The sequence below is a fragment of the Oncorhynchus clarkii genome, chromosome 3 (assembly GCF_045791955.1).
Source record: "Oncorhynchus clarkii lewisi isolate Uvic-CL-2024 chromosome 3, UVic_Ocla_1.0, whole genome shotgun sequence".
Classification (NCBI taxonomy): domain Eukaryota; kingdom Metazoa; phylum Chordata; class Actinopteri; order Salmoniformes; family Salmonidae; genus Oncorhynchus; species Oncorhynchus clarkii.
In genome coordinates this window covers 78,752,244-78,817,380 of record NC_092149.1, presented here as the reverse complement: position 1 = coordinate 78,817,380, position 65,137 = coordinate 78,752,244, and the positions used below count along the sequence as shown (strand labels likewise).

Sequence of the window (65,137 nt, the reverse complement as noted above, 5' to 3'; positions counted from 1 at the left end):
TGTTTGAAGTAAAGATGAACACCAAGCACACACAAACACACAAAACATACTCTCCGTGGTCCTCGGTGGGAATACTCTGGGAGTATTCCTGACATCGTTTGTTTTCCAGCTATAGGTCGGGGCAGGGGAGCCCTCCTCAGACACACAGGTCAGGTTGATGTTGTTCCAGTACTCTGCTTCGCCCTGTACGCTGACGACGGGCACAGAGGGAGCCACTGGAGAGGGAAGCAGATGTCACATCATAATGTGTTTTTTTTATAAGTGGTCCAGTAGAGGGCAGTGGAGTCCTAATCAACACCCTAGAGAGCCATCTTGCTGAAGGAAACTTTCAGAACATAGGAGTTTTTTCCTTTTCCTTTGACATGACAAGACACAGACTTTAAGTTATCCGTTCCATCTTTAAACAGATGGAACCTTTTCACCCACACCAGACTTCAAACTATCATACTACTATTTCTCTACATGGACTACATGTATCTACCACTGTCTTACCAAGGACCATGTGTATCTACCACTGTCTTACCAAGGACCACATGTATCTACCACTGTCTTACCAAGGACCACATGTTTCTACCACTGTCTTACCAAGGACCACATGTTTCTACCACTGTCTTACCAAGGACCACTAGTTCGGTGGTGGCGGAAGGCGTCCCCTCCTCGTCTCCAGGGATCTGCACCCTGCACTGCCACAGCCTGTTCTCCTGCATGGACACCTTGCGGAGGGTCAGGGTGCTCCGCCCTCCAGTGATGTCATGGGTCATCTCTGCTCGGTCTTTATAGGAAGGCTTGATGTCCACTTGATTTTTGATAGAGTAGAATGTGGCAATAACAATCTACACGAATCAGGGAGACACAAAATATTGAACACATTCTGCACATAGCCTTTTTTTTTCACCTTACTTGTGATATAATCTCCAAAAAACTCTAAAATGTGATGATTTAGTGCCTCTAGGGCCATTCAGACGGCTGATTGAGGACCTGTTACTGAAGAATGTTTGTTTTCTATGATTGTGTTTTGTATCTCAGTTGTGATTTTAGTTGTGTATTGATGTGTACATTTTGTTTACGAGGCTCGTCTTTAAAAGAGACTGTGCTCTCAGCATGACTCCCAGTCAAAATAAAGATTCAATAAAATGTGGCTGTATTTAGTCTTCTAAGGGCGATATTAGCTTATCATGTGCACCTGAAAACCTTCGAGTTGACCCAACTGTTGTCCTTCTAATGATCTTTATTTCAGCATTTAACTTTGTGTTTCCGTCTGTCGAGAAACAGTGACAATGGTAGCAAAGCTTTTACATTGATCAAATGGAGCCATCTCTTGTCTTCTGACTAACCTTCGGATCAACAGGGCTATCAGCCTCCATGGACCATGTGATGATAACCAACGTGGAGGGGTTGGATTGTGCAGCAGGAATGAAACTACACACCAGGGTGACATCATCGCCTCGCGCAACCTCATATGTAGGTTGTCCAATGGCCACCTGTAGGCCTCTGGCAGAGGAGAAAACTAAAAAGAAATCAGATGTATTCTATTCATCTCAAGACTCACATATTTCTCTAGATCACTTTCGAATGAATTGTATAGTTGCATATCATTGTATAGGCCTATGGAATTTTTAAATATAAAATTCTGACTAAGATTTACACATACTGAACAAGAATATACTGAACTCATAAATGATGACAATTATTTTTTTTTAACAGTTGCTAGTTAAAGATGAACCTACAGCCTGTCAAGCAAAAGTGGAAATATCTTAGACAGGATTGGGGAAGTGATTATGTTCGCCATTGATTCAACACACTGAATCAAGACATACTAGACCTATGCAAAATGAAATACCATTAACAAAACAAAATCCTTCAAGCACAGGACAAGAACAACAAACATCCTAAATCCATCAAATACATGATATAGCAAATGTATAAAATTGAATAAATGGCACATTTCTTCCCTTAGTTCCGGGAGAGAATACTTTTATTATCTTTTTCATGTGGTTAATGATTAACCAGGGTGTTGAAACTGCAACATGACATACAAGACAGGGATAGACGAAGCAAAGCAGCTGTGATGTAGTAAATCTATCCATATGATTTGATTGCCAGTGACTTCCCCCCTACAGTAGTCTGGGGGAAAAGGTGTTGGCCGTTTTGGAGTTAATAACTAAAAGATTACAAAATAAATTGAGATGGCTACACATACCTGCAAGTATGAAAAATAGTATCATTGTCGATGTCCCCTTTTCAATCACCCACAGGAATAGTGTTGCAGTCCTCTCAGGTGTCAAATGTCCAATATTGGTGCTCCAAGCGCACCTCACTCAGGTAAACCAAACTGCAGGCACCTGGCGTGTATTTATTACGTCTCGCAACGGAAACCGTTTACCTTCTAAGAACTAAACGGAAGCAAAAGGGAAAAAAGCGGGAGGGATCTTTAAAAAAATAAAAAATAAACCTTTATATTATCAGGGAGTCATACTGAGACCAACATCTCTTTTACAGATGAGCCCTGAATTACTTAAATTACAAAAAATACAAACATCTAAATCTGAATACAAAATGCAGAAAGAAAGAAAAACACGCTCATAAAAAATAAAACACATTCATCAGAAATAAGGTCCTCAATCATCTTTCTGAGTTACCCTAGAGGCACCAGAACATCACATTCATCAGTAATAAGGTCCTCAATCATCTTTCTGAGTTACCCTAGAGGCACCAGAACATCACATTCATCAGTAATAAGGTCCACAATCATCTTTCTGAGTTACCCTAGAGGCACCAGAACATCACATTCATCAGTAATAAGGTCCTCAATCATCTTTCTGAGTTACCCTAGAGGCACCAGAACATCACATTCATCAGTAATAAGGTCCTCAATCATCTTTCTGAGTTACCCTAGAGGCACCAGAACATCACATTCATCAGTAATAAGGTCCTCAATCATCTTTCTGAGTTACCCTAGAGGCACCAAAACATCACATTCATCAGTAATAAGGTCCTCAATCATCTTTCTGAGTTACCCTAGAGGCACCAGAACATCACATTCATCAGTAATAAGGTCCTCAATCATCTTTCTGAGTTACCCTAGAGGCACCAGAACATCACATTCATCAGTAATAAGGTCCTCAATCATCTTTCTGAGTTACCCTAGAGGCACCAGAACATCACATTCATCAGTAATAAGGTCCTCAATCATCTTTCTGAGTTACCCTAGAGGCACCAGAACATCACATTCATCAGAAATAAGGTCCTCAATCATCTTTCTGAGTTTCCCTAGAGGCACCAGAACATCACATTTAAGAACATTTTGAAGATTGTTCCACAAATAAGGTGGAGGACAACTAAAAGCTGATTTACCTAACTCAGTAGAGACCAAAGTATTTTCTAGAGATGTCTAAAGATTAATTATGATGTTAGGTACAGTGGGACTTTTGTAGAAGGGCTTTATACATGAACACATAGCAATATATCAACCTATGTGACATCAAAGAGGGCCAACCAACTTTCTGGTAGAGAATGCAGTGATGACATCACAGAGGGCCAACCAACTTTCTGGTAGAGAATGCAGTGATGACATCACAGAGGGCCAACCAACTTTCTGGTAGAGAATGCAGTGATGACATCACAGAGGGCCAACCAACTTTCTGGTAGAGAATGCAGTGATGACATCACAGAGGGCCAACCAACTTTCTGGTAGAGAATGCAGTGATGACATCACAGAGGGCCAACCAACTTTCTGTTAGAGAATGCAGTGATGACATCACAGAGGGCCAACCAACTTTCTGGTAGAGAATGCAGTGATGACATCACAGAGGGCCAACCAACTTTCTGTTAGAGAATGCAGTGATGACATCACAGAGGGCCAACCAACTTTCTGGTAGAGAATGCAGTGATGACATCACAGAGGGCCAACCAACTTTCTGGTAGAGAATGCAGTGATGACATCACAGAGGGCCAACCAACTTTCTGGTAGAGAATGCAGTGATGAGTATTCAAATTGTTGCCCGTAATAAAGCGCAATAAAATAAAACCTTAACTAGTTTTTAAGAAATGTGTCCTGTAGGCGTCGATTCTGGGTCCTGTACTTTTTACTGTTTACATAAACAATATCAACTTGTCTGTAAAAACTGCAACCTGCACTTGTATGCTGATGATATTGTTGTGTATGCTATAGTCCCACGGTTGACCAGGCTCTATCTGAACTACAGCCTGCCTTCATTGTACAACAGAAAAACTTTCTTGACCTGGAATTAGTATTGAATAAAGGTAAAACTAAGTATAAGTTGTTCTCTAGAGCGCATAAAAATAACTCTGATGATTTAAGCATATGTACTTTGGATGGTGTCAATATTGATCATGTCCCTCCTTACAAATATCTGGTCATCTGGATCTGGATAGATGAAAAGCTGTCTTTTACAAATCATATTGATGAGCTAGTTAATGATGAATGAGCTCAGATAGATCAAACCCTTGGTTTTCTTCTGAACTATCTTTGACTCGGAATTGTTTAAAATGAGTGTGTTTGCCAGAAGAATAATATTGAAGATACATTTTCTAGAGCCAACTCGGGTCAGAATACAGGATATCCTTTAGAGCCAACACGGGGTCAGAATAGGGGAGACCTACCTGAATTTGTCCAAAAGAAACTCTCGTTTTTTGTTGCAAAACGTTTTCCGTTTGGAATAAACGATTTCTATTGCAAACATTTTTGCAACAGAATAGGCGTAAGGAATACACCCCCTGCCACACCTTCCCCTGTAGGATCACAGGTGCTTTGCTCACGTGATAAACGAAAGGGACAATCAAATGCCTGTCCCAGCGTTAGAGATTTTCTGACGAACGTGGTCCACAGGTCTGGTTCTCCAAACCTTGTATTAAATGGAGGCATAAACCAAGAGGTTGTCAGTAACCGTATGGTTCTCTTTGTTTTCGCAAGGCATACATTTTGTAGACATTTTCATACGTATTTTTAACCATTCGCACGCCCTGAAGGATTTCAACACCGCTATTGTGGAAAGTGGGTTTCCGTGAAAATTAGCTGCTGTACGGACGATTTGATTTAGAACACAAGACTTCTCAAGAATACTACCGTTTTGGGGGGAAATTTGGGGCTACCTGAAATTCGCGTGTCCCTCGAAAATGATACCGAATTCAGACTTTTATGTTAGACTTCTTTGGTGTTTCACAGGTGAGTTCATGTCTTTATGCTATAACCTGGTCATGTCAGTGAAGTAGGTCAGTTGTGTATAATTTCAATCGACTCATTTGCGGGTTGCAAATAAAATATAGACCTGTATTTGGGTACCTTTGTTTTGGCTACTCCGGCAACATTGCCTAATGGCATTTCCACGGCAGGGGTGACGCTGATACTCAGATTTTTTTACTTTAAATGTGTTTAACACTTCGATTGCAAAGTTAAGCGAACCATGCAACTATGCACAATGATTATTTTTAACAATTTCCACTAAGAATATCACGAAAACATCTACTTGAAGTACAGTGTAGATACTATGTTTGGTAACAGAATGACGGTTCTGTTTGTGGGTATTTGATCAAATTTAGCATATGCACTTTGGGCCTAGGCCAGCCCTAATCGACAGCGTACTCACGTAGGCATATGTATCAATTTAAAGGCAGTGGTGGAAAAAGTACCCAACTGTCCAACTTGAGTCAAAGTAAAAAATACCTTAACAGAATATGACAAAAGTGAAAGTCACCCAGTAAAACTACTTGAGTAAAAGTATTTGGTTTTACATTTACCTAAGTATCAAAAGTACATGTAATTGCTGATTTTAATTTATTTTATTTCACCTTTATTTAACCAGGTAGGCTAGTTGAGAACAAGGTCTCATTTACAACTGCGACCTGGCCAAGATAAAGCATAGCAGTGTGAACAGACAACAACACAGTTACACATGGAGTCAACAATTAACAAGTCAATAACACAGAATAAAATTTTAAAAAATTGTCTATACATTGTGTGCAAAAGGCATGAGGAGGTAGGCGAATAATTACAATTTAGCAGATTAACACCGGAGTGATAAATGATCAGATGGTCATGTGCAGGTACAGATACTGGTGTGCAAAAGAGCAGCTTAAATATACTTAAGTATCAAAAGTGTACATTTCCAATTCCTTATATTAAACAAACCAAAAGGCAGATTTGCAGATAGCCAGAGGCACACTCATACATAATTTACAAATGAAGAATTTGTGATTCTGCCAGATCAGAGGCAGTAGGGGTGACCAGGTGTGTTCTCTGTATATTGAGTCCTCCAGATCAGAGGCAGTAGGGATGACCAGGGATGTTCTCTGTTTATTGAGTCCTCCAGATCAGAGGCAGTAGGGATGACCAGGGATGTTCTCTGTTTATTGAGTCCTCCAGATCAGAGGCAGTAGGGATGACCAGGGATGTTCTCTGTTTGGTGAGTCCTCCAGATCAGAGGCAGTAGGGATGACCAGGGATGTTCTCTTGATAAGTGTGTAAATTAGACCATTTTCTTGTCCTGCTAAGTGGTGTAAAGTACTTAAGTAAAAACTCTTACAAAAAATATGGCAGTCAGAGTGCAGTATAACTGCAATATGCTGCAAATACTGGGTCCAAAATACCACAGTCGACTGCAGTTTCAAAACTACAATATTTGTTTGGTAATGGTATACTTTAAAGTACTACATAAGTAATTGTTTTGAGTATCTGAATTTGACTTTACTATTTATATGTTTGACTACTTTTACTAAACTACATTCCTAAAGAAAATAAGGTACTTTTTTACTTCATACACTTTCCCTAACACCTAAAATTGTTAGTCACACAGTTATCAAGCGAACATCTCTGGTCATCCCTACTGCCTCTGATCTAGCAGAATCACTAAAGACAAATTCTTCATTTGTAAATTATGTATGAGTGTGCCTCTGGCTATCTGTAAAACAAAAATGGTGCCATCTGGTTTGCTTAACATAAGGAATTTGAAATGATTTATACTTATACTTTTGATATTTTAAAACATACTTTGATGTTTACTCAAGTAGTATTTTACTAGGTGACTTTTACTAGAGTCATTTTCTATTAAGGTGTCTTTACTTTCTCAAGTATGACAATTGCGTACTTTCTACACGACTGGTTTAATTCCCATTTCGCCTACTGTTCTCAGGTGTCATGGTTTGTCACGCTCAGGAAGAGTGTGGTCAACCACCCATGGGGAACAGGATTGTGGGAGGAGTAGATGCATCAATGGGGGCATGGCCGTGGCAAGTGGATATTCAGGTATGTCAGCGCTGAGTCATGATATGGAATGAACAAAATGCATGAAGACTTGTTTGTCTGGTTTTGGTGTGTGTGTGTGTGTGTGTGTGTGTTGGTCATCATGCTGAACTGCTGAGAGAGAGGGGAATAAGACCTGTTTTGATGATTCACCTCAACCTCTTTACCTCTTTCCCCCTCTTGGTCTTTAGACAGCGAAGGATGGCCATATCTGTGGAGGCACCATCATCACTAAGGACTGGGTACTGTCTGCTGCCCACTGCTTCCCAAAGTAAGTTTCTACCAGTGGAGGCTCCTCAGAGGAGGAAGGGGAGGACCACCCTACTCAGTGAATTACATGAAAACAAAAGTTTAACATTAAAAAAGCTATCCTTTTTTTAGAACTATACTAAATATATTCACATGTAACCAAATAACGGATTAAAACACCGTTTTACAATGGTCTACAGTAGCCTCAAACAGTAATGTGCAATTGACCAAAAATATACCAACTTTCGGGAAGAGGTGACGACGGCACAGGAAATACCCGTCTGTTTGTGTTAGGGCTCGACATACCGGGGAGTTTTTGAAAACGCTCTGGGCCAGTTTATCACCCCCTTAAGATGGCCGCTAGGGTAAGTGAACAAAAATATTATAATACTATTTTTAATCTCGGCTACATAATTGATTAAAAAAATAAACAACTTTGGGTATCCATCTTTTATGTCGATTTAATTGTCACACGTATAACCTCGATAATCTTTCGTGCATCGAGTACGCAGCTTTAAATTGCTGGTTGTTGCATGGAGACCGACAGTGGTAGGAAAGATGTTTCAAATGATATCTACTTGTAAATGCTATGACGACGAATAGGTATGCAAACCAGGTATTTAAACAGTTGCGTCTTAACTGTATGGCTAATCACAACAGTCATGGAATAGCCTACTTTAAACATTGAAGGGTGTTGGACTAGTCTGATGCTCTTGTTTTGGTGAAATCATGTGCGGTTTTGAGCAAGACAAAATCAAATGTTGGTTTCAAATTGGTTCTCAATACAAAGTGTTCCATTAGAAGGGGAACCTGGTTTTTGGTTGCTTTCTCATTTTAAAACATGATACAATAAATCTCAAATGGCAAGACCGACTAGCTTGCTGTCTATTTAGTCAGGCAATGCCCACATTATTCTTGTCTGAAGTTTCGTCATAAATATTTAAATGTATTTATTTATAACAAGCAGTCATTGTAAATAAGAATTTGTTCTTAACTGACTTGCCTAGTTAAATAAAAATACATGTTTCAGACATACACTACATGACAAAGTATGTGGACACCTGCTCGTCGAACTTCACATTCCAAAATCATGGGAATTAATAGGGAGTTGGCTCCCCCTCCCCCCTCTTGTTGCTTTAACAGCCTCAACTCTTCTGGGAAGGCTTTCCACTAGATGTTGGAATATTGCTGCGGGGACTTGCTTTCATTCAGCCACAAGAGCATTAGTGAGGTTGGGCGATTATGCCTGGCTCGCAGTCGGCGTTCCAATTCATCCCAAAGTTGTTCGATGGAGTTGAGGTCAGGGCTCTGCAGGCCAGTCAAGTTCTTCCACAAACCATTTCTGTATGGACCTCATTTTGTGCACGGGGGCACTGTCATGCTGAAACAGGAAAGGGCAGTTCCGCAAACTGTTCCCACAATGTTGGAAGCACAGAATTGTCTAGGATGTCATTGTATGCTGTTGCGTTAAGATTTCCCTTCACTGGAACTAAGGGGCCAAGCCCGAACCATGAAAAACAGCCCAGACCATTATTTCCTCCTTCACCAAACTATTTATTCGGTAAGGTAGCGTTTTCCTGGCATCCTCCGAACCCAGATTTGTCCGTCGGACTGCCAGATAGTGAAGCATGATTCATCATGCCAAATAATGTGTTTCCACTGCTCCAATGGCAGTGAGTTTAACACTGTTCCAGCTGACGCTTGGCATTGCTTGCGCATGGTGATCTTAGGCTTGTGTGCCAGATATCATTGTCAGGAAACCCATTTCATGAAACACCCGACGAACTGTGCTTGTGCTGACGTTACTTCCAGAGGCAGTTTGGAACTCTAGTGACTGTTGCAACCAATGACAGGCGATTTGAAAGCGTTATGCGCTTCAACACTTGGCGGTCCCATTCTGTGAGCTTGTGTGGCCTACCACTTCGCGGCTGAGCTATGGTTGCTCCTAGACGTTTCCACTTCACAATAAAGCACTTACAGATGACCGGGCAGCTCCAGCAGGGCAGAAATTTGATTCACGACTTGTTGGAAAGGTGGCATCCTATGACGGTGCTACATTGAAAGTCACTGAGCTCTTCAGTAAGGCCATTCTGCTACCAATGTTTGTCTATGGAGATTACATACGGTCTTATTCTGAAATTTATTAAATTGTTTTATTAATTCACGACACCAGAAACAGGTTTAGTAATGTTTACATTAATGTAAATGTAAATTCAGACCCTTTACTCGGGACTTTCTTGAAGCACCTTTGTCAGCAATTACAGCATCAAGTCTTCTTGGTATGACACCACAAGCTTGGCACACCTGTATTTGGGGAGTTTCTCCCATTCATCTCTGCAGGTCCTTTCAAGCTCTGTCCGATTGGATGGGGAGAGTTGCTGCACAGCTATTTTCAGGTCTCCAGGGATGTTAGACCGGGTTCAACTCCGGGCTCTGGCTGGGCCACTAAAGGACATTCATAGACTTGTCCCGAAGCCAATCCTGCGTTGTCTTGGCTGTGTGCTTATGATCATTGTCCTGTGGAAGGTGAACAGTCTGAGGCCCTGAGCGCTCTGGAGCAGGTTTTCATCAAGGATCTCTGTACTTTGCTCCGTTCGTCTTTCCCTCGATCCTGACTCCCAGTCCCTGCTGCTGAAAAATATCCCCACAGAATGATGATGATGCTGCCACCACCATGCTTCCCTGTACATATGGTGCAAGGTTTCCTCCAGACGTACTGAGGAGTGGCTTCAGTCTGGCCACTCCACCATAAATGCCTGATTGGTGGAGCGCTACAGAGATGGTTGTCCTTCTGGAAGATTCTCCCATCTCCACAGAGGAACTCTGGAGCTCTGTCAGTGACCATAGGGTTCTTGGTCACCTCGCTGACCAAGGCCCTTCTCCCCCGATTGCTCAGTTTGGCCGGGCAGCCAGCTTGAAGAAGCGTCTTGGTTGGTTCCAAACTTCTTCCATTTAAGAATGAAAGGTCATTGTGTTCTTGGCCCTTCAATGCTGCATACATATTTTGGTACCCTTCCTAAGATCTGTACTTCGACACAATCCTGTCTCGGACCTCTACGGACAATTCTGTTGACCTCATGGCTTGGTTTTTGCTCTGACATTAACTGTCAACTTTGGGGCCTAAAATAGCCTTCCCAAATCATGTTCAGTCAATTGAATTTACCACAGGTGGACTCCAAGTTGTAGAAACATATCAAGGATAATCAATGGAAACAGGATGCACCCCTTCCCTTTTTGTCCCCAGAACAGCCTCAATTTGTGTGTATTAACACACAGGAAACTGAGGGTTAAAAACCAGCAGCATTGCAGTTCTTGACACAAACCGGTGCGCCTGGCATCTACTACCACACCCAGTTCAAAGGCACTTAAATCTTTTGTCTTGCTCATTCATACACTGAATGGCACACATACACAATCCATGTCTGTTGTCACGAGGATTAAAAATCCTTCTTTAACCTGTCTCCTCCCCTTCATCTACACTGATTCAAAGTGGATTTAAGAAGTGACATCAATAAGGAATCATAGCTTTCACCTGGTCAGTCTGTCATGGAAACAGTGGGTGTTAATGTTTTGTCAGTGTGTTGATCTCATTGTGTAACTGTTAGCGATGCTAATGATAGCCTAACTGTTATCGGGTAGATAAAGGTAACTACAAAGTTGCTTATGCCTACCTGGCAGGATGATTATGCATCAATCCAGTGGACATTTTTAGTTTTGACAACTCCATCACTAGTGTGCTAGTGACATACTGTTGCCAGCCACACCTGTATAGCTGGTGCACACCGGAATTAAAAGGTGATTATACGAAAGTTTACATTTCTATGATTTTCTTCTTCTTCTTCTTCTTCCCCAGACCTCAAATGGTCCCTCAATGTGGTTTAAGCATTGTTGTGGACTTAGAACATTGTAATAGAACGACATTCTTTTTTTCAAATTTGAGTGAAACTCAATAGTGGTATAATTCTGGTATCAAGTGTAATTTTTTTCCTTTCAAATTCTACCCTCTAGAGGATTGCGCAGAAAATAACATGGGGCACTTTGAAATCTGCAATGAATACATTTGGCAAGTCTCTTTTATTCATTACAGTAAATCTATGTGAGAACACAAGGGCGTGCTAATTCAAAAGATGGCTAGTCATTATTTACCTGGTTCTTTATGGCATGCAGGCACATTATGGGACTGGGGCCAGGTCATTATCAATGATTGGTGCAACCAAATCATCTGTTGGTGCCACCACTTGAAGTTGGTTCCACCTGTGGAAAAAAGTTAGTGTAGAACCCTGATAGTTGAACAAAGGAATTTCTTAGTTTCAGGAGAAGCAGCAGAGCAAAATTTCATTGTGTATATATATATTTTTTTTTATATATATATATATATATATATATATATATATATATATATATATATATATATATATATATATATATATATATATATATATATATATATATTTTTTTTTCTTAGTTTACCTTTCACTTACTTAGCTAATGCAACTAGTTCGGCTTCTTCAGCAACCTGACTCTGAGAGGAATGCTATTTGTTAGCTAGCATGCTAAGGGTAGCCAACACGGCAACTTTTTCAAGTCAAGGTAAGCTTTCGGTTTAATAAATGTATTGCCACCGGGGCCAGTCGGTGTAACTGCTTGTTTTAGTCCACACTGTACTGTGTGATTTTACACCTGGATTGGATTGTGGATTTAAAAACGCGGAGTTTGACTATAATGTTAATATGGTGACAACGATGTAGGCTGTGTAGCGGTTATGGTATGAAGGTTTGGCTTAGAGGTTTTTGCGCCTGGTCACACAGCTGTTGTGCACTGAAGTCCAAAAGCGAAGGGAAAGGTCAAATCTAATTGTATTTGTCACACGCTTCATAAAACTACACGTGTAGACTAACAGTGAAATGCTTACCTAAGGGTCATTTTCAAACAATGCAGAATTCAATATTTTTTAGACTAGTGACACAAGGAATAAATACAGTGAATAACGAGTGACAATACCATGGCTATATACAGGAAGTACCAGTACCGAGTCGATGTGCAGGGGTACGAGCTGAGGTAGAGGCAACTATGCACATAAAGGCAGGGGTGAAGTTATAAGACCACAGGATATATAATAGGCAGCAGTGTGTGGTGGGTAATTTCTTTACTATCAAATGAGGAGAGACAAACGTATCACACAAGTCAGAGTTATACTTAAACTAAATCTTTAATAGTGAGATCTTTGCAATGGCTTGTCAACAAATCACAATTTTCTGATGATCCGTTGAGAGCCGCAACACAAAGGCTACTGAGATCTTTTATAGCAAAGATCCACCCCCTAGTCGACATAACAAACCAGATGTTTTGAATGGGTCACAAGGTGAGACTTTTTTAAATGATAAAGGAGTATCCCGTAGCCAGATAGCATTCGCTATAAATTATTGTTCAGTTTGGTCCCTAAGACAAGGTTCCAATCTCGTTCCTGGTACTTCATAGCACAAAAACACCAACTCATCCAATGGCATAAATCAATTGTCAACTCCAGATACTCCCATCTCAAATAAAGCCTCTTCTTGACCCCACTCCTGGACAAGCTCACTGAGGGGAGTGAGCCTCTAGGTCATACACTATCCCAGGATAAGTGTAAGATCAGAGATGACATACAATGGTTCCAGACACTACCACACACATCCCCCAATGCCAAAGGAGGGAGTGACTGGCGCACAGACATTGTGGAGACAAGTAATTGGTTCCCCATTAATCACGCCATCCCTTCACATGGTTTAAGAATAGGTAAAGACACATTCACATATGAAGACAATGTTCCCTCCTGTCCTCTTCCCTTTCTGATACTCTGCATAGCACCAGGAACATGTGAAAGACACGCCTGACCTCTCCCCTCTCTGGGCCCCAGGTGACTGAGCCCCAGGTGACTGAGCCCCAGGTGACTGAGCCCCAGGTGACTGGGCCCCAGCTGAGAGAAAAAGTGCAACTGCCAACACCAGAGTCCAAAGGGATACGTTCTAATAACAAGTATATCACATAAGCATATTATGCAGATAAGACATCTAAATTATCTATGTTACACAACTAATTCTGATTCTTCTGCCACAGGGGGTATAGAGTCTAGTGTGTGGGTGTGGATAGACTGCAAGAGTTAGTACCAAAAAAGGGTAGCCATTTGATTAGCTATTTAGCAGTCTTATAGTTTGGGGGTAGAAGCTATTCAGGGTCCTTTTGATTCCAGACTTGGTGCACTGGTACCATTTGCCGTGCGGTATCAGAGAGAATAGTATTTTGCATGGGTGGCTGGAGTCTTTGACAATTTGTTAGAGGTCCTGGATGCAGGTTGCTCGGGCCCCAGTGATGCACTCGGCCATACTCACCCATGCACTGAGCAAATTGCAGGTCTGCTGAGTGTGAACTTGAAAATTCTGTGCAACTTCCAGCGTGTGTTTACTGTGAACACTGAGGCTGTACCTACTTTAAGTTAGCCACAGCCTACTTGACCACTGTCAAATTATGTGATCATAATGTAGGCATAACAGTGGCCTATCGTCATAAACAATGGAGAAAATGTATCCCATAACATTTTTACACGGAAATAGCTGTTCTATCAGTCAGCCTACAGTAGCAGCCAACGTGTGGTGTTCAATGTACATTTCATGAGACTTATGAAAAAAAACACGCAGGGCTTGATATTAACCTGTTTATCCACTTGTCCTTCAGACAGGGAAATGACTGAATGTTTGATGCAAGAACCCACTTCACAAAATAAAATGTATTTTTCTCATACCATTATTACAGAGAATCAGACAAATTATGCCTATTGGCTATTTAGCTTTTTCAAGCTTGTTTTAAAATACAACACTGCCTCTGTACCTGACTCACTTTTCAAAGATGTCTAGAAATGTACATGTTTTCTGCTCTTGTAGGAAGTAACCACTCCCCCATTGATCTATAACTGGGCTAACAACTAACTAGCAAATGATATGAACAAATGTGCACAAGTGGCTACATGCAGCTCTCGCTTTGATCTCAAAACAAGCGCATCTACTCACAACCGCTCATGCTGTAAACATAGTCCAGATCAGTGAACGGCACAGATCCATATGGCGATGGTCTATTTGCATACAGGTCTACTGCAGCTCTGATTGGTTACAGCGTACCGGTCTGTGTAGAGTACGGGAGTCGTGCCTGTCAATGCAATAGAATCCTACTCCAATGTGTCCTGCCTACAACAAAATCTCTTGCATAATTTTTTTCGGTATGTTGCTTTGAAAGTGGCTAATTGTGTTGCTTCGATCACAAAGTCCCACAGTAAAGGGAAATATTGACAGTGTTAACTAAGGTGGGAAAACTCTAGGAAGTTAAAGTTTAAATCTCGTGCTTCTCTGCGCGGGTGGATATTTCTTCAGCTCGGCTATCCCGGGGAGCTGCGCCCGTGTGTAGCTTAAAGGGAACATTACTCACTGCTAGTGATGGGGAAGAAAAATCTATACAGTTAAGCCTACATATTGGGGTTATTCTTTTTGACTAGTTGGCTGTACCCAGTGCTGGAGAAGTGGGTAGACTCAAATTTTGATAACATTTTTCCAAACTGCCCGCCTGGCGAATGAAAGGCACCCTGTGTGAATTCCTATGAGAAACAGTGACACACAGTGCTTTCAGATAGTATTCAGACCCCTTCTCTTTTTCCACATTTAGTTAGATTACAGCCTTATTCTAAAATGGATTAAATGCTTCCCCCCCATCTACACACAATGCCCCATAATGTAGGCCCTCATTTTTATTAAGATTTTGTTCTTAACTGACTTGACTAGTTAAAGGTTACAGTTTTTTAGTCGAAGTTTACATACTTAGGGTGGAGTCATTAACTTGTTTTTCAACCACTCTACACATTTCTTGTTAACAAACCTATAGTTTTGTCAAGTTGGGTAGGACATCTACTTTGTGCATGGCACAAGTAAGTTTTCCAACAATAGTTTGCAGACAGATTATTGCTTCAGAAGTTTACATACACTAAGTTGACTGTGCCTTTTAAACAGCTTAGAAAATGTCATGGCTTCTGACTGAAATTATGTCAATTAGCCTATTGGAGGTGTACCTGTGGATGTATTTCAAGGCCTACCTTCAAACTCAGTACCTCTTTGCTTGACATCATGGGAAAATCAAAAGAAATCAGCCAAGACATCAGAAAAAAAAATTGTAGACCTCCATGTCTCGTTCATGCTTGGGAGCAATTTCCAAACGCCTGAAGGTACCTCGTTCATCTGTACAAACAATAGCATGCAAGTATAAACACCATGGGACCACGCAGCCGTCATACCGCTCAGAAAGGAGATGCGTTCTGTCTCCTAGAGATGAACGTACTTTGGTGCGAAAAGTGCAAATCAATCCCAGAACAGCAGAGGACTTTGAAGATGCTGGAGGAAACAGGTACAAAGTATCTATGTCCACAGTAAAACAAGTCCTATATCGACATAACCTGAAAGGCCGCTCACCAAGGAAGAATCCATTGCTCCAAAACCGCCATATAAAAGCCAGACTAAGGTTTGCAACTGCGCATGGGGACAAAGATTGTACTTTTTGGAGTAATGTCCTCTGGTCTGATGAAACAAAATTAGAACTGTTTGGCAATAATGACTATTGTTATTTTTGGAGGAAAAAGGGGGAGGCTTGCAAGCTGAAGAACACCATCCCAACCAAGAAGCACGGGGGTGGTAGCATCATGTTGTGGGGGTGCTTTGCTGCAGGAGGGACTGGTGCACTTCACAAAATAGATGGCATCATGGGAAAGGTAAATGATGTGGATATATTGAAGCAACATCTCAAGACATCAGTCAGGAAGTTCAAGCTTGGTTGCAAATGGGCGACCAAATGGACAATGACCCCAAGCATACTTCCAAAGTTGTGGCAAAATGGCTTAAGGACAACATAGTCAAGGTATTGGAGTGGCCATCACAAAGCCCTGACCTCAATCTCATAAATTTGTGGGCAGAACTGAAAAAGCATGTGTGAGCAAGGAGACCTACAAACCTGACTCAGTTACACCAGCTCTGTCAGGAGGAATGGGCCAAAATTCACCCAACATATTGTGGGAAGCTTGTGGAAGGCTACCTGAAATGTTTGACCCAAGTTAAACAATTTAAAGGCAATTCTACCAAATACTAAGTGAGTGTGTCAACTTCTGACCAACTGGGAATGTGATGAAAGAAATAAAAGCTGAAATAAATAATTCTCTACTATTATTCTGACATTTCACATTCTTAAAATAGTGGTGATCCTAGCTGACCTAAGACAGGGAATTTTCTACTTGGATTAAATGTCAGGAATTGTGAAACATGGTTTAAATGTATTTGTCTACGCTGTTTGTAAACTTCTGACTTCAACTGTCATTAAAAAAATAATATATTAATATATAATAATATATTATATATATATATATATATATATATATATATATATATATATATACATATATAATATTTTTTCTTTTTTTAAATGTACAAAGCAAAAACTGCTTTTTAGAAATGTTTGCAAATGAACTAATATCATATTTACATGAGTATTCAGGCCATTTACTCAGTACTTTGAAGCATCTTTTGGCAGTGATTACAGCCTCGAGTCTTAGGTATTACGCTAAAAGCTTGGCACACCTGTATTTGGGTTGTTTCCCCTGTTCTTTTCTGCAGATTCTCTCAAGATCTGTCAGGTTGGATGGGAAGTGTTACTGCACAGCTATTTTCAGGTCTCTCCAGAGGTGTTAGATTGGTTTCAAGTCCGGGCTCCGGCTGGGCCACTAAAGGACATTCGGAGACTTGTCCCGAAGCCACTCCTGCGTTGTCTTGGCTGTGTGCGTAGGGTCGTTGTCCTGTTGGAAGGTGAACCTTCGCCCCAGTCTGAGGTCCCGAGTGTCTGGAGCAGGTTTTCTTCAATGATCTCGCTGTACTTTGCTCCGTTCATTTTTCCCTCGATCCGGACTAGTCTCCCAGTCACTGCCGCTGAAAAACATCCCCACAGCATGATTCATGCTTCATTGTAGGGATGGAGGCAGGTTTCTTCCAGATGTGACGCTTGGCATTCAGGCCAAAGAGTTCAATCTTGGTTTCATCTGACCAGAGAACCTGGCTTCTCATGGTCAGAGACATTTTGGTGCCTTTGGAAGACTCCAAGCATGCTGTCGGGTGCCTTTTAGCGAGTGGCTTCTGTCTGGCCACTCTAAAAGGTTCTCCCATCTCCACAGAGGAGCTCTGTCAGTGACCTGGCATTTCGAGAATCATAGCAAAGGGTCTGAATACTTTTGTAAATAAGGTATTATTTATTTTTGAATACATTTGCTAACATTTCTAAATACCTGCGTTCACTTTGTCATTATGTTATTGTGAATAAAAAAATAAACATTTAAATCCATTTTAGAATAAGGCTGTAACGTAACAAAATGTGGAAAAAGGGAAGCGGTCTGAATCCTCTCCGAATGCACTGTACACTCAATGACATAAAATTATAAATCCCATATTGGTCTTTCAGGCAGGCCAACCAAAGCTGTACTGTGCAGTAGGCTTACTATTGAAACTGAGTCAGAAATTCAAGTTTCATTTTTTTTTTTTTTACACAAACATTGTTTTCTACGTCCATAACAATGCTTAAGCCACATCAGGAGACTACTTTTGAGGTTGGGAAAAATCTTGGTGTAAGTTACCCTTTTTTTTTTTTAAATTCAAGTGTTGATTTAGTGGTGTTAATGTCGCACATGAGCAAAATAAATGGCCTCTGGATTGACGCAAATAATAATGATATCATTTTGATAGGTAGGCATAGACTACTTCTGTATCTAGTTACCACTTTTAATGGAAAGGTTCTCCCCAAAACCTATCTACCTGAAGACAGACTGATTTTATTAGCATCACTATATTTTTCCTGTAACTTAATTGTTTGTAACCTGGACATTTCCCTTCATATTATGAGGCAAGTCTTACCTAGCTTCAAAGCAGCCTATAGACAAAATCCCACCATAGAAACGTGGAGGTAAGTTTAAAAAAAATTTTTTTTAAGACTTAACCAAAGAACAGGAGAATGCATATGCCGTTTCTTTCTTTTATCTAGCTGCCAAAGGCATTATCCTAATATTAGCTACCCATGATAGTTGATGCATCTTTAAATCCCCCCTCTATCAAACTGTTATTTCCATCTCTGTCCTGCTTGCATGTGCAGTTAGCTATTTTACAACTGTTCCTGCAAATTGCATTTAGGAAGTACTGCTGTGTCCAATGCCACGCTTAAAATGTGAAGAAAGAGTTTTTAAATTTTTACGCTAAACATTCCAATCTGTTCCAAAAGCCCTAATTAGTTATGTTGTATACCTCCACAACACTGATACGTGTCATTGGGGATTATGAAGTGATTATATGCAATGCCCACTGAAAAATAAGTGGGTATATACTCTCCACTAGAGGTCGACTGATTATGATTTTTCAACGCCAATACCGATTTTATTGGAGGACCAAAAAAAGCCGACCAATCGGCCGATTTTATTTTTTTTTAAAAACAACACTTTAAAAAAATATATGTGTGTATATATATAATGACAATTACAACTTATAATATATATATACTGCTCAAAAAAATAAGGGAACACTAAAATAACACATCGTAGATCTGAATGAAATATTCTTATTAAATACTTTTTTCTTTACATAGTTGAATGTGCTGACAACAATCTCACACTTATCAATGGAAATCAAATGTATCAACCCATGGAGGTCTGGATTTGGAGTGACACTCAAAATTAAAGTGGAAAACCACACTACAGGCTGATCCAACTTTGATGTAATGTCCTTAAAACAAGTCAAAATGAGGCTCAGTAGTGTGTGTGGCCTCCACGTGCCTGTATGACCTCCCTACAACGCCTGGGCATGCTCCTGATGAGGTGGCGGATGGTCTCCTGAGGGATCTCCTCCCAGACCTGGACTAAAGCATCCGCCAACTCCTGGACAGTCTGTGGTGCAACGTGGCGTTGGTGGATGGAGCGAGACATGATGTCCCAGATGTGCTCAATTGGATTCAGGTCTGGGGAACGGGCGGGCCAGTCCATAGCATCAATGCCTTCCTTTTGCAGGAACTGCTGACACACTCCAGCCGCATGAGGTCTAGCATTGTCTTGCATTAGGAGGAACCCAGGGCCAACCGCACCAGCATATGGTTTCACGGGGTCTGAGGATCTCATCTCGGTACCTAATGGCAGTCAGGCTACCTCTGGCGAGCACATGGAGGGCTGTGCGGCCCCCCCAAAGACATGCCACCCCACACCATGACTGACCCACCGCCAAACCGGTCATGTTAGAGGATGTTGCAGGCAGCAGAATGTTCTCCACGGCGTCTCCAGACTCTCACGTCTGTCACATGTGCTCAGTGTGAACCTGCTTTCATCTGTGAAGAGTACAGGGCGCCAGTGGCGAATTTGCCAATCTTGGTGTTCTCTGGCAAATGCCAAACATCCTGCACGGTGTTGGGCTGTAAGCCATTTTGCAAGGTCATTTTGCAGGGCTCTGGCAGTGCTCCTCCTGCTCCTCCTTGCACAAAGGCGGAGGTAGCGGTCCTGCTGCTGGGTTGTTGCCCTCCTACGGCCTCCTCCACGTCTCCTGATGTACTGGCCTGTCTCCTGGTAGCGCTTCCATGCTCACATGGACACTACGCTGACAGACACAGCAAACCTTCTTGCCACAGCTCGCATTGATGTGCCATCCTGGATGAGCTGCACTACCTGAGCCACTTGTGTGGGTTGTAGACTTCGTCTCATGCTACCACTAGAGTGAAAGCACCGCCAGCATTCAAAAGTGACCAAAACATCAGCCAGGAAGCATAGGAACTGAGAAGTGGTCTGTGGTCACCCCCTATAGAACCACTCCTTTATTGGGGGTGTCGTGCTAATTGCCTATAATTTCCACCTGTTGTCTATTCCATTTGCACAACAGCATGTGACATTTATTGTCAATCAGTGTTGCTTCCTAAGTGGACAGTTTGATTTCACAGTGTGATTGACTTGGAGTTACATTGTGTTTAAGTGTTCCCTTTATTTTTTTGATATATCTTTTTTTTTTTTAAATGTAATAATGACAATTACAACAATACTGAATGAACACTTAACTTAATATAATACATCAATAAAATCAATTTAGCCTCAAGTAAATAATGAAACGTTCAATTTGGTTTAAATAATGCAAAAACAAAGTGTTGGAGAAGAAAGTAAAAGTGCAATATGTGCTATGTAAGAAAGCTAACGTTTCAGTTCCTTGCTCAGAACGTGAGAACATATGAAAGCTGGTGGTTCCTTTTAACATGAGTCTTCAATATTCCCAGGTAAGAAGTTTTAGGTTGTAGTTATTATAGGACTGTTTCCCTCTATACCATTTGTATTTCATTAACCTTTGACTATTGGATGTTCTTATAGGCACTTCAGTATTGCCAGTGTAACAGTATAGTTTCCGTCCCTCTCCTCCCTCCTCCCTGGGCTCGAACCAGCAACACAACGACAACGGCCTCCATCGAAGCAGCGTTACCCATGCAGAGCAAGGGGAACAACTACTAGAAGGCTCAGAGCGAGTGACGTTTTAAACGCTATTTGCCTGCGCTAACTAGCTAGCCATTTCATTTCGGTTACACCAGCCTCATCTCGGGAGTTGATAGGCTTGAAGTCATAAACAGCGCAATGCTTGACGCACAACAAAGAGCTGCTGGCAAAAGCACGAAAGTGCTGTTTGAATTAATGTTTACGCGCCTGCTTCTGCGTACCACCGCATACTTGTATGCTCAGTCAGATTATATGCCACGCAGGACACGCTAGATAATATCTAGTAATATCATCAACTATGTGTAGTTAACTAGTGATTATGATTGTTTTTTATAAGATAAGTTTAATGCTAGCTAGCAACTTACCTTGGCTTACTGCATTCGCGTAACAGGCAGTCTCCTTGTGGAGTGCAACGAGAGAGAGGCAGGTTGTTATTGCGTTAGACTAGTTAACTGTAAGGTTGCAAGATCTGCCCCTGAACAAGGCAGTTAATCCACCTTTCCTAGACCGTCATTGAAAATAAGAATGCCTAGTTAACCTTTGCGTGTAGGGGGCAGTATTTTCGTTTTTGGCTAAAAAAAACATACCCATTTGAAACTGCCTATTTTTCGGCCCCAGAAACTAGAATATGCATATAATTGTCATATTAGGATAGAAAACACTCAAGTTTCCAAAACTGGAAAAATATTGTCTGAGTATAACAGAACTTATTGCCTGAGGAAAATCCAATCAGGAAGTGCCTCTTATTTTGAAACCTCTCTGTTCCTATGCATGCCTATCCTCCATTTAAAGGGATATCAACCAGATTCCTTTTTCTATGGCTTCCCTAAGATGTCAAGTCTTTAGACATAGTTTCAGGGTTTTATTTTGAAAAATGAGCATGAAGGATCACATTGCATGAGTGGATAGGTGGGGGCTCTCAGTGAGTTTTGCGCAACTGAGAACTGTTTCTCCCGCTGTTATTGAGAAAGCTACACACTGATATATTATCGAATATATATTTTAAAAACAACGAGGACTGATTATAAAAAAAACGTTTGACATGTTTCTGTGGACATTATGGATATTATTTGGAATATACATCTCCGTTGTCGTGACCGCTCTTTCCTGTGGATTTCTGAAAACGACAAACAAATGTCGGTATTTTGGGTATAAAAATAATCTTTTAAGGAACAAAATAAACATTTGTGTAACTGAGTCTCGTGAGTGAACATCCGACGATCATCAAAGGTAAACGGTTAATTTGATTTTCTGATTTTCGTGACCTAGCTACTTAATGCTTAGTGTACATAATGTTATGCTGTGCTATCGATAAATTTACACAAACGCTTGGATTGCTTTCGCTGTAAAGCATAATTTAAAAATCTGAGTCGACGGGTGGATTAACAAAAGGCTAAGCTGTGTTTTGCAATATTGGGGGGGGGGGGTGAAGATGCATTTCAGTTGTTAGCTGTAAGGTGTTGCAACTCTCTCCTCTCCCAGTCAGTTCGACGTGTTGGGCTACACCCTCTATGTTGGCCGTCACCGGCTCAACAGCTGGAACCCTAACGAGATATCGTACCTCGTGGAGCGCGTCGTGATCCCGTCCGGCTACTCTGACCCAAGTTTGGGACAGGACCTGGCCTTGGTGCAGCTGCAGAGACCCATCGTCTGGTCGGCGTATGTCCATCCTGTTTGTCTTCCTGACGCCGGGACACTGTTCCCTGGGGACCTTCCCTGCTACATCACAGGCTGGGGAAACATCCGCGATGGGGGTAAGAGAGAATAAGGCATTACGTATATAGCGGCAGAATCTAACTTCCACTAAAAGGAGCCTCAACCTCTTTGACTCAGTGGACTGTCAGTGGTCAACTCTCACTCATGGGAGGACTATCTGTCAGTATGTTCCATATGCAGTAGTCTAAGCCTGTCACGGTGACTGACTGACTCTCAGCTACTCATTCAAGGGTTTTTAGTTTTACACTTTTCTACATTGTAGAATAATAGTGAAGACCTCAACACTAGGAAGTAACAACCATGGAATCATGTAGTAACCAAAAGTGTTAAACAAATCAAAATATATTTTATATTCTTCAAAGTAGCCACCCTTTGCCTTGACAGCTTTGCACACTCTTGGCATTCTCTCAACCAGCTTCACCTGGAATGCTTTTCCAACAGTCTTGAAGGAATTTCCACAAATGCTGAGCACTTGTTAGAACGCTGGGTTAAGGAAAAGCAGCTATCGCCAAACCATCTCAATTGGGTTGAGGTTGGGTGACTGGAGGCGAGGTCATCTGATGCAGCACTCATCACTCCTTCTTGGTCAAATAGCCCTTACACAGCCTGGAGATGTGTTGGGTCATTATCCTGTTAAAAAACAAATGATAGTCCCTCTAAGCGCAAACCAGATGGGATTGCGTATTGCTGCAGAATGCTGTGGTAGCCATGCTGGTTAAGTGTGCCTTGAATTCTAAATAAATATGTGACAGTGTCAACAGCAAAATACCATCACACCACCACCACCATGCTTCACAGTGGGAACCACACATGCTTCACAGTGGGAACCACACATGCAGAGATCATCCGTTCACCTACTCCTTGTCTCACAAAGACATGGTGGTTGGAACCAAAAATCTCTAATTTGGACAGATTTTCACTGGTCTAATATCCATTGCTTGTGTTTTTTGGCCCAAGCAAGTCTCTTCTCAGTGGTTTCGTTGCAGCAATTCGAAGATGAAGGCCTGATTCACAGTCCGCTCTGAACTGTTGATGTTGAGGTGTCTGTTACTTGAACTCTGAATCATTTATTTGGGCTGCAATTTGAGGTTAGTAAGTCGAATGAACTTACTCTCTGCAGCAGAGGTAACTCTGGGTCTTCCTTTCCTGTGGCTGTCCTCATTAGAGCCAGTTTTCACATTGACTGACCATGTCTTAAAGTATTGGACTGTCGCTTCTCTTTGCTTATGAGTTGTTCTTGCCATAACATAACTGATTGTCTCAAACACATTAATTTCTGGAATTTCTTAACTTAACAAGGCACACCTTTTAATTGAAATGCATTCCAGGTGACTACCTCATGAAGCTGGTTGAGAGAGTGCAAAGCTGTTGTGAAGGCAAAGGGTGGCTACTTTGAAGAATTTCAAATATAAAATATTTTATTTGTTTAACTTTTTTGGATACTACATGATTCCATATGTGTTATTTCATAGTTTTGATGTTTTCACTATTATTCTACAATGTAGAAAATAGTACAAAATAAAGAAAAACCCTTAGGACCCCTACTCATTTAAGTTTTGATTGTGTGTGTAAATAAATTCCCCTCCTTGCTCGGCAGAAATCTCAGGAAATGTACAATTGTGAACCCGCAACCCAAATGTATTGTTGGTGTAGGCTTTCTCGCTCCTTTTATTTGACCTACCTACTCACACTGCCTCAACTTCCCTGGCCGTCTCTCAGTCGCTCTGAGTGGAGTGGGAACACTGCAGCAAGTGCAGGTGCCAATCATCTCGTCGTCTTCCTGTCAGATGATGTACGACCTTAACCCATCGGAGAAAGTGGACATCCGTTCTGACATGATTTGTGCCGGTTATCAAGAGGGGGGCAAGGACTCCTGTCAGGTACGCTCGCCTCACCTGTGTGTGTAATAGTAGACTAACGTTGGCTTTTTCTTACTTCTCACCCATCTCCCTCTTTCTCCACAGGGGGACTCTGGAGGACCCCTGGTCTGCCAGATGGTGAACGGAACCTGGGTGCAGGCTGGGGTGGTGAGTTTTGGCCTGGGCTGTGCCCATGCCAACCACCCCGGCGTCTACGCCAAGGTGTCCACCTTCTCCAGCTTCATCCAAAGCAACATACCAGAGATCAGTCTGTATGGCCGGGCCGGTCCCAACTGGGCCAGCTCCCTGACAGTGCTGGCTAGCTCCCTGGCCACTTTACTGATGGGCCAGCTGCTAAGATAGGGCTTCCTAAAAGAGCCAGATCTTAAAGGGACATTCTATGTAATTTGCCATGAACCTGGTTTTACACTTAACTTGGCTGTAGTAGATTACTGTTTTAGGTAATATTCTGCTTAATTTTTTATTTACCATATTAATAACATGCCAAAACAACTTTTTGACCAAACTGACTCAAAATGTGACCACTTATTTCCCACATAAGCAGAAATTCCGTCTTTCTGGTTCAAGATGTGTGTAAAACCAGGTAAATGTGTCAAATTTCAAAGGAATTTTGCTTTAAAGGAAAGGGCCGAACCTGTGGTGGCAAACTATACTACGTTTTAATATGTATATGCAACTCCTAACAAATTCAAGTGATTCTGAATATACAAGATATCGCTAATCAGCAGATAAAACGGTGATATTATGGGTATTTAGAACGAATGAAATGTAAAGCCATGTTTGTCGATCTATTTTAGCACATTTTAACATGTCATGTAAAATGTAACATCAAGCTTCAAGTTTCTTATAATTTTGAATGAATGTAAATAAATGATTACAAATGTCAGTAATTTATAAGAACTGTCACTTACATGCGTTCTAGAATCTCCATTGTCTTTGTTCTCCTCCTGTCACCTGGGCCCTGTTTGAATGCTTAAGAAATACATCAAGGAAAGGAAGGATGAAGTAATTCCATCTGAGTGAAGGTAGGGTAGTGACCTTGATTACACCTATCCATTCAAGTTAGAGATCTGTAATTATGAAGGAAGGATGCATTTCTGAAGTCGGATGAATCTCTATGGTCTTTCCTTGATTCCTCATATCCTCTCATGGGTCATTGGCAGAGAAGGTCCAAGGGGAGAAATCTCAGAACTTCTCCGCCAATGCCCTATGAGAAGGATGTGAGGAATCAAGGAAAGACATGAGATTCACAGCCCCAAGATTTGATCAAGGCCTTTTCTAAATTAGATTAGCTCGGCTCCTCGTGTCCTTCTTTTGAAAACTTCAATGAGGAGGAGAGGACACTTGCTATCAAATGCAATTGTTAGAAATGAGTCTCCTCCACTGGCATCAGGCAAATTTGTGTAGGAATCCCAAAGTACATGTGTAAAAGAAGCTTGCTAGTTGTGCTAGACAGGTTATAGATCAAATAGCTCATATTTACCTTTCAGAACACACACGTTCACTCCCAAGCAGGCTCGAGACTTTGAGAATCACATCAAACCTAACCTATACTCTGAATGATCGGCTATTAAAAGCCAACTAACATACATTTACTCCTGAGGTGCTGACCTGTTGCACCCTCTACAACCACTGTGATGATTATTATTTGACCCTGCTGGTCATCTATGAACATCTTGGCCATGTTCTGTTATCTCCACCCGTCACAGCCAGCAGAGGACTGGCCATCCCTCATAGCCTGATTCCTCTCTAGGTTTCGGCCTTTCTAGGGAGATTTTCCTAGCCACCGTGCTTCTACACCTGCGTGGTTTGGTGTTTTAGGCTGGGTTTCTGTACAGCACTTTGACATCAGCTGATGTAAGAAGGGCTTTATAAATCAATTTGATTGATCAAACCCAACACGCGCAAGGGGGAGTCGACGACATAAGGAACCCATTTATGATTTGCTCAATATTCACACATGCACAATCACGCAGCCCTAAGCATAAGACAATGAGGATACCTCAAGTGGGTACAAGGAACATTACTTATTGCTCAGTATTGGACTTGATTATATTGCTTATGGGACAGGAGGACATTAATACGGTGACTCTGCCAATGAATGAACAATTTACAATATTATTGAGGTGTCCTACAGATTGGGGCTGCTTCCTGGAGCTACAGGGCTTTAAATCCCGACATGGGCAAAATATAAGTTGGAAGCTATTCCTCTTTTCTTGTTTATTGCAACTGCTAATGAAAGATGGGCTACTATACAATTTATCCCCCCCCCCCCTCCCCATTTTCTTCATTACCCACCCTAACTCATCCAAGTCTGCTACACTTGGACATGTAGTGTGTGGACACCTGCTCGTCGACCATCTCATTCCAAATTCATGGGCGTTAATATGGAGTTGGTCCCCCCTTTGTTGCTATAACAGCCTCCGTTCTTCTGGGAAGGCTTTCTACTAGATGTTGGAACATTGATGCGGGGACTTACTTCCATTTAGCCACAAGGGCATTCGTGAGGTTGGGCATTGATGTTGGGCGACTAGGCCTGGCTCGCAGTCGGCGTTCCAATTTATCCCAAAGGTGTTCGATGGGGTTGAGGTCCGGCTCTGTGCAGGCCAGTCAAGTTCTTCCACACCGGTCTCAACAAACCATTTCTGTATGGACTTCGCTTTGTGCACGGGGGCACTGTCATGCTGAAACAGGAAAGGGCCTTCTGCAATCTGTTGCCACAAAGTTGAAAGCACAATTGTCTTGGATGTCATTGTATGCTGTAGTGTTAAGATTTCCCTTCACTGGAACTAAGTGGCCAAGCCGAACCATGAAAAACAGCCCAAGACCATTATTCCTCCTCCACCAAACTTTACAGTTGCCACTATGCATTGGGGCAGGTAGCGTTATCCTGGCACCCGCCAAACCCAGATTTGTCTGTCGGACTGCCAGATGGTGAAGCGTGATTCATCACTCCAGAGAATGCGTTTCCACTGCTCCAGAGTCCGATGGCAGCGAGCTTTACACCACTCCAGCCAATGCTTGGCATTGCGCATGGTAATCTTAGGGTTGTGTGTGGCTGCTTGGCCATGGAAACCCATTTCATGAAGCTCCCGACAAACAGTCATTGTGCTGACGTTGCTTCCAGAGGCAGTTCGGAACTCGGTAGTGAGTGTTGCAACCGAGGACATCATTTTTGGACGCACTCAGCGGTCCAATTCTGTGAGCTTGTGTGGCCTACCACTTCCGGGCTGAAGTGGAAACGTCTCCTAGATGTTTCCACTTCACAATAACTGCACTTACAGTTGACCGGGGCAGCTCCAGCAGGGCAGAAATTTGACGAACTGACTTGTTGGAAAGGTGGCATCCTATGACGGTGCCATGTTGAAAGTCACTGAGCTCTTCAGTAAGGCCATTCTACTGCCAATGTTTGTCTATGGAGATTGCATGGCTGTGCGTCGAGTTTATAAACCTCTCAGCAACGGGTGTGGCAGAAATACCCGAATCCACTAATTTGAATGGGCGTCCACATGCTTTTGTTTGTATATAAAGTGTAAACTGTTGGAACCAAGAAAAATAACTGATATTGGCAAGACTAACTAAATTACAGAATACTAAAATATATGCTTAATCCAATATAAACTAATGTATAGAATTTATTATAGAAGAGACAAAGTTCACAAATTCTAGAGCACAACGGTAGAGTCATGTCTTAAGTGTAAAACTAACAATGACTCAATAACCCATGTCTTCTGGGAATGTTATGGAGTCAAAGTTATGGGTGGAGTCAAAGATGGCTGTCAGAGGTATTACAATATAAATGTACTTTTAATCTCTGCCTGCATATTTCAAGACATGGAATATGAGGGTGCTGTGAGATACCCGATGGGTTGAATGATACTTTTCTCGTCAATCTTGAAAAAAAATCATACTGGAAATCAACCAATCCTCCATCGTTAACACACTGGAAAGGTAAAATGCTTTATCTCAACGTTGAAGGTCTGGGCGACGGAGAGAAACAAAATGGTGGTGTTTGAGGCCATGTGGCGGAGAGTGATGCAGGTGCTGGAGATGGGGGTGTGAGCATGTGGGTCTAGTCAGGGGTTGATGCTTGTGTGATGTTTGTGTGTATTGTTTAGAAAAATAAAATACACTGAACAAAAATATAAACCCAACAATTTCAAAGATTTTACTGACTTAGTTCATATAAGGAAATCAGTCAATTAAATAAAATGTATTAGGCCCTAGTCTATAGATTTCACATGACTGAAAATACAGATAAAAAGGGTAGGGGCGTGGATCAGAAAACCAGTCAGTGTCTGGTGTGATCACCATTTGCCTCATGCAACGCGACATCTCCTTCACATAGAGTTGTTGATTGTGGCCTGTGGAATGTTGTCCCACTCCTCTTCAATGGCTGTGCGAAGTTCCTGGATATTGGCTGGAACTGGAACACATTGATCCAGAGCATTCCAAACATTCTCAATGGGTGACATGTCTGGTGAATATGCAGGCCATGGAAGAACTGGGACATTTTCAGCTTGCTGTTAGTGAGCATTTCCCCTTGCTACATGGGGCCGTGCATTATCATGCAGAAACATGAGGTGATGGCGGTGGATGAATGGCACGACAATGGGCCTCAGGATCTCTGCATTCTAACTGCCATCGATAAAATGCAATTGTGTTTGTTGTCCGTAGCTTATGCCTGCCCATACCATAACCCCACCACCACCATGGGGCACTCTGTTCACAATGTTGACATCGGCAAACCGCTCGCCCACACATCTGCCATCTTCCCGGTACAGTTGAAACCAGGATTCATCCACGAAGCGCACACTTTTCCAGCATGCCAGTGAAGGTGAGTATTTGCCAACTGTAGTTGCCAACTGTGTTAGGACGCAGAACTGCAGTCAGCTCAAGACCCTGGTCAGCACGACGAGCACGCAGATTAACTTCCCCCGAGATGGTTTCTTAAAGTTTGTGTGAAAATTCTTTGGTTATGCAAAACCACTGTTTCATCAGCTGTCCGGCTGGCTAGTCTCAGACGATACTCCAGTTGAAAGGCTGGATGTGGAGGCTCTGGGCTGGTGTGGTTACACATGGTCTGCAGTTGTGAGGCTTGCTGGACGTACTGCCAAATTATATAAAATGACATTGGAGGCGGCTTATGGTAGAGAAATGAACCTCTGGTGGACATTCCTGCAGTCAGCATGCCAATTACTCGCTCCCTCAACTTGAGGCATTGTGTGACAACTGCACATTTATAGTGGCCTGTTGTCCCCAGCACAAGGTGCACCTGCTGTTTAATCAGCTTCTTGATATCCACACCTGTCAGGTGAATGGATTATCTTGGTAATGGGGAAATGCTCACGAACAGTGATGTCAACAAATTTATGCACCACATTTGAGAGAAATAAGCTTTTTGTGCATATGCAAAGTTTCTGGGATCTTTCATTTCAGCACATGAAATATAGGACCAACACTCTACATGTTGTGTTCATATATTTGTTCAGGATAAAATCTTATACACTAGGAACACCTTTTTGTAACACCAAGGAAACGCTTTACAATGAAATTGTCCCTTGGTTCACTGTGTGAAATCAGGTAGGCACATTTTTCATATTTTAGACTTTTAATGTCACACGCACAAGTACAGTGAAATGCTTTTCTTACAACAATGCAGTCATCAATAACTATGTAATACTAAAAATACAGTACAACAAAAACACAAGATATAAAAATAGCACGATAAAGTAAGTAAGCATACTATACTCCCTTTTTCAGGACCCTCTTTCAAAGATAATTCGTAAAAATCCAAATAGTTTCACAGATCTTCATTTGTAAAGGGTTTAAACACTGTTTCCCATGCTTAATTAATGAACATGCACCTGTGGAACGGTCGTTAAGACACTAACAGCTTACAGACGGTAGGCAATTAAGGTCACTGAAGAGGCCTTTCAACTGACTCTGAAAAACACCAAAATAAAGATGCCCAGGGTCCCTGCTCATCTGCGTGAATGTGCCTTATGCATGCTGCAAGGGGGCATGAGGACTGCAGATGTGGCCAGGGCAATAAATTGCAATGTCCGTACTGTGAGACGCCGTAGACAGGACGGACAGCTGATCGTCCTCGCAGTGGCAGACCACGTGTAACACCTGCACAGGATCGGTACATCCGAACATCACACCTGCGGGACAGGTACAGGATGGCAACAACAACTGCCCGAGTTACACCAGGAATGCACAATCCCTCCATCAGTGCTCAGACTGTCCGCAATAGGCTGAGCGAAGCTGGACCGAAGTCAATAGTTTGTAGAGACACCTTTTGCAGCAATTACAGCTGCAAATCTCTTGGGGTATGTCTCTATAAGCTTGGCACATCAAGGCAGAACTGCTCCAGCTCCTTCAAGTTGGATGGGTTCCGCTGGTGTACAGCAATATTTAAGTCATACCACAGATTCTCAATTGGATTGAGGTCTGGGCTTTGACTGGGCCATTCCAAGACATTTAAATGTTTCCCCTTTAACCACTCAAGTGTTGAAGTCAGAAGTCTACATACACCTTAGACAGAACGCGTCTCCTTCCTGAGCGGTATGACGGCTGCGTGGTCCCATGGTGTTTATACTTGCGTACTATTGTTTGTACAGATGAACGTTGTACCTTCAGGCATTTGGAAATTGCTCCCAAGGATTAGCCAGACTTGTGGAGGTCTACAATTGTTTTTCTGAGGTCTTGGCTGATTTCTTTTGATTTTCCCATGATGTCAAGCAAAGAGGCACTGAGTTTGAAGGTAGGCCTTGAAATACATCCACAGGTACACCTCAAATTGACTCAAATGATGTCAATTAGCCTATCAGAAGCTTCTAAAGCCATAACATAATTTTCTGGAATTTTTCAAGCTGTTTAAAGGCAGTCAACTTAGTGTATGTAAACTTCTGACCCACTGGAATTGTGATACAATTGTGTGTGGGCCATTTTAAGTTTGGCGATTTGGACACTTCAAGCTCTCGACCCGCTCCACTGCAGCCCTGTCGATGTGGATGGTTTCCTGTAGTCCACGATCAGCTCCTTGGTCTTACTGACGTTGAGAGCTTGTTGTTCCGAACCCACATTGTCCAGTCACGGACCACCTCCCTGTAGGCTGTCTCATCGTCGCCGGTAATCAGGCCTACCACCGTCGTGTCACCACCAAACTTGGTGTTGTGTGTGGATGAACAGGGAGTACAGGTAGGGGACAAAGCGCTCACACCCCTGTGGGGCCACAGCGTTGAGGGTCATCATGGCGGAGGGGATGTTGCCTACCTACACCACCTGAGGTCAGCCTGTCAGGAAGTCCAGGATCCAGTTTTAGAGGGAGGTGTTCATTCCCAGGGTTCTAAGCTTGGTGAAAAGCTTGGAGGGCACAATGGTGTTGAACGCTGAGCTGTCAATGAACAGTATTATCACATAGGTATTCCTCTTATCTTGGTGGGTGAGGGCAGTGTGGAGTGCAATAGATATTGCTTTGTCTTTGGGGGTGGAGGCCCACTTTTTCTTATCCTGCTTATACAGAATTTATTATTTCTTTGTTTTTAATTTTCTTCTTTTGAGTGGCAGCCTGTGTTTTATAAATGTGTAAATGATCAACAGATTAATATTGCACTGAACATGTTGAAACATGATTACCTGCCAAAGCTAATCTCCATTTTCTGTTCATGCGTTCACACCCATTCACTGTGGTGAACGATTGTCAACTCTCAAATTACAAGCCCCTCAACTCTCCAGTAACACAAAACGACAACTTTTTGACAGCGAATGGTAGCGAAGAGGATTCAACAGGGTTGCTTTAATAGTGACAACGTTGAGTTTTGGCCGTTCCTAATAAATCATTCCTGATCACGGTTGTATTCATTAGAGACCAATCGGAAGACACCGGATTGAAACGGTAGGACTACCTGGACTCATAACAAACGTTAAAATCATTGCAAAGTATTTTCTGCTGCGTGCCCTAATGAACATGACCCAGTCATTGCGATTGTACTGATTGCGATTTCATTAATGTATTTTCCCCTCTGTTGGTGTAATAACCAGCATGGGCTTCAATTATGTTAACAAACCACCTACTCTCCTCTCCTTCAGGGCCCATTGTAAAACAGCAGCAATCATACAAGTTATGACCCAATGATCTTTATTAAAAGAACCATGAACACTGCATGAAGAAATGCTAGAAAAACAAAAAAACTATTAAATAGATGATCCTTAGAGTGTCTATTACAAAGCGTATAACCCAGGGCTCAGACTCCTCCTTTCTAGAAAACTTCTAAATGTAGGGACACAAGGGTCTAGTGTTGACCAGAGCCCTATGGGCCTGGTCAAATGTAGTGCACTACATAGGGACTAAAGGTACCATTAGAGGATGAAATACCCTGTATAGCAGTCCCAGATCTGGGACTACACTATTTGTATAGTATTTAGGGGCAATTTACCTACTCCCAAGTAGTGCACTGTGTGGGGAATGCACTTGGGATGCAGACAATGCAACCTGATGTCTGGTAAGGGGCTATTTCTACCTCCAGTGTCTTGGTTGTTATTCCAGAAGGAGGGAGTCAGGTGTCAGAGGGGATGGAGTCAGAGAGGATCATGGGAGATCCTAGCTGTAGTTCCTGCTGTAGCGATTCCAGGTCAGCCGGAGTCATGCGGTGCACCTCCAGCCAATCAGAGAGCAGGGAGGCCGAGAGGGGGCCTGAGTCATTGTAACTGATGGAGGAGAAAAAAGAGGGAGGGTTTGATAAACGTTCCCCTGCTGGTGCTAATTATCTTTTTGACTGACAGTACACCAACTCCAAATGTATGTATGGTATAACATTTGCATCTACAGTGGTTTCTGGGGTGTACTTGTTTAAACTGCGCACTGATACACAAATGTGTTAAGACTTGTTAGGTTACCTGTAAATACACAGTAAAATCTATACCCTTTTACACTATAGTGCCGACCCGACTGTACTATGCTGGCTGATCATTTATTTTCACAGTCTTTCGCAGCACTGTTCCAGGAATGATGGTGTAAAGCTTGACTCACCTGTCTCTGAGGTCTGCGTGCTGGAGGTCAGTGAGGGACTGGTTGAAGAGGTCATCCAGGTCAAAGCCCACTCCGTATCCTGCCCCACTGCCCTTAGGGGTGACAGAGAACACCGGAGGCAGCACATCTTCCACCTGAGAGTGGCAACGAGACGTTAAAACCTGAAATCACCAACATCTGTGTTGTTGATGTAAAGAATATTTGTTGGTCTGTGGTGTGTACTGAGGAGCAACCAGATGCTACACTTGACACTTATGAAATTGCTTATTCCAGTTACTGATAAGCATGCACTGTAAAAACTTAAATCCTGTGTATTGATGAGGAATTGAAAAGGATGAGGCAGAAGGAATGGCAAATAAGTCTGGCTGCACAACCGATTGGCAAACGTACTGTAAATTGAGAAATCATGTGACTAAACTGAATAAAAAGAAGAAACTACACTATGAAACAAAGAAAGATAGTAAAAATCTTTGGAGCACCTTAAATTAAATTTAAAAAAAAAAAAGGCAAAGGCTCCATTATTCAGTGAATCAGATGGCTCACCGATATTGCCAATTATTATTATTATTTTTAAAATTCCATTGGCAAGATTAGCAAACAAATATCACATGCCAGCAACAAACGCTGACGCTAAATATCCAAGCATAACTGATCAAATTATGAAAGACAAGCCTCGTAATTTTGAATTCCGTAAAGTGAGTGTGGAAAAAGTACAAAAATTGTCTATCAACGATGACAAGCCACCGGAGTCTGATAACTTGAATAGAAAATTACTGAGGATAATAGCTGACAATATTGCCACATCTTCAATCTAGGCCTACTTGAAAGTGAGTGCCCTCAGGCCTGGTGAGAAGCACAAGTAATTCTGCTACCCAAGAATAGTAAAAAACCCTTTTACTGGCAAAAAATAGCCAACCAATCAGCCTGTTACTAACCCTTAGTAAACCTTTGGAAAAATGTGTGTTTGACCAGATACAATGCTATTTTACTGTAAACAAATTGACAAGACTTTCAGCACACTTATTATAGGGAAGGACATTCAACAAGCACGGCACTAACACAAATGACTGACAATTGGCTCAGAGTAATGTATGATAAAAAGATTGTGGGAGCTGTTTTGTTAGACTTCAGTGCAGCTTTTGACATTAACCATCATAGTCTGCTGATGGAAAAACGTGTTTTATGGTTTTACACCCCCTGCTATATTGTGGATAAAGAGTTACTTGTCTAACAGAACACAGAGGGTGTTCTTTAATAGAAGCCTCTCCAACATAATCCAGGTAAAATCAGGAATTCCCCAGGGCAGCTGTCTAGGCCCCTTACTTTTTTCAATCTTTACTAATGACATGCCATTGGCCTTGAGTAAAGCCAGTGTGTATATGTATGCGGATGACAACACTATACACATCAGCTACGACAGCGAGTGAAATCACTGCAACACAAGAGCTGCAGTTAGTTTCAGAATGGGTGGCAAGGAATAAGTTAGTCCTAAATATTCCTAAAACTAAAAGCATTGTATTTGGGACAAATCATTCAGTAAACCCTAAACCTCAACTAAATCTTGTAATAAATAATGTGGGAATTGAACAAGTTGAGGTCACTAAACTGCTTGGAGTAACCCTGGATTGTAAACGGTCATGGTCAAAACATGTTGATACAACAGTAGCTAAGAAGTCTGTCCACAATAAAGCTCTGCCTTTTTAACAACACTATCAACAAGGCAGGTCCTACAGGCTAGTTTTGTCACACCTGGACTACTGTTCAATTGTGTGGTAAGGTGCCACAAAGATGTACCTCGGAAAATTACACAGCTCAGACACCCATGTCCACCCCACAAGACATGCCACCAAAGTTCTCTTCACAATCCCCATGTCAAGAACTGACTACTACATAGAGCCATGGCTACATGGAACTCTATTCCACATCAGGTAACTGATGCAGCAGTAGAATCAGATTTAAAAAACGCAATACCTTATGGAACAGTAGGGACTGTGACGAGACACAGGCACACATAAGACACACACTCTGCACACACATACACATGGATGTTGTATTTGAAATGTGATAGAGGAGTACTGGCTTGAGGGAAAACAATTAATGTGTTGGGTAAAGTGTTATGAAATGTAATGTCATGTAATATTTCCAACAACTGTCTTAATGTTGTTGGACCCCAGGAAGAATAGCTGAGAATGGGGATCCTTAATAAATACAGATAAAATACAAATACACCATAGAGTTAGAAAAGATAGAGGTTAGTACCTCCTATCTTTGCCATTGATCACTTCCTGTGGCAGCGCCATGGAGAGCTATTGGGATTATGAAGTAGTCAATGTTGTTATACTTTTTCCCCCTCTGTTTTCTAGCTATACAGCGTTTACAATTCCATTGTTTACAAAGGGAGGTAAAAACAGTTTATAATTTGGGGTTTTGATAGGGTTTGACAATTTAACTCATAAGGCATTAAAAAGGTATATACTTTGTATTGTTATCACCTTTAACCCATGCCAAGTCCCAGCCAGTTGACTGTCACTATTTTGCTATCACTATTTTGTCCCAAGTCCACCCTCTAGCTTTTCTAAATTAGTGGTTTAGTTAATCTCCCTTTATAACCCCCCCCCCCAAACAAATGTTGGATTACCAGACAAAATATGGCCAATATTCTGACTCGAATAAAAAATATTAAAAACACATAACTACAATACTGCTAAGAAAATATATAACAGGGGGAGGGGGTCTAGGAGAGGGTGAGATTAGGAAGAAAGGAAGGTCAGAGACCCTCCACTCAGACCCACCTGTGACTTTGAGAGCTGCAGTGTGACCGTGTGGATGTCAGGGGCCACAGCGTGCCCCGGCTGTCCGGTGTCTGTGAACCCTAAGCTGGGCTGAGGAAGGGACGGGGCCCCTAAGGCCCCGCAGAGAGGGCTCTGCGTGTGGGACCCGGGCTTCTCTCTCAGTGCCGAGCACAGCTTCTCCATGGGCCCGGCCCCACTAGTGACTGAGTTAGGGTGAGAGTTGATGTTGTTCTGACCACCCCCTGTTCTCATGTTGCCATTGGTTTCGCTCGATGGTAGTGCTGGGGCTTTCGTCAAGAAAGTCCCCACGGGGTGCGGCTGAGGGAAGCTTGTCTGGCAGGCTTGGGGTGATCTGTTAAGGGGTAGCTGCTGTTGCTGGGAAGTCCCGGCCCCTACCTGCTGCCCAGCCCAATTCCCCAGACAGTTGAAGATCCTTGGCCCATCGTACTCACCCTGCGTCGGTTTTAGCGTGTTGTTTTTAGTTAAGCCACAGGAGGCTCCATCCACCATGTCCATCCCTCTACTCACAGCCACACGCCCCATCTCCTCTCCCTTTGTCTGGCCCAGAGAGAAAAGCAGTGAGCCCTGGGTATTTAGTGGCTGGAACATCCCTGACAGATTGGGCTCTATTTGGGGTACCGTCTGTTTGTGAGTCTGAATCTCCCCTGCTTCCTTATCCGATTTCGTGTGGTTTACAGCCATTGCCGCCTGGGTGTTTTCGCTCGAATTCCCGCTGAGGTGGGAATTCACTTTGCAGCCCTTAGTTTTGGTTGTGTCAACATCGGGGTTCTGTGATTTGTCTGCACGGCTGTCCATCATCCTCTTCCAGCGTTCCAATAGGCTCTTGTCATTGTCGCTCAGGAGAACCCCACCCAATGAGTCCCCTTCTCTTCTCTCCTTCTCTTTCATCTTCCTCTCCCGCTCCTTAGCTCGCTCCTGCCTCCTCCGCCTCTTCTCCTCCCTTTCTCTTTGGCGCTCCTGGGCTGTGACTGGCCGCCGTAGCTCCGGAAGAGAGAGGGAGGAAGTTAGGGAGCATGTCAGACCTGTTCCACCTGTATCCATACTCAGCGCTGTTGGACCTCCATCTGAAGAGAGAACACAATAAATATTCTCGTTAAAGGGTAGTGCAGACAATATATATATTTCTTCCTTACATTGAAAGTAGTCAATGGACAAGGAGAGACTGCTTTGGTTTCTAACCAAAACCCAATATAAAAGTCCATGTTCACCAGTTTCCATTTTTAAAATAACCATAATGAACTACTCCTTTTTAAAGTAACACAGTAAGACGCAAGCACGTCAGCCCTTTTTAAGAAGAGGACTTGAAAGTGTAGACTTGTACAATTTACCTCTGGCTTTGTTTCTGAGAGCCGACTTTCGCAAGGCCTCCTTGAGCGCTGCTTTGGTGTCCTCCGAAATGGCTCCATCTTTCCTGGTCCCTTCCCCTGCCCCCGCTGTTCCCCTCGCCCCCTTGGACAATGACTGAGTGAGGGACTGCGAAAGCGACTGAGCTTGGGCCTGGGAGAGCATGAGAGAAGGCACAGAGTTGGGCAGAGGGGCCATGGTGTCGTGTGCTAAAGTGGAGGACACGGAAGACGCAGCCTGGCCCTGAGACATTGGCTGACTCTGAGTGACTTGGGTCAGAGGTCCCCCCTGGCTGGTGGGTACTAGCTCCTCCACCTTCGAGCTTTCTCTCAGAGCTTCAGATGGTGAGGTGCCCTGGGAAGAGACTGGTGTGATCAGGTCTATGATCTCAGGCTGCCCGCTGTCCGAGTTGGCGCTGGGCATGTCCACGTCCTGGCAACTCTCTGCCTGGGTCAGGGGAGGCAACGTGTGGGTCAGACGTTGGGATGGGGTCACCTCTAAAAGGGGCGGGGCATGTTTACTAAAGGACGGCAGCTGATTGGCAAAAGTTTGGCTCCCTCCTGTCGTTATATGATGTTGATTGGCTTGACTCTTTGACACTGGTTGCGGCTGCATCGGCGATACCTGTGTCGGTCGTGACATGGAAGCCAATGAGTTATTGGTCAGGTTGACGGTGGAGGTTTGAGCAGACCGTTGGTCACCACCACCACCCTGCCTCTGTAAGGGCCTGAACTGGATCCTCTGCCGGTTGTTCTGCTTCCGCCGGTGGAAGTCCTGGATCTCCACCAGGATGGCCTCTTTGATCTGCTCCCGGCTCATGGGCGCCTTGTCGAACTCAAAGTTGAAGGCGGGCACGCAGATGGGCTCATCGTCCTGGTCGTGGTACTTGGACAGATAAGGGTGCTCCAGTGCCTGGCTCACATCAATCCGCTCGCGAGGATCGAAGCGAAGCATGGTGGCCAGCAGGTCCAGGGCAGCAGGCTCGGCCTGCGGGTACAACTTGGCCAAGGGCACGGGTGCGTGCGACGGCAGGCTCCGCACATACGAGCGCACCCGATCAGCCCCGATGGCCCCGATCACGCCCTCTGGTGGTGTGCCCAACACGGACAAGATAAGCTGTAGCTGGTGGACATAGTGCTTCCCGGGAAACAGCTGCTTGCGGCCCAGCATCTCGGCAAAGATGCAGCCCACGGACCACAGGTCGATGGCCAGGCTGTAGTGGTGCAGCGAGAGCATTAGTTCAGGGGCGCGGTACCAGCGCGTGGCCACGTACTCAGTCATGAAAGAGTGGGACTCCTCGGGGTGTGAGCTAAGGCCCCGGGCCATGCCAAAGTCCCCGATCTTCAGCTCGCAGTTCTCGTTGACCAGCAGGTTGGAGGGCTTGAGGTCACGGTGGATGACATTGGCCGAGTGCACGTACTTGAGACCGCGGAGGAGCTGGTACAGGAAGTAGCGTGTGTGCTCTGGAGTCAGCGGCTGCCGGGAGTGGATGATCTGGTGGAGATCACTCTCCATCAGGTCCAGAACCACATACCTGGAAGAGGAGAGACAAGGACAAAACAGAAAAGATGGAGAAATTACGCTCTGTTGTATCTAGTCATGATTTTTTTCTCGATTTTACAACAACAACAAAGTACTTTCCAATAAGGGGCATCCAGAAATATAATGAAGAATAACAGTTACTTACACAGACTTGAAGTGAGGGAGGCTAGGCTGGAGGATGTCTTTGATGGCGATAATGTTGTCATGTTTGAAATGCTTGAGAATCTTCAGCTCTCGTAATGTACGCTTAGCGTTTTGCACCACCTCAAAGGCATTGGGAATCTTCTTAATTGCCACTTGTTGACCTGTAGATAAGTTACCCAGATTAAAAAAAATACTGAACAAAAATAAAACGCAACATGCAACAATTTCAAAGATTTTGTTACTGAGAAGGAAATTGGTCAATTTAAATATATTAATTAGGCCCTAATCTATGGATTTCACATGACTGGGCAGGGGCATAGCCATGGGGGGGCCTGGGAGGGCATAGACACACCCACTTGGGAGCCAGGTCCACCCACTGCGTAGCCAGGCACAGCCAATCAGAATGAGTTTTTCCCCACAAAATGACTTCATCACAGACTAAATACCCCCCCCCCCAAACTAGAGCCACGACTCTAGTTAGATCCCTGTATGGATATCTTCCTTAAAAGGGTTCTAGAGTAAATAAGGGATAATCAACGAGGGGCTAATGAACAACGTGGGAAATGTGTTCCATGACGTGCTAGCGGAGTGGAACTAACCTTCCACGGAGTTGCATTATTTTCCAGAGAACGCATAGAGCCCCGAGTTGATTATCCCTATTATATCGGCCATGTACCACAAACCTGATGTGCCTTATTGCAATTATAAACTGGTTACCAATCAGTGTCTTATAAACACCTGTTTCCAGTTGCTTGAAACAGGCGTTTATTAGACACAGATGCCTTCCAAATCAAGGAAAGTTAAGGTTGGTTGAATATTGTTTTACCGTATTGTCAATTAACCATCAACTAGCTATGCCGCTGGAAGTTTGAGTCTGATTGGCTATAGAAGCCCATATGGCATCTGTTAATGCTGATACATCCGGACAAAATATACCCTATGACTGGCCTGAATGTGCCTTTATGGACTTTGTAAACTGTCGAGAGTAGACCATTAACTGACCCAAATGGTTGCCAAAATCAGGCAAAGGCTAGATGCCGTTATTTTAGAATGAAACATGCATTGGAAAACACTGGACTTTTTGAGTGGATATTCAAATGCAGTTTAGGCTCAAGCCTCGACCAAAGTCCTGTACTCCCTTGTAAATAATAACACAATTATTCATTGCATTGCGATGTAGGAATGGTCCTTCTCTTGTCCCTAGAAACAATCAATAGGGGAGCTTTTCAATCTGGGCTCTGGGAGCGATGCCTGGGGAAAAGACAGCAGGCTACATCTGTCATCTGATTACTGCTTTTCATGACAGGACAATTCACTGCAGTAGTAGGCCTACATACTATCTTATAAAGATTGAGCAACATATCTTAAATAAAACACATCCTCTGTAGGATAATGCAAAGACAATGTATAAAATAAATTGCTGGGAAAAGTTTGGGAGGAGAGAGAGAGCGAGCGAGCAGAGATACAGGCAGAGATAAGCACAGCGAACAATAAGATCCAACTGAGTTCACAACCATTCGAAAAATGAAAATCACTTAGCATGCAATGATTAACTTTGACATGCTGATGTGCCCAGCTAAACAGTGTTGTTGTTACATTCAAATACACGTTTCTATAGTATGCTTCATTACATGTTTATTTTAGTATTATTTGCATTTGCCACTATGACAATAAACTCACCATCAAGGCACTGAATGGTCTGTAAACACATTATACAGCGAGCAGTAGAATGTGTTAAATGCTGTGATCAGTTAGTTGATTGACAGGTGTATAACAATAAAACACTCAACTATGTTTGCCATCGATTTATAGTTAATTGTTAGAATTATCGTACACAGGCCCTTAAAGGGACATTTACATTTTTAAACTTCATCTCCAGCACCACTTCAACATATGTGAAAATGGCACGTTTCTATGTTTTGTAGTAAAAATGATAGTCGAAGATAAGTGTTTCAGATGACATCATCCAGAAACACTTGACATATACACATATATTTTTACATACACACATATACAGTGGGGCAAAAAAAGGATTTAGTCAGCCACCAATTGTGCAAGTTCTCCCACTTAAAAATGAGAGAGGCCTGTAATTTTCAGCATAGGTACACTTCAACTATGACAGACAAAATGAGAAAAAAAATCCAGAAAATCACATTGTAGGATTTTTCATGAATTTATTTGCAAATTATGGTGGAAAATAAGTATTTGGTCACCTAGAAACAAGCAAGATTTCTGGCTCTCACAGACCTGTAACTTCTTCTTTAAGAGGCTCCTCTGTCCTCCACTCGTTACCTGTATTAATGGCACCTGTTTGAACTTGTTATCAGTATAAAAGACACCTGTCCACAACCTCAAACAGTCACACTCCAAACTCCACTATGACCAAGACCAAAGAGCTGTCAATGGACACCAGAAACAAAATTGTAGACCTGCACCAGGCTGAGAAGACTGAATCTGCAATAGGTAAGCAGCTTGGTTTGAAGAAATCAACTGTGGGAGCAATTATTAGGAAATGGAAGACATACAAGACCACATCTCCCTCGATCTGGGGCTCCACGCAAGATCTCACCCCGTGGGGTCAAAATGATCACAAGAACGGTGAGCAAAAATCCCAGATCCACACAGGGGGACCTAGTGAATGACCTGCAGAGAGCTGGGACCAAAGTAACAAAGCCTACCATCAGCAAGGGCATTGAAGATGAAACGTGGCTGGGTCTTTCAGCATGACAGTGATCCCAAACACACTGCCCGGGCAACGAAGGAGTGGCTTCGTAAGAAGCATTTCAAGGTCCTGGAGTGGCCTAGCCAGTCTCCAGATCTCAACCCCATAGAAAATCTTTGGAGGGAGTTGAAAGTCTGTGTTGCCCAGCAACAGCCCCAATACATCACTGCTCTAGAGGAGATCTGCATGGAGGAATGAGCCAAAATACCAGCAACAGTGTGTAAGAAAAGCTTGTGAAGACTTACAGAAAACATTTGACCTCTGTCATTGCCAACAAAGGGTATATAACAAAGTATTGAGATACATTTTTGTTATTGACCAAATACTTATTTTCCACCATAATTTGCAAATAAATTCATTAAAAATCCGACAATGTGATTTTCTGGATTTTTTTTCTCATTTTGTCTGTCATAGTTGAAGTGTACCTATGATGAAAATTACAGGCCTCTCATCTTTTTAAGTGTGAGAACTTGCACAATTGGTGGCTGACTAAATACTTTTTTGCCCTACTGTATATACACACACACACACACACACACATATATATATATAAATGTGTGTATGTGTGTGTGTGTATATATATATATGTGTATACGTGTGTGTGTAAAAATGTGTGTGTGTGTGTGTGTATGTATATATACATACACACACACACACATACATACACACACACTTTTTTTTAACCTTTATTTAACAAGGCAAGTCAGTTGAACAAATTCTTATTTACAATGACGGCCTACACCATCCAAACCCGGGCGACTCTGGGCCAATTGTGTGCCGCCTTATGGGACTCCCAATCACTGCCGGTTGTGATACAGCCTGGAATCGAACCAGGGTATTTGTAGTGACGCCTCAAGCACTGAGATGCAGTGCCTTAGACCGCTGTGCCACTCGGGATATTGGGATATTTGTGACGATATATCGTATCGTTTTGACAAAATCGCAATATTATTTTTTAGCTAGTTTGCTGTACCTGCACCAAAACTACACTATTTTTCCTTCATAGCTTGTTCTACTTATTTTTAAGAGGGATTCCATTTGTATTCATGAATTTTATTTCCATGACCGATCAAAACTTATCTTATGGCTCCCTCTTGTCCCTCTGCAGCAGACATATGTTGAGCAGTATGTTACGCTTGGAACATCGAATCACAACACAAATACATAGTGATAATATCAATAAGTATCATGATAATATCGTATCATGAGCTTTCTGGCAATTCCCAGCCCACTAGAAACATGCTGTTTTCACATATGTTGGTGTGGTGCAGGAGATTATGAAGTACAAACATTTTGAAATGTCCCCTTAATTGATTATTTTGGATGGGTATTTTCAATCAAGAAACATATATATATATATATATATATTTATTTTTTTTTTGTTTAAATTGGGCTGGCAATATTTTAAGGTAGGCCTATAAGAAAAGTGGATGGGCCCAGGCCCCTTGGCCCAAGCACCCAGAAGCCAATGGGAGGAGAGGATCCAAGGTCCTCCCTCCGTTGGACCTGCTCCTACAACGAGTTTGCGAGGATTTGATATAACAGGGATGAAGCAAGCAAGGATATGACAACTAGTATTGTTTTCAGTCACCACCAAAAACTTCAAGGCAGCCTCTCACCATTGTCCCGCCTCCTGGCGGAGGACACGACGCCATAGGCCCCTGTGCCGATGGTCTCTATGACGTCATACTCCTCGCCAACCTCAAAATTCACATCCAGGGAATGGGCTTTGAGCAAAGCCAAGTTCTTGGCTGCTGTGCTGGTGTCTGCCGTACTGCCTGTTTCGTTGCTTGGTTCCACGTGCAACCTCCCTACTTCATCATGATGGTTCTTGTGGTTGTTGTCCCTGCCATTGTTGACAGCCATTGAACTCTGTGTTGCCATAGCCCCGGATTCAGCAGTATCACCTTTTCTCCCCTCCTTGGATGACATGATCCTTGAGGGAAGAGAAGAGGAAACGGAAGGGACATGATTAACCAGTCAAAAGCTACATCTATTTTTGAAATAGGCTATGCAGCTGAGCTCCAACTAATTTCTTTACATTGAAAGCAGTTGAGTCAAAGCTCATTTCATTTGATTAAAATCAGGTAGGTAGGCTATCAGTGTCCAGATATAGTGCCTTTGGAAAGTATTCAGACCCCTTTACTTTTTCCACTACGTTACATTACAGCCCTATTCTAAAATTTATTAAAATCACCCCCCCCCCCCCCAGTCAATTTACCAATTTACACACAATACCCCATAATGACAAAGCAAAAACATTTTTTTTTAGAAATGTTTGTTAATTTTTAAATATTTTTTATTAAAGTGCAATGTAAATATCACATTTACATAAGTATTCAGATCCTGTACTCAGTACTTTGTTGAAGCACCTCTGACAAAGGTGAACAAGGTGATTAGCTCACTAAAGAACTCTAAAGCCAAAGATGTGTTTGGGATGGACTCTACCTTTCTTAAAAACTACAAAGAGTCACTCATTGGCCCCATTACTAAGGTCACCAACACATCTATTGGTCATGGTGTGTTTCCAAGGGTATGGAAGTCGGCCATAATAACGGCCATCTTTAAATCAGGCGACCCTGCTGACGTGAGTAACTACAGGCCCATTAGTATACTACCTGTGGTGTCAAAGGTTGTTGAAAAGTGTGTAGCAGAACAACTGATTGCCCACCTCAACAACAGCCCCTTCACATTACACTCCATGCAGTTTGGCTTCAGAGCGAAACACTCCACAGAAACGGCCACCTGCTTTCTTCTGGAAAATGTGAAGTCCAAGATGGACAAAGGGGGTGCTGTTGGGGCTGTGTTTCTGGACCTAAGGAAGGCTTTTGATACTGTTAACCATGAGATTCTCATCACAAAATTGTCCAAGTTCAACTTTTCCCCTGATGCCTTGAGATGGATGAAATCATACCTTGAAGGCAGAACTCAGTGTGTCAGAGTGAGCAATGAGCTGTCGCCCACTCGTAGCTATGATGTGGGCGTGCCCCAAGGGTCAATACTGGGGCCCCTCCTGTTCAGCCTGTACATTAATGATCTGCCTTCTGTCTGTACTGGGTCTGAAGTTCAAATGTATGCAGATGATACAGTGATATATGTGCATGCAAAGAGCAAACAACAAGCTGCACAAGAACTCACTACTGTAATGGTCCAGGTTACAAAGTGGCTCAGTGACTCGTGTTTGCATCTCAATGTGAAAAAAACTGTTTGCATGTTCTTCACAAAGAGGGCAACAGATGCTACTGAGCCAGATGTCTGTGTCAGGGGAGAAGCTCCAGGTGGTATCCGATTTTAAGTACCTTGGCATCATACTTGATTCCAACCTCTCTTTTAAAAAGCATGTGAAAAAGGTCATTCAAATAACCAAGTTCAACCTAGCTAATTTCCGATTTATACGAAATTGTTTGACTACAGAGGTAGCAAAACTGGACTTCAAATCTATGATACTCCCCCACTTAACATACTGCTTGACTAGTTGGGCCCAAGCTTGCTGTACAACATTAAAACCTATTCAGTCTGTCTACAAACAGGCTCTCAAAGTGCTTGATAGGAAGCCCAATAGCCATCATCATTGTCACATCCTTAGAAAGCATGAGCTCTTGAGTTGGGAAAATCTTGTGCAATACACTGACGCATGTCTTGTATTCAAGATCCTTAATGGCCTGGCTCCCCCTCCACTCAATATTTTTGTTAAACAGAAAACCCAGACATATGGCAGCAGATCCAAAAGGTCTGCCATGAGAGGTGACTGTATAGTTCCCCTAAGGAAAAGCACCTTTAGTAAATCTGCATTCTCTGTGAGAGCTTCCCATGTCTGGAATACACTGCCATCAGACACACATAACTGCACCACATATCACACTTTCACAAAATGCTTGAAGACATGGCTAAAGGTCTATCAGATTTGTGAACATGGTCCCTAGCTGTGTGTTGCCGCTTTCCATGTTGTCTGTAGCTTGTGAGGTGTGGAAACACTGTTGCTTTTATGAATTTTGTCTTGCTGCTTTTTGTTTTATGTTGCTCTGTCTGTATGCTACGTCTTGCTTGTCCTATGTTGCTCTGTCTGTATGCTATGTCTTGCTTGTCCTATGTTGCTCTGTCTGTATGCTATGTATTGCTTGTCCTATGTTGCTATGTCTTGCTTGTTCTATGCTGCTATTGTCTATATTGTAATTGTTTTTAATAACCTGCCCAGGGACTGCGGTTGAAAATTAGCCGGCTGGCTAAAACCGGCACTTTTACTGAAACGTTGATGAATGTGCACTGTCCCTGTAAAAATAAAAAATAAACTAAACAGCGATTACAGCCTTGAGTATTCTTGGGTATGACATTAAAAGCTTGGCACACCTATATTTGGGGAGTTTCTCTTATTCTTCTCTGCAGATCCTTTCAAGCTCTGTCAGGTTGGATGGGGAGCGTTGCAGCACAGCTATTTTCAGGTCTCTCCAGAGATGTTAGATCGGGTACAAGTCCGGGCCACTCAAGGACATTCAGAGATTTGTCCCGAAGCCACTCCTGCGTTGTCTTGGCTGTGTGCTTAGGGTCATTGTCCTGTTGGAAGGTGAACCTTCGCCCCAGTCTGAGGTCCTGAGTCCTCTGGAGCAGGTTTTCATCAAAATCTCTCTGTACTTTGCTCAGTTCATCTTTGCCTCGATCCTGACTGGTCTCCCAGTCCCTGCCTCTCAAAAACATCCCCACAGCATGATGCTGCCAACACCATGCTTTACCGTAGGGATGGTGCCAGGCTTACTCCATAAGTCTTGGTTTCATCAGACCAGAGACCATGTTTATTATGGTCTGAGAGTCTTTAGGTGCCTTTCCAAATCATGTCCAATCAATTGAATTTACCACAGGTGGACTCCAATCAAGTTGTAGAAACATCTCAAGGATCATCAATTGAAACAGGATGCACCTGAGCTCAATTTCGATTCGCATAGCAAAGGGTCTGAATACTTATTTAAATAAGGTATTTGTTTTTCATTTGTAATAAATTTGCAAAAATGTATAGAAATCTGTTTTTGCTTTGTCATTATGGGTTATTGTGTGTAGATTGCTGAGAAAATATAAATATTTAATCCATTTTAGAATAAGGCTTTAACATAACAAAATGTGGAAAAAGTCGAGGGGTCTGAATACTTTCCAAAAGCCCTGTTCATCATTGAGGAAACCAGTGGTCTTAAGCTTAAAGAAACGTTATACTTTATTTAACCTCCAACCCATGTTGCAGTCGTATGGCATTAAGATTTCAATTTCAATTTTCTATGTCTATATAATACCTGTGCTAGGTATTCAATAGCCCTATTCATTCATAGGAGGTTGGTGGCACCTTAATTGGGGTGGACGGGCTCGTGGTAATGGCTGGAGTGGAATTATATCAGACACAAACACATGGTTTCAATGTGTTTCATGCCATTCCATTCGTTCTGTTCCCGGCCATTATTATGAGCCGTTCTCCTCTCAGCAGCCTCCTGTGGTATGCTATAGCCTAAAGCACATATTGAGAACTGCCTCATGAAAAAGAATGAGGCCTATGTTATATGAAATATTCACAATATCTCTAACATTTGAAATTGCATTATCATATCAAAATAAGCAGATCTTTATTATGTTATAAATAAATCATTGGCTGATTAGTCAAAATATCACACAATCAGCTCTGAGATATTATAGTCTAGTGGATTGCATTTTGGGGTAATCCAATAAATCATCTCATCACGAGATCAGCTGCTACAATAGGACTCTGATACCCACGCAATCCCTTTTATGCACGGACAATGAGGAACAGTGTACCCTCTTCCATGGGCGTATCGGTATTAGCCTACCTGCGTCTTCAGAAAAGATAGCTAGCCCCACAACAATGGCCAACAAAACGACTGCTTCCATGAGTTGAGCTGAAGCCTTTATCAAATATGCCTGCCAAATGCCAATCCTGTTTTTAATGTTCAACTGAAAATAAACTACAATAGCAGTACGCTACATTGCATGGCAATTTGTTGTTATCGCGACTGTAAATATACTTCCTTGTAGTCTTCCGTTTTCTTCTTCTTCTTTGGGATTTGGTTAGCGGATCTCATCCAAGTTTTAGGTGCATACACCGCCACCTACTGTACTGGAGTGTCAGGCCAGTCATGGTGTGAGGCCAGTCATGAAATGCGGTCCAAACACTTAAAAGACACACCCTACCCCCTCAGCCCTCAAATTAAGTGGACACTTCTGATGACGTGTCATGACGTCTGACAAGTATACACTTGCAGGGCAAGGGGTGAGGGAGGAAGGAATGATTATTATTGGACCACCGTGTTCATCCCGCGCAATTGTGAGTGCATGTCTACTTATATTAAAAATATCATTATTAATATACACCTACTATATGATAGCTAGCAAATTAATTTGCTAACTAATGTTAGCCTGCCTAGCTGGAGCTTCTGAAGGATAATGCTTTATTTCTACAATTTCCAAAAGATAACCAAACAAAAAACATATTTACTTTTTACGAGACGCGTTTGTGCAGTCATGTGCGTTAGTAGCACAATTTCTAACTTAATTTCATTCGTTTTTACTTACACTTGTATGCTGACTTCTCCATTGATGTTGTTTTTAAGTTTTCCCTGACTTTTCTTAGCAGATGTACGAATTGAATTATGGGGAGTTTCAGGTCCTGGAGTGAACATAATTGTACACTCGCAAAGCCGACGAAAAACGGAGGGACTTATGTTGTAAACTTCCCTTGCTTGGCTAATAATTTGGACCACCCTCCAAGATGGCAAGGATGACAAGGATTCCCCCAAGGGCATAAGGTGAGGGTAAGTAGACGAGGGTGTGTCTTTTAAAGGTTTGGACCGCAGCCATGACCTACATACATAAAAGTATCTTCATTAGTCCTGTTCCTCTAAGAAAGTGAAATGTAGCCCTAGACACATTAAAAACTCACTACCCGACTACGTTAGAAAACACCTCCCAACATTTGGGAATGCTAAACCTTCCATGTTTGACGGATGCATAAAAATATGCCCCACCTCCGATAAACTGATATCGCGTCTATATGATGCTTTTCAATCTGTTAGCACACCTTCCACTGATGCCATCAAGGCAAAATGGGAGAAAGAACTAGGGACTGACATCTCTGTGGCAGACTGGGAAGAGAGCTTGGAGTATATCTACACATGCTCCATTAATTCCAGACATCGTCTCATACAATTCAAGGTATTACACAGATTACACTATTCCAAAACTAAACTGCATAGGATATTTCCTGACACATCCCCTACATGTGATAAATGTCAGGCTACACTACTCCACTGCTTTGCCCTATGCTCTAGCTTGCATGGTTATTGGAGTGGAATTTTTGGGATCCTCTCTGAAGTTTTGGAGACTTCAATAGATCCAGACCCGCTTCTGATAATCCTGGGAGTATCTGAGTCCCTAAACGGATTAACCAACCCCCAAAAACAACTAATCTCGTACGGTCTCATCTCGGCAAAAAAACTAATATTGTTGTTTTGGAAGAGGAGGGAAGCGCCCTCTACCAAATTATGGCTCAGTGAATTAGCAAACACTGTACACTTAGAAAGAATTAGATATATTCTGAACAATAAATTATCAACATTTGATCAAATCTGGCAGCCTTTCCTCTCCTACTTGGACGAGTCGGCGCTGTGAATTTGTACTTATTAACGCACTCTCAATTGTAATATTTGAATCTACCTTTGGGCAGCATGTGATGGCCCTGCCACCCGAGCAGTTGGGAGGGGGGGGGGGGGTTTGGGGGAATAAGGGGGGGACATCTTCCCTCTTTCTTTCTGGTTTTGTATGTCGTGTTTTGTATTATTTGTTCTGCACCCAGAACTCTGGGTCTTTTGGGTCTGGGTCTCTGTATGCTCTTTTATGTTTATATAAGAATTGTATACCTGTCTTGTATACCTATACACCATTCTTGTGTGTGTTTAATAAAAATATTTGAAACAGAAAAAAAAAAAAAAAAAAAAAAAAAAAAACTCACTACCCCATTCCACTACTTTGACCCTTTCTGCTCCTGCACCATGCCAATGGCCTGGGAGGACAGGACACCATCACTCAACACCTCCTGTAGCTCTTCTGAAAACAAATGTTGTATATCCAAATACATCTCTGCAGCTGCCATCACAACATCTATTTTCTGTGATTTTACATTCCATTTCTGCAGTGCAGTTGATAAGCATTGTTATGAATGCTAAGAAGATAGAAATCTTCTTAGCATTCAAATCTACTACTCACTGGAATCCTCTCAGGATCGCTCACCCTTGACCCATCCTACTCTACTCTCTTCACTGCCTCAGCATACGACACCCTCTGCACTACTCTGATTCTTGCCATTCAACCTGCCTCTCTCGCACTAAACACTTCCGATCCCCAGCAACATGGGCACCCCTACAGTTAACACACACAACTTTATCCACTGAAACCACACAATCCTCTGTCTCATGCCCTCCTGCACACTTCCCACATCTTGGAATCTCCTTCCTACACACTGCTGCAACATGACCATAAACGTGGCACCTGAAACACTGCAGTGGATTCGGCACAAAAGCTCTAACAGGATAACTGATACATCCTAACATGTCGGGTAGAGACTCTGACTCAAAAGGACTGACAGTGACTCCTCTGTTTCACCACGCTCCCCACTGGGTCTGTGACACACTTCCGTGTTGTTTTCTGAGTGTCAGGAAGAAAATCAACCAGATTTTGAGCCTCTTCTTCTTCTTTCAATTTGTATTGGTGGATCGCAACCAACTACTGTATTGGAATATGAGGCCTTCATCTATTTCTCTTATCTAGCCCCGTGTTTCTGCCTACTGTTCTGGAGAGTGAATTCATTACACTTAGTAATTACTCTTCCATCCAACCATTTCATGCGGATTAATTACCTGACGCATGAAAAAAGTCACGACTGATCTAATGGAAACATGAAATGCTGGTAAATTTTTTATAAATGCCAACGACAATTTGTTCAGTTCGACATGGTGGGATGTTTTTGTGTCGGTAAAATTAATTATGCAAGAAATGGCGGTGGAAACGCATTTATGCTTAAATATTTCTATATGATAACCATCATATTGAAGTAAACTTGGAGTTACACGATGAGATGTTGTGTGGTCCTCCCACTACGACTCGGGAAAGCATTAACTTTATTAGGATACAGACTAAATAAATGCTGATGAACTTCACAGGCTGGTGAATGTGCAAGGTGATGAGCATGATGCTCCGTTCAAATAAATATCGAGGGTCTTATTCTGGTGACGTGATGATCGATGCCTGGCTGCCGTTTGACAAATACAAATAATCTCATAATAGGTAACCTACACGCACTGTATTTGAGAGCTATTGGCTAGAGCGCACGTGCCAAAACCAGAGCACATTTGCTATAAAACACAAGTGTTTGTGACAGTAGAGCTGAAAATGCGCTGGAAATTTTACTTGTATTTTTAATTCGGTACATGGCAATTGAACCAGCAAAAGTTATTTTTATGTGCATTGCGTCATAACGCACAGCTGTCACGTTCGTCGTATGAATCGGACCAAGGCGCAGCTTTGTATGCGTACATTCTTTATTATATTAAGAATGAACACTGAACAAACTGAACCGAATAACACAACGACACATGCCGCTATACAAATGAGTGCTGACAGGCAACTACACATAGACAAGAACCCACAAACACCAAAGGGAAATGGCTACCTAAATATGATCCCCAATCAGAGACAACGATAAACAACTGCCTCTGATTGGGAACCATATCAGGCCACCATAAACATACAAATACCTAGACCTACAAAACCCTACACATACAAAACCCCTAGACAATACAAAACCCCTAGACAATACAAAAACTAGCGTATCCACCCTAGTCACACCCTGAACTAACCAAAATATAAAGAAAACAGATATATCTCAGGTCAGGGCGTGACAACAGCCTTTTATCTGCAAAAAGTATGTTTGATGGAAACACATCGCTGGTGGGAAAATGCGCATATTGTTTTATGCAGATTTTAGAATATTTGCATGACAATCTGTTACGAATTGGATGGAAACCTAACTAGTGATACAAAAGGGAAGGGAAAAGGTAAGAAAAATCCTACACACATTCAAATCTAACCACTATTCCACTACTTGGCCCTACAGTGCCTTCGGGAAGTACTCACACCCCTTGACTTTTTCCACATTTTGTTACAAAGTCAACAATCTATACATTTGTAGAGATTAAATAAAAAATAAAACACTAAAATACAGTTTCTTGATTATGTAAGTATTCAACCCCCTGAGTCAACACATGTTAGAATCACCTTTGGCAGCGATCACAGCTGTGACTCTTTCTGAGTAAGTATCTAAGTGTTTTGCACACCAAACTCTATCAAGTTGGTTGTGGATCATTGCTAGACAGCCATGTTCAAGTCTTGCTATATATTTTCAAGCTGATTTAATAAGTGACAACTATAACTAGGCCACCCAGGAACATTCAATATTGTCTTGGTAAGCAATTCCAGTGTATATTTGGCCTTGTTTAAGGTTATTGTCCTGCTGAAAGGTGAATTTGTCCTCCAGTGTCTGTTAGAAAGCAGACTGAACCAGGGTTTCCTCTAGGATATTTCCATAGTCCTTGCTGATGACAAGCATACCCATAACATGATGCAGCCACCACCATGCTTGAAAATATTAAGTGTGATACTCAGTGATGTGTTTTGATGGATTTGCCCCAAACATTGTGTTTTATTTCTTTGGCACATTTTTTGCAGTATTACTTTAGTGCCTTATTGCAAACAGGATGCATGCTTTGGATTTTTTAAATTCTGTACAATTCTTTTCACTCTGTCGACTAGGTTAGTATTGTAGAGTAACTACAATGTTGTTGATCCATCCTCAGTTTTCTCCTATCCCATTCAACTCTGTAACTGTTTTAAAGTCACCATTGGGCTCATGGTGAAATCCCTGAGGGGTTTCCTTCCTCTCCAGCAACTGAGTTAGGAAGGACGCCTGTATCTTTGTAGAGACTGGGTGTATTGATACACCATCCAAAGTGTAATTAATAACTTCACCATGCTCAAAGGGATATTCAATGTGTTTAAAAAAAAATCATACCCATCTACCAATAGATGGCCTTCTTTGCGAGGCATAGTGCATCTTTAATTAATTTGTAAACAATTCTAAAAACATAATTCTATTTTGACATGGGGTATTGTATGTAGGCCAGTGACACAACATCTAAATTTAATCCATTTTAAAATCAGGCTATAACACAACAAAATGCATAAAAAAAATCAAGGTCTGTGAACACCTTCTGAATTCACTGTATCTGATCCTAGACCAGGCAGCCTGGGAGTGGGGGGGGGGGGGGGGGGGGGGGGTATGCCAGTGCTTCTGTACTACTCAAATCCTGGAAACAGCGACTTGCCTTTCTCTCACTGGCCCCTCCTGATCTCAAACACCATGGGTAACCCTTCAGTTAACACACACAGCTTTCTCCACCGATACTACACATTCCTTTGTCTGATGCCCCCCTGCACACATCTCAGAACCTCCCTCATACACACTGCTGCAACATGACCATAAGCTTGGCATATAACATCTTTATTTATTATAAATGTTTATTAAATTGTTATTAAAATGGTTATTGTTATTATTGTTGTTGCATGGTTGAGAAGGGACCTGCTGTGTATCCCCTGCATACAACTTGAAATGAAAACACTAATGGATTCGGGACAAAATGTCTCACGGGATAACTGACAAATCCTAACGTTGTCAGGTAAAGACACTGCATCCAAATTTAGCAGGACAGACAGTATTTTCTGTGTTTCACGACGCTCTCCGCCGGGTCTGAGTCGCAGCAAACGGCAGGCGTCACAGACACCAGGAATCTTCCATTTCAGTTGGTCCTCCTCAACACTTAACGCCACTCCAGTTATCAATCCTTTCAATGGCACTCTGCTCCGGAGAGCAAAGCAGGTCACATGTCTTGTCCTGAGGTGCGTGGTGCGGAGTGCCCACTCCTTCTGGAAGGAAGAAACACAAAAAGTTACTTTCACCAATTAAACATTCCCCAACCTCTTCTCCACCAACCTTGACACCACATATAGATCAGCCAGAAGGCAAGGATCCGTTCTCTCCAAAACATCTCACTCACACTGGACCAGAATCATCCTTGTCGTCATCGTGACAAGACCCAAACTCAGTGGTCTTCACTGCACCTGCCACCTCAGGTCCTCACTCGTCAGGTTACATTTTCTGAGCTACGAGAGTATGTTTTTTTGGGGAATCTGGGTACCCTGTTCTGGCCAACAGTGAAATTGGCTCAAAACAACGGTGATGTAGGTGAACCAGGTGGAGTAAAAAACAGGAAGAAAATCCAAATCCAAAGTAACAGTATCTGCTGTGAGATGTTGCCCCACACTTCCACCAAGGTATCTGCAAGTTCCCAGACATTTCTGGGGGAATGGCCCTAGCCCTCGCCCTCCGATCCAACAGGTCCCAGGCGTGCTCAATGGGATTGAGATCCGGGCTCTTCGCTTGCCATGGCAGAACACTGGCATTCCTGTCTTGCAGGAAATCACGCACAGAATTACCAGTATGGCTGGTGGCATTATCATGCTGGAGGGTCATGTCAGGAAGGGTACCACATGAAGGAGGAGGATGTCTTCCCTGTAAGACGTGTTATTTCTTACATTAGTACCCCAGGTCATCTTAGGTTTCATTACATACAGTCGAGAAGAACTACTGAATATAAGATCAGCATCAACTCACCATCAGTACGACCAAGAATATGTTTTTCGCGACGCGGATCCTGTGTTCTGCCTTACAAACAGGACAACGGAGTGGATCCTATGCAGCGACCCAAAAAAACGACTCCGAAAGAGAGGGAAACGAGGCGGTCTTCTGGTCAGACTCCGGAGACGGGCACAGCGCGCACCACTCCCTAGCATTCTTCTTGCCAATGTCCAGTCTCTTGACAACAAGGTTGATGAAATCCGAGCAAGGGTAGCATTCCAGAGGGACATCAGAGACTGTAACGTTCTTTGCTTCACGGAAACGTGGCTTACTGGAGAGACGCAATCCGAAGCGGTGCAGCCAACAGGTTTCTCCACGCATCGCGCAGACAGGAAAAAACATCTTTCTGGTAAAAAGAGGGGCGGGGGCGTATGCCTTATGACTAACGTGACATGGTGCGATGAAAGAAACATACAGGAACTCAAATCCTTCTGTTCACCTGATTTAGAATTCCTCACAATCAAATGTAGACCGCATTATCTACCAAGAGAATTCTCTTCGATTATAATCACAGCCGTATATATCCCCCCCCAAGCAGACACATCGATGGCTCTGAACGAACTTTATTTAACTCTCTGCAAACTGGAAACAATTTATCCGGAGGCTGCATTCATTGTAGCTGGGGATTTTAACAAGGCTAATCTGAAAACAAGACTCCCCAAATTTTATCAGCATATCGATTGCGCAACCAGGGGAGGAAAGACCTTGGACCATTGTTACTCTAACTTCCGCGACGCATATAAGGCCCTGCCCCGCCCCCCTTTCGGAAAAGCTGACCACGACTCCATTTTGTTGATCCCTGCCTACAGACAGAAACTAAAACAAGAGGCTCCCACGCTGAGGTCTGTCCAACGCTGGTCCGACCAAGCTGACTCCACACTCCAAGACTGCTTCCATCACGTGGACTGGGAGATGTTTCGTATTGCGTCAGATAACAACATTGACGAATACGCTGATTCGGTGTGCGAGTTCATTAGAACGTGCGTTGAAGATGTCGTTCCCATAGCAACGATTAAAACATTCCCTAACCAGAAACCGTGGATTGATGGCAGCATTCGTGTGAAACTGAAAGCGCGAACCACTGCTTTTAATCAGGGCAAGGTGTCTGGTAACATGACCGAATACAAACAGTGCAGCTATTCCCTCCGCAAGGCTATCAAACAAGCTAAGCGCCAGTACAGAGACAAAGTAGAATCTCAATTCAACGGCTCAGACACAAGAGGCATGTGGCAGGGTCTACAGTCAATCACGGACTACAGGAAGAAACCCAGCCCAGTCACGGACCAGGATGTCTTGCTCCCAGGCAGACTAAATAACTTTTTTGCCCGCTTTGAGGACAATACAGTGCCACTGACACGGCCTGCAACGAAAACATGCGGTCTCTCCTTCACTGCAGCCGAGGTGAGTAAGACATTTAAACGTGTTAACCCTCGCAAGGCTGCAGGCCCAGATGGCATCCCCAGCCGCGCCCTCAGAGCATGCGCAGACCAGCTGGCCGGTGTGTTTACGGACATATTCAATCAATCCCTATACCAGTCTGCTGTTCCCACATGCTTCAAGAGGGCCACCATTGTTCCTGTTCCCAAGAAAGCTAAGGTAACTGAGCTAAATGACTACCGCCCCGTAGCACTCACATCCGTCATCATGAAGTGCTTTGAGAGACTAGTCAAGGACCATATCACCTCCACCCTACCTGACACCCTAGACCCACTCCAATTTGCTTACCGCCCAAATAGGTCCACAGACGATGCAATCTCAACCACACTGCACACTGCCCTAACCCATCTGGACAAGAGGAATACCTATGTGAGAATGCTGTTCATCGACTACAGCTCGGCATTCAACACCATAGTACCCTCCAAGCTCGTCATCAAGCTCGAGACCCTGGGTCTCGACCCCGCCCTGTGCAACTGGGTACTGGACTTCCTGACGGGCCGCCCCCAGGTGGTGAGGGTAGGCAACAACATCTCCTCCCCGCTGATCCTCAACACTGGGGCCCCACAAGGTTGCGTTCTGAGCCCTCTCCTGTACTCCCTGTTCACCCACGACTGCGTGGCCACGCACGCCTCCAACTCAATCATCAAGTTTGCGGACGACACAACAGTGGTAGGCTTGATTACCAACAACGATGAGACGGCCTACAGGGAGGAGGTGAGGGCCCTCGGAGTGTGGTGTCAGGAAAACAACCTCACACTCAACGTCAACAAAACTAAGGAGATGATTGTGGACTTCAGGAAACAGCAGAGGGAACACCCCCCTATCCACATCGATGGAACAGTAGTGGAGAGGGTAGCAAGTTTTAAGTTCCTCGGCATACACATCACAGACAAACTGAATTGGTCCACTCACACAGACAGCATCGTGAAGAAGGCGCAGCAGCGCCTCTTCAACCTCAGGAGGCTGAAGAAATTCGGCTTGTCACCAAAAGCACTCACAAACTTCTACAGATGCACAATCGAGAGCATCCTGGCGGGCTGTATCACCGCCTGGTATGGCAACTGCACCGCCCTCAACCGTAAGGCTCTCCAGAGGGTAGTGAGGTCTGCACAACGCATCACCGGGGGCAAACTACCTGCCCTCCAGGACACCTACACCACCCGATGTCACAGGAAGGCCATAAAGATCATCAAGGACATCAACCACCCGAGCCACTGCCTGTTCACCCCGCTATCATCCAGAAGGCGAGGTCAGTACAGGTGCATCAAAGCTGGGACCGAGAGACTGAAAAACAGCTTCTATCTCAAGGCCATCAGACTGTTAAACAGCCACCACTAACACTGAGTGGCTGCTGCCAACACACTGACACTGACTCAACTCCAGCCACTTTAATAATGGGAATTGATGGGAAATGATGTAAATATATCACTAGCCACTTTAAACAATGCTACCTTATATAAATGTTACTTACCCTACATTATTCATCTCATACGCATACGTATATACTGTACTCTATATCATCGACGGTATCCTTATGTAATACATGTATCACTAGCCACTTTATACTATACTATGCCACTTTGTTTACATACTCATCTCATTTGTACATACTGTACCCGATACCATCTACTGTATCTTGCCTATGCTGCTCTGTACCATCACTCATTCATATATCCTTATGTACATATTCTTTATCCCCTTACACTGTGTACAAGACAGTAGTTTTGGAATTGTTAGTTAGATTACTTGTTATTACTGCATTGTCGGAACTAGAAGCACAAGCATTTCGCTACACTCGCATTAACATCTGCTAACCATGTGTATGTGACAAATAAAATTTGATTTGATTTGATTTGATTTGATTTAATGCACAGCGTTGAGATTGCCTGCAATGACAACAAACTCAGTCCGATGATGCTGTGACACACCGCCCAAGACCATGAAGGACCCTCCACCTCCAAATTGATCCCGCTCCTGAGTACAGGCCTCGGTGTAATGCTCATTCCTTCGACGATAAACGTGAATCCGAACATCACCCCTGGTGAGACAAAACCGCGACTCGTCAGTGAAGAGCACTTTTTGCCAGTCCTGTCTGGTCCAGCGACAGTGGGTTTGTGCCCATAGGCGAGGTTGTTGCCAGTGATGTCTGGTGAGGACCTGCCTTACAACAGGCCTACAAGACCTCAGTCCAACCTCTCTCTGCCTATTGTGGACAGTCTGAGCACTGATGGAGGGATTGTGCGTTCCTGGTGTAACCTGGGCAGTTGTTGGTGCCATCCTGTACCTGTCCCGCAGGTGTGATGTTCGGATGTACCAATCCTGTGCAGGTGTTGTTACACGTGGTCTGCCACTGTGAAGACGATCAGCTGTCCGTCCTGTCTCCCTGTAGCACTGTCTTAGGTGTCTCACAGTACGGACATTGCAATTTATTGCCCTGGCCATGGTGATGTCACCAGGATGTCACCAGGAAAAGTTCCCACACCTTTGCTGAGCAGAGAGGAACCCGAGACAGACAAACTGTGCAGAAAATCATGGGTACAGTAGTAGAGCATGATGGTTAAATGCAAAGGTAATTTTTATTTTACTATCTACATGTGTGTAGATGCTGTCTGACTAGTACACCCTACTAGCTGTCTGACCCTACTGTCTTTGAGTGCATTGATTTAATAAATCTTTATCAATTAATTTAGTTTTTCACTAAATACATCCAGTAAATTAAATGTTCAGTGTTCTAGTGTCCCTGTGTGTCTGCTCCTACTGTCACAATGAGGTGACTGAGCTGCTGGTGAGAAACGGGGCATTGGTCAACGTAGCTGACCTGTGGAATTTCAACCCTCTCTTTGAGGCTGCAGCCAAGGGCATATAGCCAAGAGATCTGCTGATGCTCAAGGTTAGCCTTCCTTCCTGTGCCTTTCATATTAGCTCTTGAAAAAGTATTGTTTGATTGACCGAAGGCAACTAGGTAGCTTTTGTTTCTTGTTCTAGTCAGTACCGTACAATATGTGTAACGGTAACTTTTTTACGTAAAATGCTTTGCATACATTTTAATGCCACATCTATCTATCTCTGTGTATCCCCACCAAGAAGAACTATGATGATGCCATGTCTTTGGACACGGGCATCCAGGTCCTGCTGGAAGGAGATGCTGCCCTCCTAAAGCACGGGGCTGATGACAACAATCAGGCCTCATCTCCCTGCACAACACAGCCTCATACAGAGTTGCTACAACGACAACAATCAGGCCTCATCTCCCTGCACAACACAGCCTCATACAGAGTTGCTACAACGACAACAATCAGGCCTCATCTCCCTGCACAACACAGCCTCATACAGAGTTGCTACAACGACAACAATCAGGCCTCATCTCCCTGCACAAAAAAAAAAAAAAAAAAATCCAGAAAATTACATTGTAGGATTTTTAATGAATTTATTTGCAAATTATGGTGGAAAACTTTTATTGACCAAATACTTATTTATCTCAATACTTTGTTATATACCCTTTGTTGGCAATGACAGAGGTCAAACGTTTTCTGTAAGTCTTCACAAGGTTTTCACACACTGTTGCTGGTATTTTGGCCCATTCCTCCATGCAGATCTCCCCTAGAGCAGTGATGTTTTGGGGCTTTTGCTGGGCAACACAGACTTTCAACTCCCTCCAAAGATTTTCTATGGGGTTGAGATCTGGAGACTGGCTAGGCCACTCCAGGACCTTGAAATGCTTCTTACGAAGCCACTCCTTCGTTGCCTGGGCGGTGTGTTTGGGATCATTGTCATGCTGAAAGACCCAGCTACGTTTCATCTTCAATGCCCTTGCTGATGGAAGGAGGTTTTCACTCAAAATCTCACGATACATGGCCCCATTCATTCTTTCCTTTAAACAGATCAGTCGTCCTGGTCCCTTTACAGAAAAACAGCCCCAAAGCATGATGTTTCCACCCCCATGCTTCACAGTAGGTATGGTGTTCTTTGGATGCAACTCAGCATTCTTTGTCCTCCAAACACGACGAGTTGAGTTTTTACCAAAAAGTAATATTTTGGTTTCATCTGACCATATGACATTCTCCCAATCTTCTTCTGGATCATCCAAATGCTTTCTAGCAAACTTCAGACGGGCCTGGACATGTACTGGCTTAAGCAGGGGGACACGTCTGGCACTGCAGGATTTGAGTCCCTGGCGGCGTAGTGTGTTACTGATGGTAGGCTTTGTTACTTTGGTCCCAGCTCTCTGCAGGTCATTCACTAGGTCCCCCCGTGTGGTTCTGGGATTTTTGCTCACCGTTCTTGTGATCATTTTGACCCCACGGGGTGAGATCTTGCGTGGAGCCCCAGATCGAGGGAGATTATCAGTGGTCTTGTATGTCTTCCATTTCCTAATAATTGCTCTCACAGTTGATTTCTTCAAACCAAGCTGCTTACCTATTGCAGATTCAATCTTCCCAGCCTGGTGCAGGTCTACAATTTTGTTTCTGGTGTCCTTTGACAGCTCTTTGGTCTTGGCCATAGTGGAGTTTGGAGTGTGACTGTTTGAGGTTGTGGACAGGTGTCTTTTATACTGATAACAAGTTCAAACAGGTGCCATTAGAGGTAACGAGTGGAGGACAGAGGAGCCTCTTAAAGAAGAAGTTACAGGTCTGTGAGAGCCAGAAATCTTGCTTGTTTGTAGGTGACCAAATACTTATTTTGCACCATAATTTGCAAATAAATTCATTAAAAAATCCTACAATGTGATTTTCTGGATTTTTTTTTCTAATTTTGTCTGTCATAGTTGAAGTGTACCTATGATGAAAATTAGAGGCCTCTCATATTTTTAAGTGGGAGAACTTGCACAAATGATGGCTGACTAAATACTTTTTTCCCCACTGTATGCTGTGACATTGTAGCCTATGTAACAGCTTGGATGTCAGCAGGCTTTAGAAGACATTGTATGCATTGTTTTTAGTTTACAAAACCTTCCAGAAAACCATCCATCACAAAAAATGGCATCACCTATACTGTGATGAAAGAGAGCTAGGGGAAAGTCTTCATATGTATTAGCGTGGATGTCATCAGTCATGTCCTCCCTCGGGTCTCACTCGCTCCTCTGTCACTCCTCTCCTGTCTCTTCTTTCCTCTGTCACGTCTCTCCTCTACAGCACACGCATATTGTGGACCTCCCGATCAAGTTCAATGCCCGTCTGAACGCCACTGACAAGTAAGCCTTCAACCCTGTACACAAAGCAGTTCATTAGGTAAACATAGTGAGTGTGTTATCTCTCTAGTTGCACAAGTGTTTGACTTACAATGACGTAGTTTAGTCACAATAATTCCCATCCAACATATTTTGACACACATGGCTAGGGAAACCCCTTATCACCCAGTACCTCTCCCTCTGACCATATCCTCCTCCTTCCTCAGGCTGATGTTGATGCAAACGATGCCCCCAGGTGCAGAGAGGAGGGATCACCAGCTCAGCTCATCAGTGTCCAATCTCTGGAGGGGACAACAGACATTGCTTAATCTGCGCTTGATTCGGCCCATGGGCCACACAGCAAAACTGACTAATTCATAAATCCTTTAGCTATTGTATTTGAACATTTTGTGTGTATTTCATAAAGCTTGCAGGTTTTTACAATATTATTTATTTGTAACTATCAGACAAATCTGTAATCGTTTCCTGTAATTATGTCCCTCATGGCTACAATCTTAAAGGACAGTGGACCAGCAGCAATCAGTATGTAGCCTGACACCACTGGAGGTATTGATGGTATTTGTGTAGAACAAGAAAGAAAACAAGTAGTTAGTTAACAGGAACAAGTAGCTCCGACAGCTCCATCCCAACATACCCTGTGGACTCCCATCCCACTCCTGCTGTATGTCCTGCTCGCCCTTCAAGAGGTCCCGCTGAAGCTCACTAGTCTTGTCCTGCGTCAACCCAGGGTGCTGGTGGAGGGAAAATAGACAAAGCAATGTGCTTATCATATTTTTTTCAGGGTTTGTGAGTGTCTTATAGAATCCTGGTGAAGTTGAGAAACCAATAGTACAAAACTCTTATCAAATACTGTGTATATCTATATATTTTTGCTAATTATGTGATACAAGGTGACAGTATTGATTGCTAGACTGATTAATTGGGACACAACTCAAATTATGAGCTTGGTTTGCAAAATGGGCATATCACAACTGCATAAGTTTTTAACATCGTTTTCAGAAACATAATTGCGTCGTGTCAAACAGAATATCATACAATGCACATATAGAGCAAGCTACAGCACTGTCCTGCTTAGTCGCAAATAATTTACTTGCATAGACAAAATGTTGTTTCCAGTGGTTGTGCGCACGGTGCTTTGTGCCTCCATATTTCCCCTCCCCCAGCAATCCAGATCCACGACCCTGCTCTTATCTCGTGCTGGAATGCACGTTCACGCTTGTTGTGCTGCAGTGTTAGTGCCCATGTACTAATTGGTTCCTCAAACCTGAACTAGCACGATGTCAGCACCCACGAATCCGGTATATGCGACCGTCAGTAGATTACATTGAAAAAAAACGTCCGAGCATCTTGGAGGCGGTCTTGTTCTTATTATAACTCAATGGTTTTGAATCTGAATTTAGAGAACTGAACTTAAACTGAATCTCAATGCATATGAGAAGTTGAAAATATGAAACTTTGATCAACTTAAAATTATAGTTTGTAAACTAGATACACAGACAATGAATGCAATATCTACCAGATTGAAACTGAATACATAAATATTGAATTTGAAGTTTCAATTAAATTGAAATTTAATTTTAAAACTGAATACAATTTTCACTCAATTCAGTTTCAAATCATGAAATTCAAGTTCAATTTGTCCATTACAAATTGAAAAATTTTACATTCAAATTCAATATCCTAATAAAAATTATGAAATTCAAATACATGTTGGCACTGAAATCGCTCCATAGTAGAGTTTTGTTGAGTCTGAGAACGAAACGTATTTATTTTAAATAACTTTCTTAGAACGTTCTTTGAATGTTACTGTTTTCTTGGGTTTTTTATGTGGAAAGTTTTCCTAATGTTCTGAAAACATGACTTTAAATAGAACCATGAGGAAACCTGCAGAAACGTTATGATGAAGTACTGAAAGAATTCCCACAGAAGAATGTTGTTTCTGAACGTTCTGAGAACATGACTTTAAATAGAACCATAAGGAAACCTGCAGAAACGTTATGATGAAGTACTGAAAGAATTCCCACAGAAGAATGTTGTTTCTGAACGTTCTGAGAACATGACTTTAAATAGAACCATGAGGAAACCTGCAGAAACGTTATGATGAAGTACTGAAAGAATTCCCACAGAAGAATGTTGTTTCTGAACGTTCTGAGAACATGACTTTAAATAGAACCATGAGGAAACCTGCAGAAACGTTATGATGAAGTACTGAAAGAGTTCCCACAGAAGAATGTTGTTTCTGAACGTTCTGAGAACATGACTTTAAATAGAACCATGAGGAAACCTGCAGAAACATTATGATGAAGTACTGAAAGAATTCCCACAGAAGAATGTTGTTTCTGAACGTTCTGAGAACATGACTTTAATTAGAACCACGAGGAAACTTAAACGTAATGCTGACTTACTGAAATTCCCACAGAAAAATGTTGTTTAATGTTTTCTGGACTATTTGAGTACAATCCCAATGTCAAACCAGTTAGAGAACATTCCAAGAACATTAACTTAAATGTAATCATGTCGAAGATGCTTGGAACTTTTTTAATATTTTCTGTGGAATTGTTAACAAACAATCCCCCATAAAGAAAATAAGAATTAAAAAGATTCAGCCCCTGGTTCGACCGTGATCTTGCAGAGTTACTCCACCTCAAGAATTGCATTTGGCGAAAGGCTCGGCACAAGCATACTCAGGCTAACTGGCTATCGTTCAGGCAAATGAGAAATAAGCACACTCAGGCTATCCGGAAGGCCAAAGTTAGTTACTTTAAGGAGCACTTCTCTCTGTGGGTCTAACCCCAAGAAGTTTTGGAAAATGGATAAAGATCTGGAGAATAAACCCTCCTCCTCACAGCTGCCTATGTCCCTCAATGTTGATGATGTGGTTGTAACTGACGAGAAGCACATGGCTGAGCTCTTTAATCACCACTTCATTAAGTCAGGATTCATATTTGACTCAGCCATGCATCCTTGCCCATCCAACATTTCCTCATCTCTCACCCTTTCTAATGCTACTATCCCCGATGCTTCTCCCTCTTTTTCCCCTGCCCTGCTAAATGTTTCTCCCTGCAGGCAGTCACTGAGTCCGAGGTGCTAAAGGTGCTCCTTAAACTTGACCCCAAAAAAACATCTGTGTCAGATGGTTTAGACCCTTTCTTCTTTAAGGTTGCTGCCAATATAATCGGAAAGCCTATCTCCAACCTTTTTAACCTGTCTCTCCTCTCTGAGGAGGTTCCCATTGCTTGGAAGGCAGCCACAGTTCGTCCTTTATTTAAAGGGGAGATCAAGCGGATCCTAACTGTTTTAGGCGTATTTCTATTTTGCCCCGTTTATCAAAAGTGTTGGGGGAAAAAAGTTCTCTCTCTGGTATGGAATCTGGTTTCCGCTCAGGTTATGGATGTGTCAAAGCAACCTTATAGGTCCTCAATGATGTCACCATTGCCCTTGATTCGAAGCAATTTTGTG

The 65,137-nt window shown here is 42.8% G+C and overlaps 3 protein-coding genes and 1 long non-coding RNA gene across 6 annotated transcripts in view; 2 read left to right on the top strand and 2 right to left on the bottom strand.

Moving 5' to 3' along the window:
* The window catches only part of LOC139406162 (cell surface A33 antigen-like), a 7,971-nt gene extending 5,609 nt beyond the window's left edge, over window positions 1–2,362 (bottom strand). The window contains exons 1-4 of the mRNA XM_071148647.1: window positions 2,201–2,362; window positions 1,335–1,507; window positions 617–833; window positions 51–215 (exon numbers count right to left, since the gene is read on the bottom strand). Of these exons, the coding sequence (XP_071004748.1) occupies window positions 51–215; window positions 617–833; window positions 1,335–1,507; window positions 2,201–2,225 (580 nt within the window). The 5' untranslated portion in view covers window positions 2,226–2,362. The remainder of the gene's footprint in view (window positions 1–50; window positions 216–616; window positions 834–1,334; window positions 1,508–2,200) is intronic.
* A 2,422-nt stretch (window positions 2,363–4,784) lies between these two features.
* LOC139405249 (serine protease 33) lies at window positions 4,785–25,875 on the top strand. The gene is made up of 6 exons (XM_071147693.1): window positions 4,785–5,185; window positions 7,149–7,261; window positions 7,450–7,529; window positions 22,542–22,813; window positions 24,495–24,655; window positions 24,740–25,875. The coding sequence occupies exons 1-6, from the start codon at window positions 5,137–5,139 to the stop codon at window positions 24,995–24,997; spliced, it is 933 nt and encodes a 310-aa protein (XP_071003794.1). The 5' UTR covers window positions 4,785–5,136; the 3' UTR covers window positions 24,998–25,875.
* A 6,909-nt stretch (window positions 25,876–32,784) lies between these two features.
* LOC139405234 (mitogen-activated protein kinase 7) lies at window positions 32,785–48,280 on the bottom strand. Of its 2 annotated transcripts, none has more exons than XM_071147680.1 (7): window positions 48,080–48,280; window positions 43,877–44,193; window positions 39,537–39,696; window positions 37,834–39,383; window positions 36,485–37,569; window positions 33,693–33,826; window positions 32,785–33,370 (listed from the first exon to the last, which is right to left on the bottom strand). In XM_071147680.1, the coding sequence occupies exons 2-7, from the start codon at window positions 44,187–44,189 to the stop codon at window positions 33,220–33,222; spliced, it is 3,393 nt and encodes a 1,130-aa protein (XP_071003781.1). In that variant the 5' UTR covers window positions 44,190–44,193; window positions 48,080–48,280; the 3' UTR covers window positions 32,785–33,219. The 2 variants fall into 2 exon arrangements, with proteins under 2 accessions (XP_071003781.1, XP_071003775.1); XM_071147674.1 differs by having other exon boundaries at window positions 32,979–33,370; window positions 33,693–33,853; window positions 48,080–48,263.
* Window positions 48,281–58,952: 10,672 nt separating this feature from the next.
* Window positions 58,953–62,024, top strand: LOC139405226 (uncharacterized). 2 transcript variants are annotated; one of them, XR_011633872.1, is made up of 4 exons: window positions 58,953–59,380; window positions 59,578–59,708; window positions 61,623–61,681; window positions 61,885–62,024. It is a non-coding gene; the product is annotated as an uncharacterized lncRNA (long non-coding RNA). The 2 variants fall into 2 exon arrangements; XR_011633871.1 differs by having other exon boundaries at window positions 59,575–59,708.
* Window positions 62,025–65,137: the final 3,113 nt, after the last annotated feature.

Bases quoted from the DNA above. Each gene is read 5' to 3' on its own strand.
- LOC139405234 (XM_071147674.1), bottom strand. From the start codon at position 44,189: ATGTCATCCAAGGAGGGGAGAAAAGGTGATACTGCTGAATCCGGGGCT. The intron at 39,697-43,876 runs GTGAGAGGCTGC...ACTTATCTACAG, and splicing joins CGCCAGGAGGCGGGACAATG to GTCAACAAGTGGCAATTAAG. The intron at 37,570-37,833 runs GTAAATTGTACA...TTCTCTCTTCAG, and splicing joins TCTCAGAAACAAAGCCAGAG to ATGGAGGTCCAACAGCGCTG.
- LOC139405249 (XM_071147693.1), top strand. From the start codon at position 5,137: ATGATACCGAATTCAGACTTTTATGTTAGACTTCTTTGGTGTTTCACA. The intron at 7,530-22,541 runs GTAAGTTTCTAC...CTCCTCTCCCAG, and splicing joins GCTGCCCACTGCTTCCCAAA to TCAGTTCGACGTGTTGGGCT. The intron at 24,656-24,739 runs GTACGCTCGCCT...CTTTCTCCACAG, and splicing joins GGGGCAAGGACTCCTGTCAG to GGGGACTCTGGAGGACCCCT.